General features: G+C 47.0%; 1 protein-coding gene and 1 pseudogene across 1 annotated transcript; both read left to right on the top strand.

Moving 5' to 3' along the window:
• The first annotated feature begins 23,092 nt into the window (after positions 1-23,092).
• Positions 23,093-51,623, top strand: LOC117035372 (carcinoembryonic antigen-related cell adhesion molecule 21-like; annotated as a pseudogene).
• Positions 51,624-55,480: 3,857 nt separating this feature from the next.
• On the top strand, positions 55,481-67,427 carry LOC117035515 (carcinoembryonic antigen-related cell adhesion molecule 6-like). Its single transcript, XM_033129421.1, has 8 exons — positions 55,481-55,583; positions 56,478-56,837; positions 60,442-60,720; positions 61,127-61,381; positions 64,565-64,700; positions 65,464-65,516; positions 66,192-66,223; positions 67,284-67,427. The coding sequence occupies exons 1-8, from the start codon at positions 55,520-55,522 to the stop codon at positions 67,380-67,382; spliced, it is 1,278 nt and encodes a 425-aa protein (XP_032985312.1). The 5' UTR covers positions 55,481-55,519; the 3' UTR covers positions 67,383-67,427.
• The last annotated feature ends 4,662 nt before the right edge of the window (positions 67,428-72,089 follow it).

Genomic DNA, 72,089 nt, shown 5'->3' with positions numbered 1-72,089 from the left:
TGTTGGCTCTCTGGTCCTGACTTCCTGTTGGACTTCGTGGTGACTTCCGGGGGAAGGATGCAAATAAATAGAATAGCCATCTTAGAATCCAGGTCATTCTTCACGTGGGCAGCCAACTGGAGCCCTGGGTTGGAGCTGTGCATTCCCACACAGCGGTGATGGCTTTTCTTTCTTTTTCCTTTTTCCCACATAAACCATTTTCTTGTGGATTTATCTGGAGAGTTATTTTTGCTGGTTGACATATACCAGTTGTGCTTTTCCCAAGATCTATCTACAGTGTTTTTACCAGTACACTTTAAATGTGGGGACCAGAAGTAGAAGTGAGAAAAAAGAGAGTAGTGAGGATCAAAGAGAGAACTGAGAATGGCAGAGTGCCTGGGTCCTTGGTGTGAGTCCCATGAAAATAGAATGGGGGAGAGGAAAAAGAGGAGGAAGAGTTTATGTAGAGATTCTCTTCCCCAAAGCTGTGGACAGAGAAGGCACATCACTGGATGAGGGATCCCCTAGTCATATCACACTGCTTCTTGTGAGGGATCTGTTTTAGAATCCACTGGGAATCTTTGTCTGGGAGGTCTTTTAAAATTAAAGAAGAGACTCTACTGGGCGCTGAGGAAGAAAGGACCCCTCAAGTCTGCAATCTGGCTACTGCAGAGCTGGCCTGTGTTCCAAGATCTGTTTTCTCTCACCCTTCAGGAAATGACTTTGAGATAGGACAGGGGCAGAGCCTCCAAGAAAAACCACTAACCACCAGCCGAAGACAAAGGCAAAGAATCAGTAAATCAGGATGTGACAAACCAGCCAGAACCAGCCACGACCAAGATGGCGATGACATTCGCTTCCAAGTAACCTCCAGCCTCATTATACTGTCATTGTAATAACTTTCCATACTAAATAACACACTGTCAACGAAAACACATCCAGCCTAAGAGAAAGCTTATAAGAGTTTATTTGAGCCAAACTGACGACAATTGGCAGGAAGCAAAATCTCAACGGATTGAGAAAATGGTCCACAAAATGGCGGTTTGCAGCTTATTTTATACATAATATCAAAGGAGGAGGGTTACATGAAATCCACTGGTGATAGATTAAGAGGCTGGGAGAAAGCAAAGTGGGGAAATCTCTGGGATTGGATAAAAGTAAATTGGAGACACAGGTACTTCTTTTACACAGGTGGGTACAGGACAGTCAATAGTTCACATAGAGATGGTAAGCAAAGGACAAGAATAATAATGAGGGATTCTGTACTTTACTGCTCTGGTGGGGGCAGGGGAACGGATTACTGTCCTTTTAAGGAAGTCATCTTAGATGCAAAAAGACAATAGACAGGCTCACTTAAAGGCACAGATTAACTTTATGAAGGAAGCTTTTTGCTAAAGATGTGACTTCCCGCCATGGCCCACTTAGTTATGAAATTTTCTTCTTTTGTGCTCATGCCATCTTATGTGGTTATTTTCAGTTTCCTGAGTTTGTCAGGTTTAATATGTGGCCCCCTTTCCGTCCATAGCCTTCTACTTAGGAGTTCCCGCACAAACAGGGGGCTCACGCTACTTGAGTCACTTGACATGTGTGAGTAAGTAGAGAAACGAGGGCAGGCACAGGTTCCCGAGGCTGATGTCATGGCGTCTGTTATCATCGTAGGCCTGAAGGCCGGCAAGTCCTTACCGTGACCAGAATCTGGAGAGGGAGCGCGGAGGGTTAGAAAGGGCTGCCTGACAGGGGCTCTGCTCTCAGGCTGAGTCACCCGTCCAGCCCAGGCGACACTGCAGGGAGGGAGCTGGGGAATTAGTCCCCCAGCCTCACTCTGTCCGTCCTCTGGTCTCCCATTGACTGAGCCCAGCTGGAAGGCAGCAGATCTGATGGACTCAGTCCCTGCAAATCTGCACCTACGATGTCCTTCCTCCCCAACTTCATCTCTCCTCTCCTCCTCAAAGCTCAACATGCCCAGAGAGCTCCCTTCTTCATCTCCTCCGCATCTTTGCTTAAATGTTGCTTTTTCAGTGAGAATTTCCCTGACCACCATCTTTTAAATTGAAAGGGAAAAATAAAAACCCACCCCAAACTCACCTTATTTCATTATAAGACACTGTAACACATGATTATAATTATTATTACTGTTGTTGGAGTTATTGTACGACTCCCCCATTAGCACGCAGGTCGAAGAGGACTGGGATTTTTGTCTGTTCTGTTTCAAGGTTGGATTCCCAGTATTTAGAACAGTGCTGGGCACATGGTAAACAGTCGGTTGGCAATTTTTACTCCATGAGGAAAGAAATTGCACGTGTAATAATGGCTGAAAAGGTGACATATGGAGCGTTGTAACGTCACATCACTGGGATTCTGACGTAGACTGAGGGATCAGGGAAGGCTTTCCTGAAGTGGGGCACCTAACAGAGAGTGACCCCAGGTTAGCCTAGAGCTCACGAGGGGCAGGAATAGGAGTACCAGGCAGAGGACTCAGCACGTGCAAAGGCCAGGAGGTGGGAAAGTGAAGTAAATGAGTTCAACAGACTTATTTGGGTGATTGAATGAGCTAACAGGCCTGCAGAGCCCAGCACAGAGTGACCTCTAAGTAAAGGCCCTCGGGACTGGGACTGCACTCCTGTGGGCCCACATCCGGCCCGGTCACTTGGAAACAGCAGTAACAGGGGACAACATTCTCGGCTGATCACATAAGCAGTCCGTAACATCAAGCCTCGATCACAGCCGGACTGAAGCATAGGTGACAGGCAATGAACATATTTAAAGTGAACGATTTGATGAACGTTGATGTGCACGCTCACTCCATGTGAATCCATGCACACAAAAGTTTCTCACGTGCCTTCGTAATCTCCACCCCCAACCCTCCGGAAACCACTCATCTTCTCTCACTCCAGATTAGTTTGCATTTCCTAGATTTTTATGTCAATGGAGTCATAGAGTATGTTCTCTTCTTTGTCTGGCTTCTTTTACTCAGCTTAATTATTCTTTAATGAGGTAGAATTCACGTAACACAAAAACGAATCATTTTAAAGTGAACAATTCAATGACATTTAGTGCAATCAGAATGTGGTACGTCCACCACCTCTATCTCGTTCAAAGCATTTTCATCCCCCCAAATAAAGCCCTGTACCCAGAAAGAGTTTGCTCCCCATCCCCCACGCCCTAAGCTCTGGAAACCACCAATCTGCTTTCTGTCTCGATGGATTTTCTTGTTCTGAATATGTCATAGGAATGGAAGCATATACTATGTGGCTTTTTGTGTCTGGCTTCTTTCACTCCTAGATATATATTCCAAAGACTTGAAAAATGGTATTCAAACAAATACAAGGACACATGCGCATAGCAGTACTATTCACAATCGCCAAAGATGAGAACCGCCCACGTGTCCATCAATGGATGAGACGATAAACAAATTGTGGTACAGACAGTCAATGACAGATCATTCAGTCCTAAAGAGCAATGAAGTACGGACACATGGTAGGACATGGATGAACCTGACAATATCATGCTCAGCCTCATTATTTTGAAATCCAGATCATTGCCTGTCTCAACAGCTCATTCTTATTTCTGGTTGAGTCGTGTCCCGTAGTGTGGTCACCATACTTGGACACCTTGTTTCCCAGTTTGGGGCTATTGAAAATAAAGTTCCCATTCATGTGTCTTCACATGGCTTTATGTGGACACATGCTTATATTTCTGGGGGGAAATGTTGCAAAACATCGGTTTAACAAAGGACTTGCAACTAGAATATACAAAGTGCTTACAACTTGGTCAGAAGACAAAAATCAGAAATTGGCAAAAGATTTGAACAGGCACTTCGCCCCAGGAAGTATATGGATAGCAAATAAGCACGTGGGAAGATGCTCTGTATCCTTTGTCACTAGAAAAATGCAAACTCAGACTACAAGAAGGTACCACCACAGAACTCTTGGAATGGCTGACACTGAAAAGAATGACTCTAGTGAGCGATGGAGAAACTGGAGCCCGCACACACTGCTGGTGGGAATGGAAAAGGATGCAGCCACTTTGGAACACACTCTGGCAGTTTCTTAAACAGGCAAGCATGCACCTAGCGTGTGACCCGGTGAGTCCATTCCATTTCCACATGACTGTCATTTAAAAGGGACTCAAGTGAAATTATCTTGAAAGACTTTTGCCAGACAAAGTGACGTTATTGATGAAGGATGGAGTAGGCAAGTGACATTCTCAGGTCAAACCACTGTCGTTTCATCTGTGGCCTAGGTGGCTTCTAGGCAAGACGGCTGCTAACACGAAGATGGGCCCAGCGCTGCCAGCAGCGGGCTTGGTCCTTTTCTGTGTCTTTTTGCTTGTGGTGAAAAGATTGAAAACCACGCCTCACTTTCCTTAGAAGGCCATTGAAGGCAAGAACCAGGAAGTCTGTGGTTCAGATCGGAGTGAGACCACGGCTGGTCTAGAATCTCAGCCTCTGTACTCACAGCTCACAGTTCCCAAAGATCACAGCTCCCCCTGTCTGTATGTACTTTAGGAATTTTTTTCCCCCCAAAATGAAACTCCAGGTCAAAGGATTTGGAAGGCTTAGTGCCAGATTAGCCCCCCGGGAGGAGGGGGCGTGGGTAACCTACCCACAGTGTCACCAGCGCTGGGCTAATGACATGCAGCACAGCCAGTTTGTGTTCAGTCATTTGTCTCTGTCCCACAGGCGGGGAAAGATATTAGGTGCAGCTTTTCAGCAAGTACCCCAGACCCCTCCATTTGTTAAATCAATTCCTGTACCCTGAGTGTGAATGGCTTGGCCGTACAAATAAGTTTTCTTTACTGGAGAAAACTGGGTGCACACATCCCACCAATGCTAGCACCCACAAGTAATTTAGAAGTTAATTACTCACTCAGGCATGCATAAAGTGAGAGATTCTCCCAGTAGGTGCTTTGGGGTGAGGGTGTGTGGGTACAGAGCCCCAGAGAGCAGTTTCCAGGCTCTCAACCTCACGTGGAAAGGTGCTGGCTCGGGTAGTAGATGGCCATCAGCTGTAACCAGTTAGCCGTTGGCCACTGATATAACTGCCGTGGCTGAGCTAGCAAGGCCGGATTGCAGGTAGCAAGGGGTTGGTTGCTTGGTTGGTTGGCAGAGAAGCGGATGGTGGATTGCAGCTAGCAAGTGGGGTTAACAAGCGTGGATGGTGGATTGCGGATCATGTGGATCCTACTTCCTGAGTCTCACCTGGCCACCAGCGAGACTGGGGTGCAGGAAGACCCCTCGTTGGGGTACTGGTGGATGTCTGCTTCCTGTGTCTCCAACCCAGCCGCCAGTGAGCCTACAGTGGTATGAACCCTTATCTATGGCTCCATTGCTGTTCCTTGTTGGCCTCATGATATCCTGCGTTCCGTGCGGGGAGCAGGACCAGCGACCCCGCATGACAGGATGCCAGTAAGGGGTGTCCAGCTGAAGGGGAAAGAGAGGGCGTGTCGTCCAGGGGACAGATAGGAGGGACAGGAGCCCTCTGGTGGGTGTTTTAAATGATGCCGGGACTGGCCAACTAAGGTAGGGCCACCTGTGAGGGTGGGAAGTGAGCAGAGGAGCATGGAGGAAGGTCAGAGTGGCACAGAGGGCTGGTGGCTTTGCATTCTGCTTAATCCATTAGGGGCAGAAATGAGTGCAGAGGCATCCACTGGTTTTCATGCTGGGACTGACTCATTGCTTTCAATTCTATTTCTTTACACTCCTGAACTGGGGAGCCCTGGGTCTCATTCCTCCCCTCGACCACGCCAAAGAAGATCAGAAGAAAATCAAGGGTGCTTCAGGTGTGATAGAGAAAGTAACAGCCAGTCAGTGACACAGGAGGGTCCCCACCTACCAACATAAACCCAGCCTGACAAGAACACTAGGCAGATGGAAAGTGGCCTAGAGTGTCTCAATGAGAAGCACCTCTGTGGCACACGGAACTGGGGACACAGGAGACTGTGAGAGAGCCATCCCTGTCCCAGCCTCAGTTTCCTCATCTGCCCCTGGCACCCAGTCCTTACAGCTTCAAGGAGAACGTTGAGTGAATTCAGCACATTCCTCTGTGTGCTTGGAACTCTCTGGCTACACTGGGAGCCTCAGGACAGGGCCTGGACATCACAGACACCAAGGTTTCCAGCCTCAGTCAGCACAAGAGCTGGCTCAGGATGGGAAGTGTGTTTGTGCAGGATTCCAAGGTCTCCCGTGGAGATCCCAGCGGACTCAGACCCCATCCCTGCCCTCAAGGGCCTCCAGGACGGGGAGGGTAATCATCACAGATGCAGATGGTCACAGGGCTGTGGTGCAGGGGTCTGGAGGAGCTCAGAGGAGGAAGATATGATGTCCTGACTGGGGCATCAAGGAGGGCTTCACAGAGGAGGTGACCTGAGGGCCATGTCTTAAAGGTAAGCTGCAATTTATTAGTAGAAGAAAAGGACGTTGACAGGCAGAGGAAGGAGCATGTGCACAGGCCTGGAGCTGGGAATAAGCCTGCTGATTTCCAGAAGGATTCCTCAGCTCTGCCTGAGAAGGGCCCATCAAGAGGACGGGGTGCAGCTGGGTCGGGGGGATTACAAATTTTCCAGGTAGACAAGGTGTGTGTGGGCAAGCAAGACAGAGCTGTTCCAAGCAGAAGGAACAGTAGTGCAAGCCCAGGAGGCAGGAAGTGACCTTGGGAATGGATGTTGGTGTGGGAGGTGGGGCCTAGTGCAGGTCAAGTAGCTCAAAGCCAGACTGAAGGGTTGGCCTTTCTCCTGAGGGCGGGGGCGACGGAAGGGAGCTGAGCACAGAGGGACGGTCTGAGTCTCTCCTTTTGATCGAGGCTGTTTAATTGTCTGGCCCTCATCTCTGGGACTAGGAAATATTCATCCTCCAGACAGAACTTCAGAAACAAATCAGACGTAACCCACGCCACAAAGCATACCGCACAGACACACAGCACACGATACACAGAGTAGACACAAACACACTCACCATGCCACATACACACCACACATCACATGACACATACAACTCAATACACCTGACACACACCACACACACCGAAATCTCATACACCACACACACCTCAAACCACACACAACACACACAACACACAGACCACCCATCATACATCTCATGCCACATACACTACACAAATCACACATGACATACCATACACCACACACACAAAACACAAACACACAGAGCATATATCATGTCACACCTGCACAAGAAACATACCACATACATCATACACACATGTAAACATATCACATACCACACACACACACTGCATATACCATACAAACATATACACATATCACACACCCCATACTCCCACACACATACTACACACCCACTTCACCCACATACCATACACATATGCTACACAAACCACACGCAGGCCACACAAAGCACAGCTACTACGCCACAAATAAATGTTCCTAATACATAACCCTGTTCTGTTCGCTTTCAACACTGGAGGCAGATCCTGGAGGACGTGTTTGCCTTCCCTGCCTCAGTTCATTGCAGCAATTTAGCAATTAGCTGCATAATTAATTACGGTTTTTGCAACTGTTTTTAACCTTTTAAACCACAATTACTTTTGCACCAACCTACACATGAGCATCAGCAAGACCAGGAGTCAGACGCTGGGGTACGACAAGATGTCATGCAGAGAGAAGGGCGTTCCGGGGTGACAGACAGCTCTTGAAAGGCCTGGGGCTGGGAGTAGACGGGGTGCAACAGCACAGATTGCCAAACCAGGCCATGGCAGGAGTCCATGAAGCAGGACCAAAGGGCAGGAACAGGAATGGCTTCGCCCGCGCCCCTGAGGAACTGGGCAGGGGTCCCAGTGAGAGTGGGGGGTCCGCACGGTCAGGAGAGCACAGCGGTTAAAAGCCTCGGCTCTGAGTCAGAGACGTGGGTTCCTGTCTGCGCTCTGCCACTGAACCACTTTCGAAGGATCTCCATCTCTGAGCCTTTTGGACCACATTCAAGGGGGTGGGGATGATCCGACCATCAGTAGCAGGGGAGCAGCGGCTAAGGCCCCGGGGCGGCGTGTGCCTGCCCTGTCTGTGCTCAAGGAGGAGCCACAGGTTGTCTGTGTGGCGCCGGCAGTGGGATCAAAGGAGAGCAGGACACGTGGCAGACAGCGGGGGCAGCCAGATCACAGAGGGCCTTTGAGGCCATTGTAAGGACTGCAAATCTTATTCGGAGAGGGATGGGGACCTGTTGGAGTCTTGTGAGCAGAGGAGTGACATGAATCGATTGACCTTGACCGTTTATGAGGATCCTGTGGCTGCTGGGTGGAGAATAGAGTAAGGGGGAGGTAGGAGCAGGGGAGCGGGGCCCCCAGGGACTCAGGAGGAAGCAGGTGAGGGTGTAGGGAGTCTCAGAGCCTAGTGGAAGTAGCGGACGTGGTGAGGAGTGGTCTGGTTCTGGAGGTATTTTGCAGCTTAAGCCACCAGGATTTCCTGATGGGTGCAACACGGGCTGTAAGACAGAGAGAATTGTTAAGAATGACCGCAATGTTCTCAACTTGAGCAATTGCAAGAAAGGAGCTGCCACTGACCAAGATGGGGGTGGGGAGAGTGGGGTTCTGGCTGGGAGGACCGCGGGAGCTGGATGTGGTCTGCCAAAGGGGGGAATGAGCGGTCCTCCCTCGTGGCTGCAGGGAAGCTTACATGAGGTGCTGGTGCACGTGGTCAGCAGAGGAGATTCTGCAGCATGGGACACATCCCTGCTGGTCACGTGACGACCTTCAGAGAAGCTCTCGGATCCTGGTTTTCTAACGAGACTCCTGAGGGCCTCAGAGACCAAGGCAGCTGAGGATGGTCAACAACCACCATCCTCCCCATCACTCCTCCCAAGGAGACCAGCTCTGCTAATTCTAGTGGTGGGACACTGGGCAAGCTGCTTCAGGAGTCCTGTGCCTCTGTTTCCCATCTTGAAAACAGGGAGCGGGAGGATAACACCACCTACTTTGGCGGGGGTCGCTGTAGGAAATGAGGTAACCCAGATGAGGAAGCTCCTTGGAGGCTTCAATGGGCTAATCCATGCAAGCAATCACGACCGCGAGGCATGTAGTAAGTGCTCAGTACACAGTAGGCGCCGGACTATTTTTGTCTAGAACATAAGGCTTTTCAGTTAAAAGAATATATGGTGTCCGACTAGCACCTCATTATGCAGAAAGATAAGCCTCCCATCCCAGAGATAGCTGGAGCTGCCCCTGCCCCCTACCTGGCTTGGGTGGTGACTCTGGGGCTCTCCGTAGCCCTTTGGTGTGGGGTGCCCTCCCTGCTGACTCCATTTCCCCTTGATTCTTAGTCCCTGCTGACCTCCTAAGCCCAAACCTCCCTCTGACCTTATAACCAAACACTGAGTTATTTCCCATCTTCTCCATGAATTCTCATCCACGCACAACCCACACACCTTGTGACCTGATAACAACATATGGAAGGGCCTGGGAGCAGTTGAACCTGCCCCGTGGGAGAGTGGACATTGAAGCAGTGGCCACGTGTGTGTGATGAATAAAGATATCGTCTCTTCTCCTAGGACTGGGGTTCCTTTATGGGAGGGGAGGGCAGGACACCCAGAGATCTGCATGGAGGCTGGTGGGGCTGATCTGGAGAGAAATTCACCACCTCAGACCCATCCTCCACTGGCCCAGTGCACGTCTCCGATCGAGCTTGGATGGTTGGAGAATCTGCACGGAGCTGCTGCCAAAGGTCTATGGGCATCACCATGACCTGGGTGGTGAAGGTGCCCTCTGACCAAGGAGGCTTCTAGTTAGTAGTCAGGGCTCCCGCACAAACAGGGGGCTCACGCTACTTGAGTCACTGACATAAGGGTTTGTGTGAGTAAGTAGAGAAACGAGGGCAGGCACAGGTTCCTGAGGCTGATGTCATGGCGTCTGTTGTCATCGTAGGCCTGAAGGCCGACAAGTCCTTACCGTGACCAGAATCTGGAGACGGAGCGCGGAGGGTTAGAAAGGGCTGCCTGACAGGGGCTCTGCTCTCAGGCTGTGTCACCCGTCCAGCCCAGGCGACACTGCAGGGAGGGAGCTGGGGAATTAGTCCCCCAGCCTCACTCTCTCCGTCCTCTGGTCTCCCATTTACTGAGCCCAGCTGGAAGGCAGCAGATCTGATGGACGCAGTCCCTGCAAATCTGCACCCACAGCACAGAGCAGGGAGAAGAGGGGAGACAGGGAATCTGGAAAAGGAAAGAGTGTCCAGCTTGTCCTCCCATTTCCTCTTCACATCCACCCTTTGTCTCTGTCCCGATGGGAATCAGAGTCTTCCATGTAGAAGACACACACAATGCCCATCTGTTACTTCATCCTAGTAACGTGGTGTTATGACAGTGCAGCCATACTCCCAGTGTCAGAGGACCAGTTCTTCTCCTACACATAGAGGAAGGGGGGGGCGGGCATAAAGCAAAGCTGCGAAGGTCCTGTCAGTGCAGCTCGTGCAAGTCAGAGCTGCCTTCTTCCATCACCCGTTCCACATTCTCTCACCATCTGCCCACACCTGCTCTGGACAATTGTTGCGTGACGCAAATCTTTGTTCTTTTGGGACGTGAGTGTCTGATAGTCTTGACTCTGTTGAGTTTCCATAGTTTTCCACTGAACAGGGCCACTGGCCAATGAGATAAGACGTACCCCCAACAAATCTCCTGGCTTCGCTACATGGTCCTCCTCCACCGAGGTACGTGGCCTCCCTCTGGTGGTCACGTTCCTTCTGGCAATCAGCAGAGGGACCTGTTCTTTGCCTGTTTCAGCAGCAGGAGGAGCACAAAATGGCCAGGGTGCAGTCGTGGTTTCCACGCGAGTAGAGTGTGATGGGATTCCTCACGGACACTGACGTAAACCTGCTCGGCACTTTCTCTCCTCTGTAAACAGATCCCCGTGTAGCCCATGAGCCCATAGGTGTGGTGGAGGCAGGGGCTAGAAGAGCAGGCGCGGTGGGCGTCCGAGCCCCCTCATGGGGCGTTCCCCTGAGCCCTCCATTCCTGCTTGAACCTGATCCCATGCGCGCCTGTTTCATGGATGATGGATGCTGCTGTACGTGCCCAATATCACGCTTTGGTGGCACAGACAGCGCCCAGTGTGTGATACGCAGTTCCGGTCACAATACTGTTTGTATCCGTGGCCAGGTGTCTTTGTCCTTTTGGACTTCTATAACAGAATACCATGGCTTATCATCAACAGAAATTTATTTTTGTTTTGAAGGCGGAAGTCCAACGTCACGGTGCTTGCATGATCATGTTCTAGTGGCGGTTCTCTTCTGGGCTGCACTCTTCTTATTGTATCGTCACACAGCTGCTAGGTGGCTAAACAGCTCTGCTGTCTCCATATAAGGGCACTGTGGCAGATAATCTTATGTTCTACGTCACCAGACTAAGGGATGCCCAGATAGCTGGGAAAACATTATTTTGGGGTGTTCCTGTGAGGGTGTTTCCAAAAGAGAACAGCATTTGATTGGTGGAATGATGGCTATTACCATGTGCGTGGGCTTCTGCCAATCCTTTGAGAACAAAAAGGTGGAGGAAGGAGGAATTTGCTCTCTGCTTGAGCTGGGACATCCATCTTCTCCTGCCCTTGGACATCAGCCCTCCTCTTCTCCAGCCTTCAAATTCAGACTGGAACTTACACCATAGGCTCCTCTGTTTTTGGGTCTGAAGTTTGGACTAGAACTATGTCACCAGCTTTTCTGGGCCTCTAGCTTGCAGACAGCAAGTCATGAGACTTCTGAGCTTCCATAATCGTATGAACCAATTCCTCATAATATCTATCATCTATCTGTCTATCTATCTATCTATCTATCTATCTATCTATCTATCTATCTATCTATCTATCTATCATCTATCTACCTATCTTCCATTATCTATCATCTTATTGGTTCAGTTTCCCTGGAGAACCCTAATGGGATTAAAAGCACTGATCCCATTCATGAGGCTGCACCCACGTGACCTAATCACCTCCCAAAGGCCCCAGCTTCAAACACCTGCACACTGGGATTAGGATTGCAACATATGAAATTTGGGGGGACACAAACATTAGTCCAGAGCCCCAGGTAGCCAGACTCCACTGGGGTACAGTAACAAGCCAGGAGTCTCTTTCCAAATGTCAGATCTCTGTCTGTAGAAGGAAGCACGGATTTTCTCCAAAATACCCAAACCTGGAGTTCTGCACTGCAATTCTCCTACTGGAGCTTGTAAGATGTGCCACATAAAATATGCTGAATTTGAAACTTCTTACTGTCCTTAATTATAATTACCCAGGAGTTATTTAAAAGACTATTTTACAATTTCCTACTGGAAAATTTTGGTGGGAGGAGGCTAGGGTTAATTTCTAATATAATTTTTTGTTTCAGTAGTTTGTCCTTTTATAATTTATGGCTCTTTCCTACATGGTCTAGAATTTACTGTCCTACTATTTGATATTAAAATGTATCTGCATTTATCAACATGTGATTTTACTTCAGAGCCAACGTGAGGCTTTGTCAAGTCTGATTTCTTCTTACAGGAAGTAAGATTTTTGCCCCCAATTTTTTTTTTTGAAACTAGGTTACAAGATTTAAATAATTGATTGCAAGTGATTGACACATTGTGGAAAAAAAAAAGGAAGGAAGGAAGGAGAGAGAGAGAGAGAGAGAGAGAGAGAGAGAGAGAGAGAGAGAGAGAGAGAGAAAGAAAGAGAAAGGAAGAAAGAAAAAGAAAGAAAGAAAGATCAATGTGGGTGACTCCAGAATAAAAAAAGCATTGAAATTTAGATTTTGTTTGTTTATTTGCAGAGGTTTGAACAAGTTTATGCTTATTTAATTTCTAAATTATTCTTGTTGGGTCAAAAGTCAATGTCAGTCACCGAAGAACCAATTTTTAACACTGTTTAAATTTTCCTTGTATGGGATAAGGAAAGGAGTTAAGAAAAAGAGAGAGGAGGAAAGAGAAGAGAGACAGAGAGAGAGAGAGAGAGATGAAAAACAGCAGCAAAAGAAAAGTAGCTACAGAATAGAGGAGAGGAAGGAAGTAGAAAGAGACAGGGTGAAGTCCAGGTTTATAGTTTCTGAACACCAGCCTCTCTTCTCTGGACATTGACCTCTAATCTAACCCCAGAATCAGAATGACCCTTAACTCTGACCCCACTCTGGCCAAAAACATGTTCTCACAACCACTTCCTGTTCCTGACCAGGCTGAGCCCTGACCGAGACCCTAAAATCTGACTCTGTTATTTGCACTGCAGACTTGGTCTTTAGAGAACCTAAAGTTCCCCAAGCGGTCATTCACGCCCCCACAGATGGTGTTTCTCGAGGTAACTGTGGATGAAGCAGCCTCTGTCCTGCCAGCCTTCAGCTCCCCCTCTGCATTGGCTCTCTACATGTTGCCACGCAGCAGCCTACCCGTCTGTCTCCATGTACCTGCCCCTAAAGAAAAGAGAGTTTGTGAGACGGATCCTTTCAGGGACTTTGCTTCACCTTTGTGCTTGCATCTTATGTCTCCCTGTTTGGCCCCAAAATATGGCTGGCTAGTCAAAGATGGGTACAACTCCCCACGGGAGGGGGGGCAACCCAAGCCAGACACAGCCATGTGGGGACCATCTGGGGAACTCGTGGGGTCGATAGAGGTGGGCATAGACCCCCACCTTCCCCCGGCTAAAGAGAGCCTCTGCCTCAGTGGCTGCATTCCTTCCCACAACCTGCAGGGGAAGTGACTCAATAAAGTGCTCTCCATCTATTCATATGCATAAAGGTTCTGTCCCTTGGGGAAGTACTTATTCTGGGACTTGCGGTTTGGCTGCCTGCAGGCAAGGGTGATTGGCTTAAATCAGTTTCCTATTGTAATATATGGGATTCACAGATCTTGAGGTTGATAAGCTTTACTTCTTTTACTTCCACACCTAACTAATAAAAGCCATGTGTTGGACCAATTTGGGGCTCAGTACTTGAGGCTGCAGTCCCTTAGCCCCACTTGCACTCTATTCGTGTCTACTGTCTTTCTTAACCTTGTGCTGCCCTCCTCGCTTCCCACAACTCTTGTCGTGCTGGACGTGTCATCCACATCTGATGGGGAAACTGACCTTAAAATGGTTCCCTGCCACGTGGAACCGACCTAAAATGGTGGCCCGAGCGGAGAGAGAGGTCCCCAGCCTAAGCCCCAGCCCACTTCCGCATAACCCCCTCCAAGCCACACCTTGAGCCAATCACCAGGCAACACCTACCCCTTCCCCGACTCAAGAAAGTCCCCAACCCATAAAAACCTGCTCAAAACCTTGCTAGGGGCTCAGTCTTTTGGGAAGGACCCCACTGAGCCCCCCTGCATAATAAAGCTGACTCTCCTAACTCTCTGAGTGTCGCTTGGGTTCTTCCCGGTCTTAGATTCTGCAACACATCCATGTTATACCTCCTCTAAAGCCTGACTGAAAAAAAAAAACACTTCCTTGGTCTTCTATTCCTCTTGTCTTGCTAAACCTGCCAGCTGCCCCTCAGATGAGTCGTGATGCACGACTTCTTTCCTGGAAAAACAACTGTAAGGGTAAATGGAAATTGAAAAATAAAAATAAATTAATTTTCCTTGGTGCAAAAAGGGAAAAAGATCCCCCTTTCTCTCAGCACATTTTCTTTAGAAAATGTGTTTTTGTACATTCTTTCTCTGTCCCTTTGAGATACATGTTGAATAAATTTAACCAAAGAGGTGAAAGATTTTTACACTAAAAACTATAAGGGGCCGTCCCCGTGGCTCAGGCGGTTGGAGTTCTGTGCTCCTAATGCCAAAGACTGCTGGTTCAATTCCCACATGTGCCAGTGGGCTCTCAACCACAAGGTTGCTGGTTCGACTCCCACAAGGGATGGTGGGCTGCGCCCCCTGCAACTAACAATGGCAACTGGACTGAAGCTGAGCTGCACCCTCCACAACTTCGATTGAGAGATGAACAACTTGACTTGGAAAAAATCCTAGAAGCACACACTGTTCCCCAATAAAGTCCTGTTCCTCTTAAAAAAAAAAACTAAAAAAACCCAAAAAAACTATAAAACACTGATGAAAGAAATTGAAGAACACACAAATAAGTGGAAAGATATCTTGTGTCCATGGGTTGGAAGAATTAATATTGTTAATTTAAGATATTTGTACTACTCAAAGTGATCTATAGATTCAATGCAATCCCTATCAAAATTCCAATGGCATTTTTCACAGAAATAAAAAAAGTCCCCAAATTTGTATGAAACCACAAAATACCCTGAATTTTTAAAATATAGTCCCACTTGTTTATTTTTGGTTTTGTTGCCTTTGCTTTTGGTGTCACATCTGAAAAGTCATTGCCAAGACTGATATCAAGCAGCTTACTGCCTATGTTTTTTTCTAGGAGTTTTATGGTTTCAGGTCTTAAGCTCAAATCTTTCATCCATTTGGAGTTGATTTTTGTATATCATCTAAGATACTGGTCAAGTTTCATTCTTTTCTATGTATCTGTCCAGTTTTCCCAACACCATTTATGCAAGAGACTGTCCCTTCCCCATTGTATATTCTTGGCTCATTTGTCAGAAATTAATTGACCAAATATGCATGGGTTTATTTCTCTGTTCTGTTTCATTGAGCTATGTGCCTGTTTTTATGACAATACCATACTGTTTTCATTACTATAGCTTTGTAATATGTTTGAAATTAATATGCTGCATCCAGCTTTGTTCTTGCTCAAGGTTCTGCCTATATTAAATGTTCTTTTATTTCTCTGTATCTCTGAGTCTATTTCTGTTTTGTTTGCTCATTTATTCTGTTCTTTAGATTCCACATATAAGTGAGATCGTATGGTATTTGTCTTTCTCAGTCTGACTTATTTCACTTAGCATAATATTCTCTAGGTCCATCCATGTTGTTGAATGCCTTTTGTTTCTTTTTCTTGTCTGGTCGCTATGACTAGGACTTCCAGTACTATATTGAATAAAAGTGGTGATCGTGGGCATCCTTGTGTTGTTCCTGATCTTAAGGAGAATGGTTTTAGCTTTTCCCCATTGAGTATGATACCACTTGTGGGTTTGTCAAATATGGCCTTTATTATGTTGAGATGTGTTCCCTCTACTCCCACTTTGCTGAGAGTTTTATCATAAATGGCTGCTGGATTTTGTCAAATGCATTTTCTGCATCTATTGATATGACAATATGATTTTTTATATTATGTGGTGTATACATTGACTGATTTGTGAATATCGAACCAACCTTTCATACAAGGAATGAATCCCACTTGATCGTGTATGATCTTTTTAACGTACTGCTGAATTCGGTTTGCTAATATTTTGTTGAGGATTTTTGCATCTGTGTTCATTAGGGATACTGGCCTATAGTTTTCTTTTTTGTAATGCCTTTGTCTGGTTTTGGAATCAGGGTAATGCTGGCCTCATAAAATTAGTTCGGGAGCCTTCCCTCCTCTTCAATTTTTTGGATTAGTTTGAGAAGAATAGGTGTTAATTCATCTTTAAATGTTTGGTAAAATTCACCTGTGAAGCCATCTGCTGTAGGATTTTTGTTTGTTGGGAGTTTTTTGATTACTGATTCAATTTCATTAGTAGTAATCAGTCATTTCAGATTTTCTGTTTCTTCTTGATTCAGTCTCAGAAGAGTGTATGCTTCTAGGAATTTATCCATTTCTTCCAGATTATCCAATTTGTTGGCATATAATTGCTCATAATATTTTCTTAAAATTTTCTTTGTATTTCTGTAGTGTTGTTGTCACTTCTCTTTCATTTCTGATTTTATTTATTTGTGTCCTCTCTTATTTTCTTGATTAGTCTGGTTAAAGTTTTATCATTTTTTAAAATCTTTTCAAAGAAACAACTCTTGGTTTTGTTGATCATTTTTATTGTTTTCCTTGCCTGTTTCATTTATTTCCACTTTGATCTTTATTAGTTCCTTCTTTCTACTTTGGGCTTTGTTTGCTGTTCTTTTTCCCAGTTCCTTTAAGTGTAAAGTTAGATTATTTATTTGAGGTGTTTTTTTTTTGTTGTTATTGTTGTTTTATTGGGGAAGAGGAACAGGACTTTATTGGGGGAACAGTGTATACTTCCAGGACTTTTTTCCAAGTCAAGTTGTTGTCCTTTCAATCTTAGTTGTGGAGGGTGCAGCTCAACTCCAAGTCCAGTCGCCGTTTTCAATCTTTAGTTGCAGGGCATGCAGCCCACCATCCCATGTGGGAATTGAATCAGCAACCTTGTTGTTGAGAGCTTGCGCTCTAACCAGCTGAGCCACCCAGCCCTCCTCTGGAAGCTCAGGGGCAGCTCGTTGTCTTCAATCTAGTTGTGAAGGGTGCAGCTCACTGGCCCATGTGGGAATCGAACCAGCAACCCTGTTAATCAGAGCTCGCACTCTAACCAACTGAGCCATCCGGCCGCCCCAATAAGAGCTTTTAAGAGCAAAAAGTATCTCATTCGAAATTAGGGAAATCCCCGAACAACACAGAACATAATAAAAGCTCTTAAGAGCAAAAGATGTCTCATTTGAAATTTTTCATTTGAGCGTGTATGTCATATCAGATTTGACTGCAGAATTTTAAAATTTATTAAGAGTTTTTCAATCCACAAAGTTTAAGAGAGAACTTCACAAGTGCTTAGCGCCATATCACAAAATTTAGAAAGATCTCTCAGCTAAAAGCAAGCACTCTAAAATAACAGCTTTTTTGCAAAAAGTACAGAATAGAAGTCAAGATAATGCTGAAGAAAGTTCAGAGGATGAAACTATCTTGTCAAAAAGAAAACGCCCTCGGTTAATGGTGCTTAGTAGTGATGACAAAAAGAGCATTATTTAATACATATTAATATGTTATACTTTTGGTGAAAATTGCTTTAATAAAGATATTTCTCTTAATTATAAAAATATAATAGTACGTTTTTTAAATTTTTGGAAATTAACCCCCTTTTTTGTACTAGTTCTTTGTTTTGTATAACACGGATTCACATAACATAGCATTTTTTTAGGAGCCTAACAACCGTGTTATAGGGGTTTACCTATACTGTCAATCTCTACCTTTATGTTGGTCAATATTTACTTTATATATTCAGGTGCTCCTATGTTGGGTGCATAAATATTTACCAGGGTTATATCCTCTTATTGAGTTGATCCCTTTATCATTATGTGATGTCCTTCTCTGTCTCTTACGATAGTCTTCATTTTAAAGTCTATTTTGGTCTGATATAAGTATTGCTACCCCAGCTTTTTTTTTCATTTGCATGAAATATCTTTTTCCAACCCTTTACTTTCAGTCTATGTGTGTCTTTTGATATGAAGTGGGTCTCCTGTAGACAGCATATGTATGGGTCTTGTTTTCTTATCCATTCAGCTACCCTATGTCTTTTCATTGGAGCATTTAATCTATTTACATTTTAAGTGACTACTGATAGGTACATATTAATTGCCATTTTATTATTCATATTTTTAAATATTCCCCCCCTTCTTCTTCTTAAAAAAGTCCCTTTAACATTTTTTGTAATACTATTTTGGTGGTAATGAATTCCTTTAGCTTTTTCTTCTCTGGGAAGCTCTGTATTTCTCTTTCAATTTTAAATAACTTTGCCGGGTAGAGCAGTCTTGGTTGTAGCTCCTTGCTTTTCATCATTTTGAATATTTCATGCCACTCCCTTCTGGCCTGCAGAGTTTCTGTTGAGAAATCACCTGACAGTGGACCGCTGGGCTGGGGATCCTGGTGTGGAACTGGGACCCCTCACTTGTCGGGGGGAACTCCCACCGCCAAGGTGTTCCTCTCGATGCTCAACCACTGCCTGTGGGTTTGGGGTCAGCCTATTTTGCATCTCTGCCCCTCCTACCAGTCTCAATATGGCCTCTTCTATATATCCTTAGGTACAGGGGTTCCGTTCAGCAAGTCTTCAGATGGTTCTCCAGGTTGGTTGTTCTAGAATTTAGTTGTAATTTTAATGTGGTCCTGGGAGGCGGAAGGCACAGCGTTTACCAAGTACTTTTTGTTGTTGTTGTTTTGTTTTGTTTAAGGTGGGCGCAGGTCACGGTTCATGCGGGGACTGAACTGGCAACCTTGGTGTTATTAGCACCACAGCTCTAACCAACTGAGTTAACTGGCCACCCCCGGCACAACATTTACCTATTCCACCATCTTTAGACTTATCTAAATTGTATACTTTTAATATGTTACGTTTATTATATGTGAACTATAACTCAATAAATATGTTAGAAACTATATATACACACATGAAATAATGCTTAAAGTCTAAGTTGAATAAAAAATACAAAACTAAAAAAAAAAAAAAGAAACTGTAGCATGACTTTTTCTTGCACATTTTTCTCCTTGTCCACCAGAGGGCGGTAGACCTGCTCCACAGCCCGCAGCCTTCTCAGGGGGCTGCCGACTCCCCTCAGCAGCGTCCACAGCCCAGCAGGGCCCAGCCCTCACCAGCCTCACTCAGTCCACAGTCCTCCTCACTCTCCAGGCTCCCCACACTGGACTCTGTCAGCTCCTCCATCCAGCCAGGCGCCTGCCCAACAAAGGCCAGTCCTCTGTAGGCAGCTCCTCCCTCCACACCCGCTGTCCTTCAAATGACAAATGGCCACTCACATCCACTCATGCTTCAGGTCTCAACCAAGAGGTCACTGTCTCAGAAGTGCTCTCTGCGATCCCCAGACCAGCTGAGACTCCATCCACTACATGCTCTGGATGCATCAGACACATTCCCTTCATGGCCCTTCTCTCGATTATAATTAACTCCTTAGTTCCATGATTTCACTGAGTGCCTGTCTCTGTTACAAGGTAAACTCTGTGAATGCAGGACCCAAGTGTGTCCTGTGCTCTGTGGAGGTCCCGGCCCAGGGCCAGACACATCACAGATGCTCAGTGAATACTCATTAAATGGATGAGGAACCATACAATGGTAGCCTGTCACTCTGTGTGACACCTGCCATTAGAGCAAGTTCCCTGTAGACACGGGGGCATTGGTGTCAGCATGGGAGGAGGCCACCAAGTGCCTGGGGCTGTCCCAGGGATAGGCTTTTACTCCTCGTAGAGTCAGGACAGAGGACAGGAACCTCCTTACAGTGAGGAGTTGGACCCTGCTTCATTCCCAGAAAACCACAGCCCTGCCCATCTCTACTTTGTGAGTGACGTCTCCGCAGGGGTCAGGAGGGGGGAGCAGCAGCCTGTGTCCTTCCTCTTCTCACAGAGACCTGACCTGGCACAAGCTCTGGATCCTCCTCCATCCCAGGTGGAGGAGGGAGTCCACTCTGACCTCAGAAGAATTCAGGGGGCACTTCCGCATCCCCATGGTCTCTGGTCTATGGGAACACCTGTCTGTGGTCCCCTGAAGACATCTCACCAGCCTATGATGTCCTGGGGAACAAGTGGAACCTTCCTGTGCAGGAAAGGACTGGAGAACCCAGGAGCTGTGTTTGCTTCACTCTCAGAGAGGCTGAGAGTTCCAAGGGGGCTTCTCATGCCATAACGGAGGAACCCACGGGGTCCCATGACTGAGTCTTCACGTGGAGCTGCTTTAACTCTGGGGCCCTGTGGAGAGGCCTAGAGCAGATGACAGGCAGGGACACAAATGCAACACCCCAGTTCTGTGATGGGGGATACACAGGGCATTCTGGGGATCAGCTCCCCAGTCCAGAGCCCTCTCCTGAAAAACCTCAAGAGACCACTCACCGGGCCCTTCCTTAGAAACCTCAGGGACAGGGAGCTCCTCCTAAGGCAGCACATCCTCCTGGGGACAGTTCTCCTGATGCAGGACCCAGAGTCCTCTGAACAATGCCTGTCCTCTCCACGGGGTCACCCAGCACTGGGATGGAGTCAGGAAGCCTGAGACCCGCAATGACCAGGACCCGGGCTGACCGGCCCCTCAGCCGGGAGGTCAGAGCCCACCTCTGCCCAGGGCTCAGGGTCAGCTCACACCCTGAGGAGCCTGGTCAGCATCTCTGGCGCAGCCCTTGACATTGGTGGCAGGTGCCCTCCAGGGGGCGGCATTGAGACACACAGACAACACACTGGAAATTAACACAGGAACCTGCCTTCCACTAAGGAGGTGGAAAAGGAGCCTGATTTCTCTCCCACAGACCCTTCTGAGCCCCTCTCATGTGCCTGCTCTGTTCCACCTGCTCCTTCTAGGGGCTGTGAACGAAAAGGGGGCTATGCAATAAACCTGACAAGCTCAGGGGGGCCACATAACAGGCCTGACAAGCTCAGTGACCAAAAGTAACCACGCAGCATGGCCTGACATACATTCCTAACTGGGCAGGTCATGGTGAGAATCACGTCCCAGGCCCACAGCTTCCTTAGCAAAGGTCAGTCTTTCCTTGAAGTGAGCCCTGTCCACTGTTCTTATGTATCTCAGATAACATACCTTTGACGTGTCAGAGTCATTTTCTTTGCTAGGGCCTTGGAAGCACACAGCCTCTGGCACCAGAGCAAAAGACCGCAAGACCCTTATTATCTTGTCGCCCACATACCATCTCTGTGTGCTGTACATGTTAATTATTAACTATTCTGTACCCACCAATGTAACAGAAGTGTTTCTCCATTTTGTCTTTTATCTACGCCTAGAGATTTCACTGCTTTGCTTTCTCTCACTTCAATGGATTTCACACATCTTCCTTATGTTTTCTCCTTTGATTCTAATGTATAAGATAAGCTGCAAAACTGCCCTTCTCTGCAGCATTTGAGATCTTGCTCCCCGGCATATGTCATCAGTTTGGCTCAAATAAACTAATAAAAGTTCTTCACAGGTTTGGACATTTCTTACGTTGCTAGGGCCTAAAAACCCCTACCTGCTCTGTCTGGGGTCCCTCTGCTGCTCCCCACCCCCTGCCTGTCACCACCCATGAGGAAGGCGGGGTGAACACAGGAAAGTCCCCAGGCAGAGTACAGAGCCTGGCCCAATGGTCAGGGGGCACGTGGACAGGCTCTGAGTCACAGCTCAGCCTACAGACACGGAGAGAGGATCTCCCTGGAACCTTCCCCCGAGGCCCCGGGAGCCCGCAGGCACCCGACCACCCACCACTGTCCTCTCTTCCCAGGACACACAGGAATCTTCCCCGTCACATATGGGAACTGCAGGTCCTTCTGTGACACCTGATCCTGGGCCTCTGACCCAGGAAGCAGAGGCCAGGCTAGTGACACCAGGATATAGAAGGTGGGTCCCCTCACCAGTCATCATGCAGCTCACCCCTTTCTCACCCCCAGAGTCATCTCTGTGACCTTCCTGCTTGGAGGAAATCCAACCTTCCCAGAGCTTTGAAAACACGGGGAAGACCCTGTGCCCAGCTGGGTTTCTGTGTCACAAACAGAAATATCCCCTGGGGACTAGGGAACTGTTTGTGTGGTGCTGACAGACACGTGGCCGGGACAAAGCAGAGGCTAATGCTGGGGTAGGCAGGTCGTCCTCTCAGGGAACAGGGGTCTGCATCAACCTTGCTATTGAAAGTGTGCTCTTATGTAACTTTACTAACAATTGTCACTCCAATAAACTTTAATAAAAAAAAAGTGTGCTCTGTAGGCCTGCACGATCAGTATCCCTGGAAAGCCTGATAGATGCAGAGTCTCTGGTCCACTGCACACATGAGTCAGAATCTGCATTTGAACAGGATCTGCAGCCGCTCCCTGTGCCTGGGGACCACATCACGGGGTCTTAGCCTGCCCGCACCCATGTTAGCTGGGTAGCTGCTGAAGCAGCATTTCTAAGGTGTCACCTGGGCATCACAATCTTTATAAAATTCCACAGGTAATTCCGATGCACAGCGGGTGTGACATCCCTGTGACAAGAGCTCCTGATGAGGCACCCTGTGCTCCTGCTCTGAAGGGAGAAACCAGATGGAATGAGAGAGGGCTGCGTGGGTACTGTGCACCTACCTGACACCCCAGGCTTGTGCTTGTCTGACAGAGTGTGTGTGTGTGTGTGTGTGTGTGTGTGTGTGTGTAAGGCCAGGAGTCACAGCTGAAGAAGGCAGAGGCCTCAGTAGTTACAGGGAACAAAAAGATAGATGAGAAGGAGGGGACAGGAGAGGAGGGAGTGAGGGGAGGGAGAGGGAGGTTCCCGGCAGAGACCCCGCCCTGGCGTCAGGACTTGGGAGGTGTTTCTGGGCATCAGGAGGGGACATCAGATCCGACACCACGGGACAGTGGTGCCTGTGTGCGTCTCTGGAGCCCAAGCTTTTCTCTCAGAGGGAGAGACAGAGCTGGCAGCAGACACCATGGAGCCCCCCTCAGCCCCTGCCCTCAGAGGGCGCGTCCCCTGGCAGGGTCTCCTCTTGGCTGGAGAGAGGGGACAATTCTCTATGGGAAGACAGGAGGATGGGAGACAGGGAGTGGCTGGGGTCTCCTGGGTGACACAGGGCTCTGAGAGGGGTCGAAGGGCTTCTGTTTGGACCTGAGGAGAGAGGACAGTGAAGCAGAGTAGGGTGGGGGAGGGGGCTCGGTAACAGGAAAATCTCCGGATCTGGAAGTGGTGAGGGGCAGGAAAACCTCAATGACAGCGTTACAAGTAATTAATCTCTGAGCAGTAATTTCTAAAAACATGATAATAATAACAATTTCTGTCAGGGTGACACCAGAAAAAGCTTCACCAGGGGATATAAATATTGTCCTCACCACCAACCTCAGAAGTGGGCAAATACACAGCAGGAGGAGGAGCGCCCTGGGAACACCCGTTCATTCACCCAGGGGTATTTGCAGCCTGTTCCAGGCACTGAGGTACAACAGGACCAGACAAGCCCCTGCCTGCATGGAGCTCACATTCCATGGGGAGGAGACAGACAGGAAAGATCTAGATGTGATGTCAGGTACCCACAATGCCATGAAGGGAACAGAGCAGGGAAAGGTCAGAAAGTGAAGATGGAAGGATATTAGAGGACGTGGTCAGGGCAAGCGTCTCGCTAGGACGCCCCTGAGTGTCAGCAGGGGTCTGAGGGTGATATGGGAGTGCCCCCTCACTACAAAAGTTTTAAGTCCCCTCACTATAGAAGTTTGAAGTCTCCTTTTCCCTAGTTTCTTAGCTCCTTTTCTCCTGGTTTTAATCACTCTTCTAATCAGTTTCTAAATCTCAAAGATTGCTTCTAGCCTAAATTACAGAATGTCTCTCACCCCTGCTTAATAACTACTTAAAAGCCTGTGAGCTGTAATCAGTGTAGCACAACACTCCCCTAAGCAATTCCAGACCTAACTCGTGGATAAATAAACGCCATCCCAGAGACAGAATGAGTTTTAATATTCCTCCAGGCCAGTCCAGACCTAACTCCTCGGTGAACAAATGTCACCTAAAATGAAGATAAATAGGCTTTGAGTTCCATCCCTGGAGCCAGCGCTTTTAATTTATTAACTAATATCTGTCTCTCCTCATCTAGGGGCCGTCAGGATACAGATTATGTCCCAGCGAGGCTCCCAGTGCACCCCTGACCAAGAAAGAAGAGACCCCCCTTTTTATTTAAGATCAGATAGGGTGAGAGCTTCGTGAATCCCCAGTAGGTTGGGGCAGCTCTATCCCCTTCTCAGCTCGAAGCAAATATAGAAGAAGAGAACTCCCATCCCTCAATTCCCCACAAAGATTTATGGGTTCACATGTCTCAGGGAAAACAAGGCAGGCAGTTAGAAACAGGTAATCGGGTCTCTGCATTCCTGCACGTCCAACACAATATATGGGGAGCACGGCCTGGAGACCTCCCGAACTCTTCCCTTATCTGCCCTAACCATTACCACTGTGAGGAGACAAAAAGACCACAAATTAGACCCATCCTGCGCCATAGAGGGCTACAATGACCTCCATCTCACCCTAGCTTTGTTTTACCATCATTATAATACCATACACATATGCCCAGAAGTTCATTAATATTATAACAGACTGAACTCTGGGAAGGGACATGCGCAGTCTGAGAGGATGAGGTAATAGCCACTCATCAATCACAGGTGTCAATCAAGGGGTCGCGCATTTGGAGGGGGAGAGCCCAGCCCAGAGGAAAGAAATAAAACCGCCAGACCCTCGCTAAGAAAGGGCCTCCAGCCGCTCTTCTTAGTGCTCGGCCCGCTCCTAATTCTTTGGAGTGCACTATCTCTTCTAATAAACTTTTTTCACCACTTTACCTCTGTGTCTCGTTCAATTCTTTGCTCGACAAACCAAGAACCTGGACCCCACATCGAGAAGGGCCCCACCTCCCATAATGTAGCAGCTGGGATTCCCGCCTCTCACCCAGAAGGCCCAGCTTCAACTCCCACTGTGGGGAGCTAGCCCGCACTCTGCCCAGACTCCACCGGGTTAAACCCCCGGTGTGAGAGCCAAGCCCGGACTTCTCCCTGAGAAGGGCCCCACTCTCTGGTAACAAGGGCAGTGGGGGGGTGAGCCGGGCAGACACCTGGGCAAGAGTGTTTGAAACAGAGGAAATAACAGGTTCAGAGGTGCTGGAGTAACGGTGGCCACGCTGCTGACCTTGACCATGGGACACACACACACACACACACACACACACACACCACAGGGCTGAGAGATGAAGAGACCTGCTCAGGATCCAGGGCCTCATCTTCCATCCCAATACATAAATCCAAATGTTGATCAATTTCTCCCTTTCCTCCTAGTCTCACTCTTAACCTTCTGGAGCCCGCCCACCACTGCCTGACTCGCTCTTGAATTGATGCCGTCCAATGCTGCTGAATGGGAGGATGTGCTTTTCTGTGTCACAATCTGCCTGACGAACTTCTGGGCTATCTGTGGGGCTAACCCTGGGCTAGTACACAGTGGCAGAGAGACCATATACCCCAATGGATCCCTGCTGTTTCAGAAGGTCACCCTGGAGGACACAGGATACTACACCCTACAAGCCTTAAGTGCAGCTTTGCAGGGTGAACTAGTAACTGGACAGCTCCGTGTATACCATGAGTAATTCCTCTCTGACCTCTGGGTGTCAGGTGGGGTGAATTCTACTTCACACACGCAGACTGACAGCCTGGACTCTGCCCCCAACCCCTGCATTACCTCCCATGTTGGGGCTTCAGTATTTAGTGCAGGACACACACAGTGAGACAAACTTCACACGATCAGAGTTCCCTTCCTGGATTCCAGACCCTGCAGACATTCACCCCAGAAAGAAGGATCTGTCTGATGGGAGCAACTCAGCAGAGGGAGACCAGTCTCAGTGCAGCCCCTGGGCCCCTCCTGTGACCATGACCCCGAGAAAGACCCTGCAGAGCTTGTCAGGGTCTGGCCTGAGTGGCCCCCTGGGATCCTCCTGGAGAAGCTCAGCCCAGGCAGCCCCTCCCCTGTCCCCTGTCCCAGGGCTGCTGATGCCAGGGACGCTGGGGATCGTGTGCCACGTTGGGTTTGGCCTCCTGGGCAGGACTGACCGGGAGCAACGATTTCCCAGGTGCCTGAGCCCCGAGGCTCCGGAGCTGGTCACCAGCCAGGGCTCAGCCTCAGGAGCCACATCTGGGCAGGGGCGGGGCCTGGCCTTCACCTGAGCCTGTGTGGAGAGCAGAGACAGACAAGGTCGTCGGCCATTAGCCGACGCCCTGGGGGACTTAGGAGACCCCAGCGCAAGGTCATCGTACCCAGGGAGGGACTGCGGAGAGAAGATGCTCCTGGCAGCTCCTCGTCCATCAGGTACCACACCAGGGGATGTTCTTTAGAGTCGATCATGACAGATGCCTCTTATTTGGGCAGCTCCCCTGTCCCAAGACATAAGTCAGGGACTGTGACTATTTTAAGTTTTAATTCACTGACAACCTGGCAGCCAAATCTTTATCTTATTTCATTGAGGGGGAACTGAGGCACAAGGAGATACAGTCACGACTCAGGGTCACACAGACGATGAGAAGCAGATCAGAGTCATGTGAAGTCTGTCTGCAGGCACAGCCCTGTCCTCTCCTCCACCCGGGGCCTGTTATGCACATATAGACCCTGAAACCAGCTGTTGGTTCAGGTCCTTTCTTCTTAGGCGTCCCCAGTTCAGAGGGAGAGATTCTGGTCTGGGGAGTGAAAGCAAATGGAAAATTAACCTGGTTTTATTCTAGAACCAAATCACCTGCAGTAACCACCACAGTCAGTGCTGGGATGCCCAGGCCTCCCCCTCAGGTGGCCGAGCCCCCGCTCCCTGCACTGGCCTTGAAAGCAGTTGTTTCCTCATGTGTTGGGGTCACTCCCACTGGAGTATAAAAGAAAGGACTTTGCTTCTCACTCCCCACTCCACACCTGCACAAGCTCAGGGACCAACATGTAACAAACACTCAATTGCTTTTGATCAAGGAGGGAGGAATTATGATGAATGAATGAATGAATGAACGAATGAATGATTTATAATCTCTTCAGAGACTGGAATCTGGATTTAGAGTCCCTGGGATTCCGGCCACACAGGACAGCCTCCCTGTCCCTCCAGGGGCTGACACCCGTATTTCCATCGTTTTACTGCTCTCTCTAGAGAAATATTACTTCCTGAAATTGGTCTTAGGCCCTGGGGCATTAAAATAATTTTCACATATCGAATAATTTTAACTTCTTCCCGAATTTTTATCTCACAACCACCAAACACGAATGGCCCATGAAAGCCAGAATTTCAGCAAGTTCATGATCCCTCCTTTCCATCCGTCACCCCTTCTTTGTTTGCACAAGTCCTCACCTGCCCTCAACAAAAGATGAAAGAGTTTAATGACCAAGGAGAGAAAGCTGGTTCTGTTGCCATAGCCACACTCCTGCCTGCCCCCCTCACTTTTTTCTACATCATTCCTTGGACTCTGCTCTATTATTTATTGGCTCAATGGCTCATGTCAGTCAAAGTCACCTGGGAAAACCGGACCCACCTCTTGGCCAGGGGCCTGCGTAGTCAAGTGACCACCGGCTTGCTCCTGGTCCCCATGTGTTATTTCTGCTCCAACCCTAGTCCCTAGGATGGCCTGGGAAATGGTGCCTCATGGAAACAAACACTCCTCGGTTGTGTGAGGGAGGTCTGTGCAGCGGGAAGGAATTGCCCTTGGTTGGCTGGACAGTGAGCTGGTCCGTGAAAAACCAGGACAGGTACGGCGTGGGGGGTCTTTGATTCCAAGTCCTGTGTCTTTTCACGACCAAATCCTGCTATTCTATTGACACTTGAGAAAGTCTGTGCTTTCTCCCAGACGTAGAGGTGGCGGCCTTATGTTCTCTGAACACTCAGAGCCTCATGCATTTGTCTTGTGATACACAAACCTGCCTTATTCTTTGAAGGACTCAGGTTGGCTGAGAGCTGACAGGTGCCGACTCTGATTGAAGATGCCTTTGGAGGAGTCAAAGGTGCCACACAGGGCAATGTTCTCTCTGTTATCTGCACAGCGGAGTTACTCAAACCCACCATCACCACTAACACTCTGACCCCGAGAGTTTTAATTTGCATTTCCCTGGTATTGAGATGTTGAGCATCTTTCCATGTGCTTATTGGTCATTTGTATATTTGCTTTGGAGAAACGTTTATTCAGGTGCGTTGCGCATTTTTCCACCAGGTTATTTGGTTTTATTGCTGTTGTTGAGTTGTAGAAGTTCTTTGTATATTCTGGATATTAACCCCTCATGCGATATATGATTTGCAAAATATTTTCTCCCATTCCATAGGTCACCTTTCACTCTGGTGATTGTGTCTTTTGATGAAAGAAGTTTTCATTTTGACGACGTACAATTTATTTTTTTCTGTTTTCGCCAGTGTTCTTAGTGTCATATTCAAGGAATCATTGACAAATTCAATGTCATAAAGCTTCCCCCTGTATTTTCTTCTAAGAGTTTTATAGTTATAAGTCTGAGCTATAGGATTAGATTCATTTGGATTAGTTTTTGTATGTGGTATAAGGCAACGGTCTGCTTCATGCATTTGCATGTAGGTATTTTTGTTCAACACCATTTGTTGAACACATTGTCTTTTCTTCATTGAATGGTCTTGGCTCCTTTGTCAAAATTATTTAATCATATAGTTGAGGCTTTATTTCTGAGTCTCCCTTGTACTACTCCATGGTCTATATGTCTGTCTTTATGCCAGTGTCATGCTACTTTGGTTACTTTAGCTCTGTAGTAAGTTTTGAAATCAGGAAGTGTGAGACCTTCAATTTTGTTCTTCTTTTTAACATTGTTGGAACTATTTGGTGTCCCTTGAGATTCCATATGAATTCTAGGATGGATTTTTTCTACTTCTGCAAAAAAAGTCAGGATTTTAATAGGAATTGTATCAAGTATGTCTGTAGTTTGGGGTATTTTGACATCTTAACAATATTAAGTCTTCCAATCCATAAACATGGATGTCTTTCTATTTACTTGTTTCTTTCTTACTTTCTTTCAGAAACATTTGGTAGTTTTCAGTGTACATATCTGCCACCACCTTGGTTAAGTTTATTCCTAAGTATTGTATTCTTTCTGATGCTATTGTGAATAGGATCATATTCTTAATTCCATTTTTGGATTGTTCATTGTTACCATAAAGAAGTGGAACTGATATTGTGTTGATTTCGTCTCCGGCAACTTCACTGAACTTATTAGTTCTAACAGATTTTTGTGTGTCGATGGAATCTTTAGGGTTTTCTATATATAAGATTATGTCTTCTGCGAAAAGAGATAAGTATTCTTCTTCTTTTCCAATTTGGAGGCCTTTTATTTCATGTTCTTGCCTAATTGTTCTGGCCAGGACTTCCACACTATGTTGAATAAGTGATGAAAGCGGCATCCTTCTCTTATTCACAATCTTAGTAAAGTTTTTGATGTTTCTTCATGAAGTATTGTGTTAGCTGTGGACTTGCGTATATGGCCTGTAGCATATCGAGCAGTTTCCGTCTATTCCTACAGTCCCTGTCTTTTGATCAAACCATAACTACTTCTCTCTAGAGATTTCTTTCACCATAATATTCAGGCCACAGACGAGGAAGTAGAGTCCTGTTCAGATTGAGAAATCCTTTAGCTGGAACCTGTGCAGGTCCAAGGTCATGGAGACTGGACTTGGCCGTCTTTATTGCATAATAAATTATTTAACTTAAAGAAGTAAATGGCTTCCCCACTTTATGTAAAGCTGCCCTGGCCTCAGAGATGAACAGGGGTGGCAAGTCTGCCTTCTCCAACCTACATGGAAGTTTATATGAGGAGCAGGACCTGATTTTTTTTTGAAGTCTAAGAATGTTCTAGGAAAGGATCAGTAAAAGTTCATGAGAGAAAAATTCCACCTGAGGATGAGGATTCTGGACACGTGAGCTGAGAAGGGGTTCCCGGTGCTGACAGTACAGAGATGTCCAGGAGGACAGGTCAGGGGTCGCCCTGACGTGCTCTGGGGTCAGATCTCTCCTGAACAAAGACACTTGTCCTTTTGCAGAGGTCAGGGTCATCCTCTGGTGACCTTTACAGAGCTCACTGTGGACTGCGAGCGGCTGAGATCTCTGAGGAAGCAGTGTGGCCCCAGACCCACTCTCAGTCAGTTACCTCTTTGTCCACAGAGCCTGTGAGAGAGCCCCCCCTCCTAGGCAGCAAAGCCACAGTCACAGAACATAAGGACGCTGTGGTCCTGACCTGCTGCACAAATGGGATCTCCATCCGGTGGTTCCTTAATGCCCGGAGTCTGCGGCTCACGGAGAGGATGAAGCTCTCCCGGGACAGCAGCACTCTCACCGTAGACCCCGCCAGCCGGGCAGACGCTGGGGAGTCTCCAACCCCGTCAGTTCCAGCGAAAGTGAGCTGGATGCGGAATATGAATGATCCTCTTCCCCTCTTCTGTTATTAAACCCTGAATAATTATTTCATCTGAAAATGATGGTGATGATGTACTTTTAAAATTATATAAATGTCTAACCACTCTGCTGTACCCCTGAAACTAATATGAAATAATAATGAATGTCAACTATAATTTAAGAAAAAAATTAGATTTGTTGTGAATAGTCAATGATGAAGGTGGAAAGTCCTTAGAAGACTGGCTTTGAGTCCATAAATGCTCCAAAATGTGAACTGGTATTGTCATTATTGTTGGTTTAAGGTCATATTCCACTCCAGATCCCATCCCTGCTTGGTTTCACCATCTCCACAGTGGAGGTGACACGAACTCCTTCAGAGGACGGGCAGTCGTCGTGCAGTGAGGGGTGGGAGCACATGATAAGTTCCCGGGACTCCCAGCTCTATCCCTCGTCCAGGGGGACATGTGGATGGCGCCTGGACTCAGACACGGGCAATGGGAACAGATGGGAAGACACACGTGTGGGTTGCAACGCCCATCGGTTTCTCCCCGTGTGATTCCTCCCAAAGAATTCCTAATACCTTCTTGAGTATTCTTCTTTTCATAACAACAGTTATTTGCACAGGTTCAGTAAGACTCTGTCTTCCTTGATAACAGGATATAATTGGAAACGCTGGTGAAACAACCAAGGCTTGGACTTGAATGTCCTACCTTGGAATGATGGCCGTGCAGTCAGAGAGGACTGGAAGTTTGAAGGAGCTAAGTTTGACCTGATGGGTATTTTCGTATTTTAGAAGAGAGGATGTCACCCAAAACTAGAGAGACTGCAGGTGAAGTCTGAGGGTGAGGCTTCCCAACCCCAAGAGGCCGTGAAAAGTCCCATGTGAAGTTTCTTAGGAAAACCTGCATCAGAGGAAACCATGTGGTGAATGTCACTTCCTCTGCACTTATGTAAATAATCAGGCTAAATCGAGTGAGACCAGCCATGTTGTATGATCAAGAAAACTCTTCCTTGGAGATGATGTTTGATCAAAGGGGTGACTGTAGAGAGAAACATGATATCTCCCTGGAAAACTCCAGAGGCACAGCCTTCTGGGAGACCAGATTCTGGCCTGTTCAGAGTCTTTCGGCTATTTTGCAATCTTTTTAAATGACAGGAATAGACAGAGATGGGTCTTGACTGAAAGAGATGTAGTTGAGTTTTCCTCCACTGTGCAGACTTTTGTTATGACCCAGAGGCCTTAATGTTCCTCTCAGAGTCACTAAACTTTAGACAGGTTCTTCCTGACGATGGGCCCCGGACCTCCCTTTTCTTAGAGTATTTCCCTTAGAAATGTAATCGCGATTTGTACTTGCAGATCCTTTCTCTGCCCCTTTGAAAAGTATGTAAGTCTCCTTAGAAGCCTCTTGCCAGTATTATGACCCAGGGAATGTCTGTCTCAAGAAACCGGACCCGTCCTTTTGAAAAGTAACCCTCCTGATGTCTCCCAGGCTCTGAGGGAGAATAGGAGCCTAACATGGGTGGGACCTTCACAACCAAGATGGAAAACTACCGCCTATCAGGATTTCATGAGAAGTTTTATTGTTCTCTTTTGAAAAGCCAATTAGCAAACACAGATGCCTATGATTCTTTCTCCTGCTCTTAAAATCTCTCCAGCTTTTGGTTTCAAGGGCGCTGAGTTCAGTGTCTGCTATTGCATCGTCTTGAACTTTCTTGCCTCTTTAACTTTGTCTCATGCAACTTTTACTCTGACATGACCTACCAGTAACTAGCTGATCCTGTCATCTTGCACACACTGTCAACCCGTGCCATATTTTCAAATCTTCCAATTTATTTCCTTCTCTGGCTACGTCCTCCAAATGAATGTTTCCAGTTTCCTCCCTCCCTCTGACCGCGTCCACAGTAGGAGACGACTTCATCGTCCAGATCTCTCTGGGGCCTGGGTTGTCTCAGAGCAGCCTTTGTCCCAGAATCTGAGAAGACTAGCGGGCTGTCGCCTGACGGAGGCCTGAAAGTGCACACCTCCACAGCGGCCCTAACCATCCAGTGTTCTCACTCCACACACATTTCCACTGCACCTTCAGGATCACAGAGATTTTAAAAGACATTCTGTCGTAAAACTCAACAACTCTAGTGGACAAGCAGGTTCCTGCCACATAAGCTACTGACGGCCGGCCCTGGACCACCATGCCCTGGGCCCCCCCCAAGCCTCAAGCTCAGGCCAGACTTCAGCATCCTCATTCTTTGTTTTCTTTGTGGTTTTTACAAACTCCTTGTGCCTGTCCTGAAGAGAGTCCATGAACAGAACCTGGGAAATGGAAAATAAATCTCTTCTCTGCTCCTGTCTCCTTTCCTGATCCTTCTTGTCTCTAGGGTATTTGGCTGAATTCCTTGGAGACTCTGCCAGAGGTGGATTGTGGGTAAGTAGAGGTGGGCATGAAGCAGGGCCTGGTTGGCACCCCCAAAGTAGAGGCCTCTCCGTGTCTCGGCCTCACCTCTCCTTGACCCATCGCTTAAGGATAGATCATCTCCCTGCGGCTTGAGCTCAGAATGTCCCTTGTCCCACCGAGTTCCCTGTTTTAGAAAATTACCCTGAAACTTATGTTTAATACCCTGAGGCTTATTGATCACAATCTCAATGGTCTACCAGACTACTCTCATCTTTGTTCCTGGATAAATGACTCCACTGGAAAGCCATGTTGCCAGAGGGAAGGCTCCGTGCAGACCCCCGGAACCGTCCTGTAGCTTCTGGAGGAACGCCCAGATTTTCCTTTAAATACCCCAGGTCAGTCTGAAAATGTTTTGCCGCGACGGTCAGATATATCCGAATGAATATATCTGAAATTTTCATACATAAAATCATGTCATTTATATACAAAGCAGCTTAAATTGTTATTATTAAATGCATAGTCGAAATGTCAGCTTTTTGTTTTTTTGTGAATTTCTGACTAATTTGGAAAAAAACTTGAAATTAATGCAGTGAAAGAGTTAAGGCAGTTTTTGGAGGTGTCAACCCGCTGCCTTCTCAGACCACCGGTGCCCTGATAATAGACGCTTATTCTATGACCCAGCCCTTGTGTCGGTCTATTGGCTGACCGGCGCAGGCAGCCCCAGCCCCGGACTCAGTTGGCCTCTGGTTTCAGGCATAGAGGGGGCCCATGGAGGGATGGGGTCTCCTCAGATTCAGGATGAGAAATTGTAAAGCCTGGGTAAGGTGTTAGGGTGTTAGGCGTGGTTTGGGTTCAACGGAATTTGGGGACCATGCAGGAGGGCTCTTACTAGGGGGCTCAGGATGGGGCTGAGAATTCTGAGTGAGGTGCCAAACTACACGTTGAGGGAGGAGCAACTGGAGCTGGTGCGGCTGAAGTGGGGGGTGCCGTTCTCTCAGACTTGGATGGGCGTGAAGGGTGAGACAGGGTTGGGGGAAAGGATAAGGTTCTTGAAGACTCGGATTAGTGCCCTGACACTGGGGACAAGAGGAAGCACCAAATGTACAGGCTCACAGGGGACAGGGGACAGGGGACAGGGGATGAGGGGGAGACGAGCATCTAGTGAGGGGCAAGGAGTCTGGAGAGTGACACCGGACTGTAGAAGGGTGGACACCATGAATACAGAAGACAAGCAGGTGTTTGGAAATTCGAGTCAGGAAGGGAGTTTGAGTGCGGGGTAGTCAGGCTGGAAAAGGGATTGGGATGGAGCCTGGGGAAGGTGTGAGTGCAGGGCACACTAGGGATGCGGACCAAATTGAGGCCCTGAGATTTTCTGGTTCAGACACATACAGCTGGCTCTCAAAACATGGTCTGGGTGTAACAGTTTCCACACAGCCTGGGAGAGCCATAGAAAGCCAAACCTCACCCTCATACCCCAAGACCTGCTTCAGCTGAGTCAGCAGTTAGTCAGGTCCCAGGGGATTTGTGTGTCAGTTGAATAGGAGCCTGGGGGCAGGTGAGGCAGTGGCTGATGATGGGGGTGGGGGCGGGGACTGAGGGCCAGGATGAACTTGGAGTGGACCCTTTTCCTTCTTTGTTGACTAGTCAGAGCGAACTTTCCATGAGAGCTGGGCTGGAGGGGCAGGTACCAGCGGTCTTGGCCACCTGTCCTTATTTAATCGAGGATGTACCACTTCCATCTGTGATGGATGCTGCTGTCCCCACCTGACCTTATGTTGGTGGTGAGAGAATCCAGGTCATCATGAGAAGTTCTGGCTACCCACCTGGTCACATCACATCCCACGTTCAGACACTCCGTCTCTCCCCAGGCCTCAAACAGGCCGGAAGCTGTTGTTCTACTGCTGTAGAAGACACGGTCTTACTTTAGATCCCTAGGAGTCTGAATGTCATTCTCTTATTAGGTCCCACCAAAGGTTTGACAAAGCACCTTTCTCCTTCTAACATGGATTATATGGAGGTACAAGTACCGTAACTTGTCCTTTCCTCTGGGGCGGGGGTGGGGGTTATGTCCAGCATGGCCCTGACTACTGACCCTATTGGGAGGTGCAATTTGTAAGGTGACCACCAGAGGGCAGCACCACCATAGGTAACCTGGAGGGGATGTGAAAGGATGTGGAGGAAGTTTGGCTTTTGCTACTCTGTGTCATTATAAGTCTCTAACTAGTAGCAGGACCACGCCTCCCCCACCTCTGTAGCTCACAGAGGGAAGGGTCTCCATTCCTGATGTGCTTCAGAGAGTTCAAATGTAAAGAAATCACAGCTAGTTGGCTCAAATGTGAATAGTATTAAAGAGACATAACAAAGTCCACACTAAATGTTGTTCTTAAGAACACACTGGGGAGATGGGGATGAGAAGGCGCATATGTTAGTGATGGGGAGAAAGCAGCCGTGTCCTCATCTGCCAAAAGGGAAGACCTTAGATTATACCGAATGTGAAAAATCAGTAATTATCCTCAAAACACGTTGTTCAGAGATGACTTTGGTTCCGTCCAGGGGAGCTGTCACAGATGTCCTCAGCATGGCCCCGACTGAGATGGCAGAATCTTCTTGTGATCACTCTGAGCAAAACACTCAGAGACACAGGGCTTATCACGGCAACATCCACTGTTGTTACATATACAAGAAAGAGAACACCCAACAGGAGGGAGCCAGAGCTGGCTTTGCTCATAGTGTAAATATCAGAAATAGAATAATAATTTCATGTTCCAGCAACAGTGGGAGTTCAAATCTCCTTAGGGTTGTAGGTCATTCACATCAAAACAAGATGACCCCTCTGGGCCTTACACAGCTGAATTAAGATTCACCTGAGAAACCCAGACTTCTTGGGTCTTTGTCCAAATGACATATGATGGGCACTGACATGTTCTCTCTGTTTGCTTTGTTTTGTTTTTGACATCAGGAGCATAGAACTAAAAAATTACAATCCTGGTTTCATGACCCAGTACCCTCACCAGTCCATAAATGGCCTGCCTTTGTGTTTTAGAGAAGTATTACTTATTGAACTTAATTTTTATTTTTTACTTATATATTTGGAAGCAGACTCAAGGTGCAGCTTCAGGAATGATCTCCAAAGACAGGATTGGAGATATGGCTCACAAGAAAAAAAAGCTGTTGCTACTTCCTGGATGAAGAAACTGGGAAATCGAGATGCTGCGTTTATCTTGGGCCACAGACCTCTGCGGCCTCTTGGTAACGACAGGCTTGGGAGCCACCAGCTCCGTAGCCCTGAGTGACGAGAGAGGCACACCCGCATCTCACAGGAACTACTTCCCTCTTCCAGACACACACGTGCATCTGCTGTCAGAGATTCCAGGAACTGCTGTCGTCAGATTCCCAGGCTTTGGTGTGTTTTCCAGGGGGTTGGAAGAGAATGAGCTAGATCAATCTGGGCTATCTATCGTAGACATTATTGGGGCACCTATAATGTAACATGTGTGCAACCAAGGGCTTTATTCCTGCACCTTCCAACCTGATCTGACCAGAGTCTTCCTCTTCTCAGTCAAGGTCAATTCCCTCCTTCCAGATGCTCAGGTTGGAAATCTTGGCATTATCCTTGATGCCTCTCTTGCTCTCGCACTAATCTCTAATCCATCAGCAACCGAGCAGTCAGTTTACAAAATATAAATAGAACCCAAACATTCAGATCTAAACCACTATCACCCCTCTGTGGGGTTGTTGTAGGGTTTACTAACTGGTCTATCTGCTGCCTCCTTGACCCACCTTGTTAAAATTCAGAAATGTAACATAGGGCAAAATGAAAAAAAAAAAAGATATAAAAATTCACAACAGAGGTGAATAATAAGACCAAAGACAAAAGGAAAACATGAGGGGTGGCCAGATGGCTCAGTTGGTTATAGCACAAGCTCTCAACAACAGGGTTGCCGGTTCAGTTCCCCCATGGGATGGTGGGCTGCGCCCCCTGCAGCTAAAGATTGAAAATGGCGACTGGACTTGGAGCTGAGCTGCACCCTCCACAACTAGATTGAAGGACAACAACTTGGAGCTGATGGGCCCTGGAGAAACACACTGTCCCCCAATAAAATAAAATAAGTAAATGAAAACATTAAAAAAAAGAAAACAGATGAACTATAAGGAACACGATAAAATAAAATACATAAATGTAATATAGGCAACAATGAAAAAAAGTGATATAAAAATTCACAACAGAGATAAATAATAAGACAAATGACAAAGAAAGCATGAGATGTTACAACTAAACTGCAAAATGACCAGCGTTGAGAATCACTTGAAGTCTAGCTGAACAGAAATCCTATAACTGAGGACATACAAAACAAGCCACGTAGAGAACGGTCTGATCCACACCTATGAGTGGGGATTAAAAATCAGGAGAAAATCTAGGGTGGGGAGGTCCCCCCTGAGGAGTGAGGGGTCCCAGCCCCACAACAGGCTCCCCAGCCCAGGGTTCCAGAGACAGTAATAGAAGTCCCCATAATTTCTGGCGGTAAAAACCAGGGGAGATTGTGGTTGAGTGAGACAAGGGAGGCTGGAGTCCCAGGCATTCCTATTACAGGGCCTGCACATGGACTTCCATGCTGGTGGATAACGTATATAAATGTAAAGTATATAATAGACCAAGCTGAAATAAAAATTCATAGTAAAAGTAAATAATAAGACAAACAAAAAGTAAGCATAAAATAAAATATAAAAGAACATTATAAAATAAAATATAGAAATATAAAATACATTAAATGGACAAACAGAAATAAAATTTTATAATAAAGATAAAAGGACATAAAAAGAAAGCATAAAAATAAATAACTATAAATCAAGTAATAATAAATTAAGTAGAGTGAAAAATATTAAAATGAATGAAAATTAACACAAGACTAAAATGGTTTAAAATGGATATTTGAACGTAACTTACTACTAATGTTGCTCATAACACATAATAGCCCCTGAATAATTAATTGTTGAATGAATTCACTCAACTCCTTCCCTTTGTGCTCACTCTCATTTATCATTTGTGTGCCGATTCTTTTCTCTGCTACATCCTGAAAATAATATATTATAATACACTTTTTTTCTAGCACACATGGCACATTTATGAGTATTTGCCACATACCAGGCTAAAAAGCCCATTTCTGCAAATATGCAAAGACTGACTTGTACAACCACGTTCTTTTCTGTGCACAGTGTGCTACTAAGTTAGATCAGGTTGCCAAAAGTTAGAGTGGTTTTAACCTATCGAATTGCCAAAAATTGGAGTGATACTATAAACTCTTCATTTTGCTTTAGGACAGCAAGTTCACTTAATAAAAAGCCATATGCTGCTCAAGTAAATAGTAACTAAGTAACTCTTGATGGTTCAGTATCCCTTCCCCACTCCCAGGGCTTTATTTTTTACTTTTTTTTTTTTTAAAGATTTTATTGGGGAAGGGGAACAGCGTATAGTTCCAGGACTTTATTGGGGAACAGTGTGTTTTTCCCAGGACCCATCAGCTCCAAGTCAAGTTGTTGTCCTTCAGTCTTAGTTGTGGAGGGTGCAGCTCAGCTCCAAGTCCAGTCACTGTTTTCAATCTAGTTGTGGGGCTGGTGGGCACAGCCCACCATCCCATGCCGGAGTTGAACTGGCAACCTTGTTGAGAGCACACACTCTAACCAACTGACCCCCCACTGGGAGCTCAGCAGCAGCTCATTGTCTTCAATCTAGTTGCGGAGAGTGCAGCTCACTGGCCTATGTGGGAATTGAACCGGCAATCCTGTGGCTCAGAGCTCACGCTCTAACCAACTGAGCCATCTGGCTGCCCTTGATGGTTCAATTTTATTAGAGATTTTTTTCAGGTTTTTGAGCTAACATGTATTAGGTTGTCACATCTCTCCTTAAAAATCACTTGGGTTAGTGGTTACCAGAGGGTAAGGGGGGTGGGGGGTGGGAGATGAGGGTAAGGGGGATCAAATATATGGTGATGGAAGGAGAACTGACTCTGGGTGGTGAACACACAATGGGATTTATAGATGATGTGATACAGAATTGTACACCTGAAATCTATGTAATTTTACTAACAATTGTCACCCCAATAAATTAAAAAAAAATCACTTGGGGAGGAACCAAGATGGTGCAGTGGGTAAACGATGTGTTTACCTTCTCTCACAGCCACATCAAAATTACAACTAATCTACAAAACAACCATTATTGAGAATCGCCTAAAATTAAGCTGAACTGAAGCCTTTCAACTAAGGACGTGCAGAAGAAGACACCTCCAGACTGTTAGGAAGGTCAGAGACACAGAACAGGCTGGTCCCACACCCGTGTGTGACCATTAAAGATTGGGAGGGCTATTTTGGCTGTGGGGGTCCTCACCATTGCCTAGAAGGACAAGTGATCCCAGGCCCATTCCAGCCCAGCGTGCCAGTGCTGGGGAGAGAAGTCCCCATAATTTCTAGCTGTGAAAACCAGCGCAAATTGTGACTGAGTGAGACTGAGTGCAGCTGCACTCCCAGGCACTCCTCTTAAAGAGACTGTGCGCAGACTTACCCACCAACGGATTCACTTGTTCTGAGCTCCAGCGCTGGGGCAGCAGCTGAAAAGGCGTCAGGGACAAAGGGTGGGGAAGTGAGTTGTCTGGCTTGGGCTGGGGCCAGGAGAAGCAGCTTTCTCCTGGACGGGGAAACTGGTGGAGACCATTGTTTCTTTGTTGAGCCCTCCCTATTCCCAGCGTGTGGAAGCTGGCGGCCGCCATATTGGAGTATCCACCGTTAATTCGCCACACCCTGGCAATTTGAGACCCGGCCCCGCCCAACTTTCAGGCATATCCAAGCACTTACAGTGGCTTTTTCATGCATATCGCCTGCCTTGGCTCATGCTGTAGACTATCCTAGATTCTCAAAGGTTTCTGGTACCCAGACAAGCAGCATCTGGCTTGAGTGTGTCCTGTGCCTCTGGCTGAGCAGCCCTATGCCGGCACAAAATGCAGCTGGCCTAGGTTCATGGCTTGGCCTCTCAAGGCGCTTCCAAGCATAGCACAGATGGCAGCCATCTGCAGATTTCTTTCTGGCTCCTGCTGGGTGGCCCCAGGTGGAGCACCAGCTGTGGCTGAAGTAGACCTACAGTGGATCCCCTCCAAGGTGGTCCTGGGGCTGGTGCCCCCAGTGGCCTACTTCAAAACGAGCTGGAGCCCTAGGGTCAGCCCCTGCACAACAGCTCTTCCATGGAGTCAAGTCCTGTCCTCACACCCAGTGAGCCCAAGGGTCAGTCCCTCACACTGATGTGCAGTTATCAACCAAGGCTCAACTACAAGAGGAGGGCACACACAACCCACAGAAGGGACACACTTGGAACACATGGCTCAGGTCACCAGAAAGACTGTGCCACTGAACCCCACGGCACACCTACTACATAAGACCATTCTACTAAGACCAGAAAACATAGCAGCTCTACTTAATACATAGAAACAAACACAGGAAGGCAGTCAAAATGGGGAGACAAATAAATATGTCCCAAATAAAATAACAGAACAAAGCTCCAGAAAAAGAACTAAGCAAAACAGAGATAAGTAATCTATCAGACGCAGAGTTCAAAGTACTTTTTATAAGAATGCTTAATGATCTCAGGGAAAACTTCAACAGAGAGATAGGAAGCACAAAAATGGAGATGAAAACCATAAAAAAGAACGAGTCAGAAACAAAGGATACAATTATTTCTGGAAATGAAGAATATATTACAGGGAATCAAAAGTAGATTAGATGAAGCAGAGGATCCAACCAGTGATGTAGAAAACATGCAACCAGAACAGCAAAAAGAAAAAAGAATCCAAAAAATTGAGGAGAGTTTAAGGGGCCTCTGGGACACTATCAAGTGTACCAATATTTGCATCATAGGGGTACCAGAAGGAGAAGAGAATTGAAAACCTATTTGAAGAAATAATGACAAAAAAAACTTCCCTAGCCTGGTGAAGGAAATGGACATACAAGCCCAGGAAGCACAGAGAGTCCCAAACAAGATGAACCCAAACAGGCCCACACTGAGACACATCATGATAAAAACGCTAAAGGCTAAATACAAAGAGAGAATTTTAAAAGCAGCAAGAGAAAAGCAGTTAGTTACCTACAAGGGAGCCCCCATACGACTGTCAGCTGATTTCTCAATAGAAACTTTGCAGGCAAGAAGGGAGTGGCAGGAAATATTTCAAGTGATGAAAAGCAACAACATACAACCAAGATTGTTCTACTCAGCAAGGTTGTCATTTAAAATTGAAGGACAGATAAAGAGCTTCTCAGACAAGAAAAAGCTGAAGGATTTCATCACCACCAAACCAGTATTACAAGGAATCTTAGAGGGACTTCTTTAAGATAGGAGGGAGTTAAGGATGGGTGGAAGGGGAAGAAATTAAGAAGCACAAATTTGTTGTTATGCAGTAGGCATGGCGATGTAGGGTATAGCATAAGGAATATAGTCAATAATATTGTAATAACTGTGTGGTGTCAGATGGGTACTAGTTCTATCAGGGTGATGGATGGGCATGGGGTTGGGGGCAGGGTTAAAAAGGTGAAGGCATTAAGAAATACAAATTTGTAGTTAATACAGTATGGGGAATATAATCAACAATGTTGTAGAGATCATATAAGGTGCCAGATGGGCACTGGACATATCAGGGGGATTGCGTCATAGACTGTGTAGATGCCTGACCAATGCGCTATACACCTGAAGAGCTGAAGTAGAATAATATTGACTATCAACTATAACTAAATATATAGGTATATATAGTCACGGGATGTGGAGTACAACATAGAGAAGATAGTCGATGGTATTGTAACAGCTATATAAGATGTCAGAGGGGTAGTAGCTTGGGGAATGGGTTATCACTTTATGAGGGGTTTAAATGTCTAACTATTATGTTGATTTGTACACCAGAAACTAATTTAAAAAAATGGGGAAAAAATCACTTGAAATTCAATCTCTTGGTAGGAGATTTAAGCGTATGTCTCTCACTAACCTAGAGAGCACACTAGAAAGTAAAGATGGAGAACATCTGAACTATGCAAGACGCTTGAGCTAGCGACATATATATTATATTGTAATACATTTTTTTCAAGCACACATGGCACATTTATGAATATAGCCACATACTAGGCCAAAAAGCAAATTTCAACAAATACTCAAAGACTGAATCACACAACAATGTTTTCTGAACATTGTGCGATGAAGTTAGAAAACCGAGTGGAAGGATAACCAGAAAACCACCATATGCATGGAAACAACCTTTTCAAAAAAAACTCATGCTTTGAAGAAGAAATGGTAATGGAAATTTGAAAATATATACAACTAAGGGCAAATATAGTTTATGGAAAGCACACAGGATGCAGCTGAAATGTGACTTGTGGGTAAATTTAAAGTGTTAAAATGCTTAAAGTGGAAAAAAAGAAAAGTATAGTTGTTCATGAGCCGGTTGTCACTTTAGAAGTAAGAAAAAAGAACAAAAATTCAAAGAAGAAAGAAAGTAAAGCTAAAAGCAAAAACCTCAGTAGCTGGTTACTATGTATTAGAATTAAAGTCTAGAGATGCTTCTTTAAAAAACAAACTTCTGGCAAGATTATTAAGAAAAAGTAAGTGCTGGCAAAAGAAGCAATACTAGGAGTGAAAAACGAAACAATGACAGACAGCAGAAAGTAGAGGGGTATTACGAGCATCTCTATTGCAAATATTTGAAAAATTAGATAAAAGGAATGAATACCTAGAAAGATAAAATGAAACCAGAACTGAGTCAAGAAGGAAAAAAGGCATGAGTGGGCCTCTTAACCAATATAGAAACTGAGTTAGTATTTTTGATCCTTCCAATAAAGGTTACACAAAATCTAGATAATTTGACAGGGAGTTTTCCCAGCATTCAAGGAAAAATTCATCCTAATCTTACACATACCCTTACAGAAAATAGAAAAGAGAACACTTCTCCAGCTCTTGTGAGGCTAGTATAACCTTGACCGCCCCCAAACCAGAAAGAACTCAGAAAGGAAAATAACAGGCTAACATCAGCATATACAAACATCCTACAGGATATATGTATATGTAACCACACTCCAGCAATTTATGAAAAAGATACTGTGCATGAAATGTGGGTTCATTCTGGGAATACAGTTAGTTTAACAGTAGAAAATCAGTGTAATTCACAACATGAATGATTTAAAGAAGAAAAACCATATACATTTTTTGAAAGACAAAAAAATCCCACTCCACTTAAAATTCAGCCTCCACTTAACATGTTAACATAAAGTTTATGTTAAAACTCAGTAAACCAGAAATAAAAGGATCTTCCTTAATCTAATAAAGAGTGTCTACAAAAAGCTACAGCAAATGTACTTTTTAAGATCAGGGAGCGAGGCAGGGTGGCCGCCATCACCACTTTTAACTGTACATCTGGGTTTCTTGCCATGCAGCATGACTAAAACGATAAAATAAAAGGTCTGAGAACTAAATAAGAAAAACCAAGGTTGTAATTTAAAGGTGGTATTATTGCCTTATGGAAAACTCAAAAGAACCTGATCAATTATCAGGATCAATACTATAACTTACCAAGATTGCCAGATATGTGATCCATGAGACTCAATGATATTGCTTTAAAATACACGTGTACTTTTTAAAGATAATATTTGTAATAGCAATCTAGGAATAAATACATTTATATTCAAGCTCTTTATATAGAAAAACATGAAACTTGGCTGAAAGACGTACTAGCAATAAGTAACAGATGATAAATAATTCAACAGATGAAGAGACAGATACTATTTTTATTAATAGGAAGGCTGAGTACAATGAAGATGTCCATTCTTCCCAGTTATCTATAGAATTATGAGTTTCCGGATCAAATTCTAGTCTTTTTCTTTTAATTTGACAAGCCAGTTCTAAAATTAAATAGTATAACAAAGAAGAAGAGTCACAAGGTGGCAACTGCCCCCCTACATGACAAGATGTATCATTACGGCACTATTTCAGACAGCGTACTGCTGGGAAACTGGGAAACTGTATAAAATCGAGAACTACTCCCCCACACACAGAAACTTTATAACAGAGGCGGCATTACAGATAAGTTGGGGAAATGAAACAGTTTTCATAAATGATTCTGGAAAAATGGGTCACACCCACATACAGCCTTGGGGAATTATTCTAAATAAGATAGGAAAGTGCTAATGTAAAGGGAAAAGAGATAAATTCTACTGTATTAAAATTAACATCTATTTATGAAAGGACACTATGAAGACAGTAAAAAGACAAGCCACTAACTGGGAAAGCATTGTGCAGCACATACAGATGACAAAGAATCGTATCCAGAATATACAAAGGCCTCCTACAAAGCGACAAGGGAAAGACCACCCAGCAGAAAGCTGATGATGTCACAGCCCAGGAATGCGTGTGTGTGTGTGTGTGTGTCTGTTCGTGTGTGTGTGAGTGTGTGTGTGTGTAACAACAGACATGTAGAAACAGGAATGTGCATAGTGGCAGAGTTTGTGCAGCACAAAAACAAAATAAAAAACCATCCGAAATGTTCACCAATAACTGATTTGAGAGACATAAAATGTGGTCAGTTAACACAGTAGGACACCATGTAGCAACGAAAATGCAAAAGCCACAGCCAGCCATGCAAGTCTACACGAGTGGGTTTTTGGGAACCTAATTTTTTTTTTTTTTTAATAAAGCATCACCCCTTTAGTCTTTTTTTTTTTTTAAGTTTTTTTTTTTTTTTTTAATTGGGGAAGGGGAACAGGACTTTACTGGGAAACAGTGTGTACTTCCAGGACTGTTTTCCAAGTCAAGTTGTTGTCCTTTCAATCTTAGTTGTGGAGGGTGCCGTTCAGCTTCAAGTTGTTGTCCTTTCAGTCTTTTTTTTTTTTTTTTAAATTTATTTTTAATTTATTGGGGTGACAATTGTTAGTAGAATTACATAAATTTCAGTTGTGCAATTCTGTATCACATCATCCATAAATCACACTGTGTGTTCACCACCCAGAGTCAGCTCCCCTTCCATCACCATACATTTGATCCCCCTCACCCTCATCCCCCACCCCCCAACCCCCTTACGCTCTGGTAACCACCAAATTACATTCCCCAGATTAATTTTCAAACCCCGTGGCCATCCTGTGGTCACCGACTGCCCTCCAATCCCCTCACCCTCCCCCCCCCCCCCCCCCCCCCCCCCGCCCATCTAGCAACCCTCAGTTTTTCCTCATTGTCTCCCAAACTGTTTCTGATTAGTTCATTCACTTATTCTTTTCTTTAGAATCCGCAAATAAGTGAGATCATATGGTACTTATCTTTCTCTGTCTGACTTATTTCACTTAACATAATGTTCTCTAGATCCATCCATGTTGTTGCAAATGGTAAGATTTCTTTCTTCTTTATGGCTGCATAATACTCCATTGTATAAATGTACCACAGTTTCTTAATCCAGTCATCTACCGATGGGCATTTTGGTTGTTTCCATGTCTTAGCTATTGTGTATAGTGCTGCAATAAACTGTGGAGGGCACAGCTCAGCTCCAGGTCCAGTTGCCATTGCTAGTTGCAGGGGGCACAGCCCACCATCCCTTGTGGGAGTCGAACCAGCAACCTTGTGGTTGAGAGGATGCACTCCAACCAACTGAGCCATCCGGGAGTTCAGCGGCAGCTCAGCTCAAGGTGCCGTGTTCAATCCTAGTTGCAGGGGGCAGAGCCCACCATCCCTTGCGGGACTCGAGGAGTTGAACTGGCAACCTTGTGGTTGAGAGCCCACTGGCCCATGTGGGAATCGAACTGGCAGCCTTCGGAGTTAGGAGCAAGGAGCTCTAACCGCCTGAGCCACCGGGCCGGCCTTTGGGAACCTAATTTTGACCGAACAAAGCAAGTAGAAGAAAATTCAGTGTAATTTCATTTTTGTGAACTTCTAAAACACTCAAAATAAAATATATGGCTCAAGGATACAGCGTGTGGTTGAAAACTAGTGCAGATAGCCTAGGAGGCTATTTTGCATACTGCTGCTGGGGGGTGGGGGGTGGGGCGGGGTCGGGGTGGGGGTGGGGGCTGGGAGTGGGTTGGGTTGGAACATACAGGGCCTATGGGGAACTGTTATATTCTTCCTTAAGCCGGGTGAAGACACACGGTGGGTTTTTTAAAAATGGTTGTTCTCCATGCCCTCATGACTATGTTCAGTAGGACACGTAAAAATAAAAGAAAAGTTTTAAGTTTTTTGTGTCCTATTCAAGAGGTAAAGAAAGCTCTTGTGTAGACAGACAAGCTCAGTGCAGACCTTTACCAAACGCCCTTGATGATCAACTGCGTTCTTAATAACATGGACTTTACAACCAGGAATCATAAGACATTTGAGAACAATCTGTAACAAAAGAAAAGGGGGCAATGAAGAAAAGCCAGGTGGCCAAGGTGCACACACTGTGAGAACATGGCATGCAGGCAGGGTCTGGAGCAAATGGACCGGCGACTGGGGGGAAACTCACTTCAAGTTTAGAAAGACACATCAACATCCTTAGACTTTTTTGGATTCAGGAAGATGCTGAATGAGCTCCCATGAAAAGATGCGGTCAGGACAAGTAAGAGTTCCCAGAAACTAAAAAAGTAAACCAAAAGAGTGCAGTGTGATTGCTGAAAGATCCACCGAATGATCTGGGACAGGAACAAAACAGAAATTGGCTGGGCCCTGGGCCCAGAGGATGCCGGGAGCTGCCTGGGCTACTGTGCCAGCTTCATCTTTGGCACTTGGTCCCTCGCACAGCATTGCCCATCTCCCAAGAACCAGAGCCCACAGTGGCAGCTGCTTGAGACTATGGCTGCAGCTGCTGTGCTGCCAAAATGGGGTATGGGATTGTCTCCAAGGGACCAGGGAGGCCAAGCTAGAATGAGTCTCAGAAATCACCCCATCCATCCCCATTTTATAGATACAACTGGGGAAACCAACCACAATGTGAGGGGAAAGACAGTACGCATGAGAGAGAAGTGGTATCAGGACATGCGCACCTTAGCTTAGTGTTTAGAGGATGCCACCTCTGTTCTAAGAGTATGAATTCTGTGAACAAATCCAGTATTTAGACAGCTCTACGAGGAGATTCATAGGATATTTGTTCACGAATTAGGTTTGAATTTTATCAAATATGGTTGATGTGGTGAATTACATTTTGACATGAAAAGCTATTTGCTTTCCTGATATAAATTCCACTTGGTCATGATACTTTTTGTTTGTTGGTTGGTTATTATTAATTCTGGATTGGGTTTCACTGATATTTAATTTGATTTTGTATGTATATTAGTCAGTGAAATTGGTCCATATTTTCTTGTCTGGTTTTAGTGTCAGTTATACTAGTCCCATAAAATGAGTTAGGGAATGTACCCTTTTTAAACCTTATAATTCTCTGAGACGGTTTGTTGAGGATTGTCTTTAACTGGGGATTTGCTAGAACTCACTCATAAAGACACCAGGGGCTGGCACTGTGTGGTTGGCGGAGGGACAATACTGGCGCCCACTTTAGTTTCTTTAATGCTTATTGCTCGATTCATACTACCCATTTTTTTTGTTGAGTCAGTTTTAGTTTACATTTATCTAGATAATAGTCCATTTAGTCTCGGTTTTAAAATATATTGGCATAACATTCATGGTAGTCTCTGGTAAATTATATGACCTCTCTTGTATCTCCCTGATATGTCCTCTTTAAATTTACATCAATATATCAATCAATCGCTTTCTTTCTCCCAACGCCCCGGTTTGGAGGTGAATGGTACAGGGTGGAGAGAAACACGTAACAAAGACCCTTTCCGTGACCAGACTTGAACCAGGCTCCTCTGAGCCTCTGGTCAATCACATCTGACCTTGGGATCTGCCTCCGACCCTGTAGCATCCAGATTTAGCAAGAATCCTGCTGAGTCAGTTTAGCCAGAATCCCCCACCCTTGATATCTGATCACCCTCCATATCTGACCAAATTCCTCATCCCTCACCGTCCTCGGGTAATATCTGATCACTCTGGCCCGACTTCAGTAAGAATTCTCTTAGGTCAGTTTAGCAAGAACTACTTTACCCTCTTGGTAATTTTCCATCCCCTGACGGCCCCACCCTGCACCCTGGCTATAAATCCCTACTTTTCTTTGTTGATTCAACATTGAGCTCAATCTCTATTCCCTGTTGCAAACCCCACCGTAGGAGTCCCTCTGGACAGAGTGAGTCTTGCCACCTTTCACAAGTGTCAGGACAAGTGTTTCTTTAATACATGTAAACAAATACTTACAATATGGTTGATGAGTTCTAAAGAAAGTACACAAAAGTGGCTCTGGGGTCACAAGGGAATCAATTAATTGCATTTTAGGGGGGTAAAGGTCCAAGAATTGGGAAAATATAAGAAAAGTGGTAGTACCCAGGCTTGATGGGAAGTTGGGAGCCGGCACCGCTAAACACTGTTCAGGCCAAATTGATGGAGGGGATTTGGGGCAGTTCAGTAGCGCTCAGTCACAAAATGTGCACATCCTACGAGTGAGCAAATGGACTTCTAGACATCACCTTACAGCAAAGCACAAGGACAGCGTGTTAATGTCCATGGCGTCTGCTGCAGCCGAGTCTGACTGATCATTGAATCAAAGGCATTTCGGGCCCAGACAGCAAACAACCACCGAGCATTTTCTGCGTTGCAAGGCTCTCCCGTTCTCCAGCCTGAGATGGAGGTGTGACTGCGAACCCTGAGGTAACTCTAATTATGTAGAGTCCAGGTAACTCTACATAATTGCTTGCATATGGTGGTTTACTTTTATAGATTAGGAGGAGGAGGACAAATTTACAAATCTCCTGTAACCCCTAATACGGCAGTGATCTGTCCTCCTGGGAAAACCTCTAAATTATACCATTTAGGGAAATGTTGCTCATATTCTCACTGTTCTTGAGAATTACCTGAGGGGCTTTTTGATGATGGAGATCCCCAGACTCTGTGTTCTTAGGACCACGCCTGAGATAAATGGGGCTGAGGTAGAGATGTGCTGTCCTTCCAGTGGGAAGAGCTGCAGGGGTGCAGACAAATGGGGGGATGAGTCATTGTAACGTCAGGAAGGTAAGAAGGTTAAGAAGAGGGATTGGTCTATAAGATGAACCTTCGTTTATTAGCTGCAGAAGGCCTGCCCATGAATCCTTGCATTTAAAATAAATGTTTGTTAAAGGGCTCTCAAATTCCCTTACCTTGAGACTTCACACGTGTCCAGGACCACCACACACACATCCCCCACACCCCTCCACACCCGCCCACCCACACACACACCTCAGGAAACCCACCTGGTCATGGACAACACCAGACAGTCATCAGGCGCAGAGCAAAGAGAGCGCATGGCCCTGAAGACGGGGCCCCATCAGCTCAGAGACAGCAGTGAGGGCAGTGATGGGGCTGGGGGTGGGGGGCTGCAGGGAGCGGGGAGGGCGCCAGGGGGCTGGGTACTGCCGGCCAGGGGGCGCTATTCCAAACAGAGAACATGTCTCTGCAGCAGCCCACACGCAGAGGGGCCCCGGGCCCAGCAGCCAGGGCCTCCCACCAATATCAACCTTGCACCAGGGTACGCAATTTGCAGTCGGTGCCCCAAATGGGTGGCACTAGGCTGATGGTGGCATTAGGAAAAACATCTTAGGAAAATTATACCATAGGAGTTTCTTTTCAATTCAGGATCATAAACCGTGGCAACATTCCTTCAGTATGAATCTACCCCCGAAAATGGACTTAGTCGGTGGCTGGACGGTGTCAGGAGCTCAGTCCCAGCACCTGGGGGCTGCCAGCTCCCTCCCCCCAGGCCCGAGTCCCTCTCTGAACCACAGGAGCCTTTGATGCTCCCCCATTAAGGGGGGAGGGGGTCTCTGTAGTGTCCTCACCATCCACCCCCCACCTCTAGACTCCGGGCAGAATCTGTTGTCCACTCTCAGATGTGATACTTCAACTACCGACCTCCACTTCCGTCCTTCAGCCATCCCAACACGGTGACAGGCCCCGCAGGCGCCTTCTGTACGGGATCTTGAGGGGAAAGTTCTCACATACAGTGGCCCTCACCTCCTTACCCCAACCTCCATCCTCAGCGCCTCGTCATTACCCAGCAGCACTGGGACACTTTCTTTTTTTAGTAGTCAGATGCTTTCCAACCAGGGGGGAACGTGTGCCTGTCTCCTCTGTGCATGGGGATGACTAGTAGACATGGACAGAGGGAAATCGCATGAGTGTTCACAGATGATCTATACGAACTGATAAAAGTTTAAAATCATAGGAGGGTCTACGTAAAATCCACGTTCCCAAGCTAAAACACGAACTCTAAGCAGCTCTCACCATGTCCTTAAGAACTAAATTGTAAAGAGTGACATTAATAATGAACTAGAAGAATGAAACATGCATCACAGTTACCGGTAAAACTGCTCTCTCTTTGTCCCTCAAAGAGCATCCCAGTGGATCACCTTCCTTTTTACCGCGTAGGAAGGGGATGCATTCCAGTCAGCAGGTCTCCCCACCTCCCTGAAGCAACTGTCCATCTGTAAGTTTTGTGACCTGATAGAAATTAGCCTTTCTCCCTTTAAATCTCAACTAAAAGACTGGAGGCAGCTCCTGAGCAACCACCCACAGCCGTGTTATTGGGGTGCCACAGCGCCCTGCAGTCTGTGTCCTCACCCCCCCCACACACACACCCCGGGCAGGTGTGTCCCAGGCAACATCCTACAGCCGCGATGCCAATCGTGACCGGAGCCCTGTGCCCCTCGCTCGGGCCGCATCTGAGCTGAGCTCTTGGGAACCTTCTGATAGCCGAGTCCCCGTCGAAGGCCCACCCCGCCGCCCGCTCCTCCAGGACAACAGCAAGAGCGCGGGGCCTGTGCACGCGCGAGTCCGCGCCGCCGCCCCGCGCCCGGAGTCTGCGCCGCATCCAGTGCGTCCAGTGTGAGCACTGGGTCCGGTTCGGTGCCCGCAACCAAACTAATAAAAAATAGAGAGAGAGGGAGGGAGGGAGGGAGGAGAGAAGGAGAGAAGGAGAGGAGAGAAGGAGAGAAAGGGAAGGAAGGAAGGAAGGAAGGAAGGAAGGAAGGAAGGAAGGAAGGAAGGAAGGAAGGAAGGAAGGAAGGAAGGAAGGAAGGAAGGAAGGAAGGAAGATGCTGCGGGACGAGCATTCGCCAGTCCCGGCCCCCGGCGCTCACAGAGGCTTGGAGGTGCGTTCCCACCAGGCGGCCCAAATCCCATCCCCGCGCCATTCGCTCGGTTGAGATGGTTACGCGAGGCGTAGGGTTTGGTCAGCTCCGCACCGAGAGCGGTGTGTGGCCCGGGGACCTCAAGATCGCTCTTCTGAGAGCAGGGACCCTGATCTGCAGGGCCTCCACCGTCGGAGAGCGCCCAGACCCGAGTGCCAGCGAGACCGTGCTGGGCCCTCAGGCAACGAGAAAGCGAGCCCGAGGATGGACCGGGAACCGCTCCGGGTTGACAGCCCGACAGTGAGCAGGAGGCGGAGCCTGGGCGCCCCAGACCAGAAATGGGGCCGTCCCTTCCTTGTGCCCAGGCGGGCCTCGGTACAGAAGCGCCTTCCCTTCTGTCCCGCAGGATGACACAGAGCCTGATATTCGGCCCCTGTCTGCGGACCACCTGCTGCGGGGACAATATTAATAGGAGAGGGTGAGTTCACGAGAGCCCCTGTCCAGCCAGGAAAGGTCTGGGCTGTGCTCACACGGCCCCTGGAACCAAGGGACCGTGGACAGCTCCCAGTTTTCTCCCCTTTGCAAATGCAGGTAGGGACACAGGAAAACAGAGAATGGGGCCCGCTGATGTCCACACAAATAGGAGCAACGAAGGAGCCACCATGGGCAGCAGACACATCGCGGTGCCACTTCCTCTCGGTCCCTCCCCCAGTGTCCTGAGCCCTCCTGCCCTCTTCAGCCCAGGCTCTGGAGGAAAGACACCCACAAAGCACATCAGCTCTTCAGAAAAGCTACCATCTTGTTTCGTCTCACCTGCCCTCATGTCCTCCCTCTCACCGGCTCCTTGTCATTCCAAATCCGCATATAGTGCCGCCTCATAACTCTTGGTCCATCAAGACTTGCTCTTGCCTCCCTGTATCTGCCCGTACGGTCCCCACTTGGGATGCCCTCACCTCCTTTCTCTGTGAACCTGCTCCTTCCCCTTCTTTACAGCCATCCTCATTGGCCCTCTTGCCACAAGGTCATCCCAACCTCCACAGGTGGACACAATGGACCCCCTCTAACTCCCTCCTCTGACTCTTCTTTGTGCTCTGACATGTCTAAGAGCAATAACCTATGCTCATGTCATGTGTCCTATGCATCCCGGAGTTTCCGAGAGACAGGCAGGACGAGGCTAGCTGTCATTCTCAACGGGCCCCATCGCTCCTACACACGGTCCTGGCACAGGAAAATGGTTATAAGTGTTCAGGGAATGAATAAAGGAAGGGAAGATGGATAAATGGTGGACACGGCTTCTTCTCCCACGTAATTACTATGAAAGTGCTAAGGGCGTGAAGAAATGGACATCCACTTACACTCCCCATGGTGCATTGGGGCAAATTTTATACCAGGTAATGTGCAGGTTTCTCTCCTAAGTGTTGTGTTTGTTTTAAAATAAAATTCACCATGTTTAGCCATTTTAAAGTGTGGGGTCAAGGGATGTGGCCTGTCTGGTCCTCCCAGCTTTCTTCCTGCTGTGGGTAGACGGGGTGGCTGGAGTCCTGCACTAACCGTGGGACATGAAGAGGTGTGTTGTACTGTGTGTCCCAGAATCAGAGTTTCTTCCTGGACACCAGGCCCTGGGAGTGAGAGGGGATTGACCTGTCCTACTTTCCCCCTCTGATCTCCTGACAGAGGCCTTCACTTCCTGACACACCCAGTTCCCTGCTCCTCCATTTTCTCCCCCACAGACCCACAGCCCAGCTTTGCAGCCACACATACCTCTCCAGCCAGGCGGCAGACATGGTATAATTTACTAGAGACAAACACAAACTGATACACATTCCTGGAAAATTGAGCTTGGTGACATCACTTTAAGGAAGGAGGTAAGAGTTCTTGGAGCAACAGAGTCTGCGACTCACGGAGCTGACACATGTGGAGCCTTATGCTATGTGACCCATGTATGTGTCAATGAACTGATGTTGAATAAACACAGAGAAGGGCATGGCGACTGCTGCATTTCCCTCTTTGGCCACCCACCAGAGGGCGGCAGAGCTACTCCGCAGCTTGGAGCCTCCCAGGGGGCTGCTGACCCCCCTCAGCAGCTCCACAGCCCACCAGGGTCCAGCCCTCACCAGCCTCACTCAGTTCACCGTACTCCTCACTCTCCAGGCTTCCCACACTGGACTCTCTCAGCTCCTCCAGCAGCCAGGCGTCTGCCCAGCAAAGGCCAGTCCTCTGTAGGTAGCTCCTCCCCACCGCCCTCTATCTTACAGGGCAAACGTCCACTCATACCCACTCACACTGTGGGTCCCAGCCAAAAGGAACCTTTCACAGGGTAGCTCTATTATATGCTACCACCTCACTAACTACTTCCCTTCATACTCCCTCTCGATTGTCATTAATTAGTCACTTCTATAATGACGTAGTGAATGCCTGGCTCCCTGCTCCAAGTACAGGGATCACATCGTGCCTGTTCTCTGCGGTATCCCCTGGCCAAGCCCAGTGCTGACATGGAGAAATGCTCAAGGAGTGCTGTAGTGACAGGAAATTGATCAAGCAGAGACATACACCTGGCCCACTGGACACTGGAAGAGCACCGTGTGTGAAGACACACAGGCACTGGTGCCCTCGAGGGTTCCCCGGTGACCTGCATCCTTGACTCCCTGAAGTCGGGAGGACAGGTGTGCCAGGTGTGAGGGATGGGATCTGTCAGCAACTAGGACACTGACCACACCCACCCTGTGAGTTGTGAGCAACTTCATTTCCCAATATGGGCTCTCCCGGCACCACCTGTCCTTCCATCCTGACACACGGTCCTGACCCCAGATCCAAGGTGACAGCACAGTAGTCACATGAGTCTGGATGAGTGTCCCCAATCCTGACCATTCTGCTCATGGGCCTCTGAGAGCCTGGTCCTGTGGGGATCCCCATGCAGCTCCCCACTCCCTGCTTGGCACCACTCATGGGGAAAGGCAGGGTGACCATAGGAAATTCAGCTGAGCAGAGGACGGAGGGCCCACCCAGAACAGTCAGGAAGCACATGGACAAGCCTCCGGGGTACAGCTCAGCCAGTCAGACCCGAGGGGGCCAGAGTCTGGCTGAGACTCGCCCCTGGTGACCTGTGGCCCACAGACCCAACTGTCCAACCATCATGGGCCTCTGCTCCCAGTACACACAGAGATTCGCACTTCACACCGCCAGGAATTACTATTCCCTCTGGGACACCCAGGTCCTGAGAGTCTGTCTGTGGAAGCTGTGGCCAGGCTAGAGCCCCATGTAGATAGATATTGGGTCCCCTCTATAGCCCTCACCCAGCTTGGCCCCTTCTCACCCCCGGAGTCACCTCTGTGACCTTCCTGCTGGGAGGAAATCCAAGCTTCCCAGAGCATTTGAGAACACAGGGAAACCCCAGTGCCCAGCTGGGTTTCTGTGCCACAAATGGAAATAATCCCCCAGGGCTTGGGGGCCCCTGGGGCTCTGTGCGGTGCTGACAGACATAAGACCAGGACAGAGCAGAGACCAACACTGGGGTGGGTGAGCCGGCCTCTAAGGAGACACGGGTCCCCATCAGCCGTGCCATTGTGCTGCACCTCAGGCCAGCACAATCAGTATCCCCGGAAAGCTGGAGAGATGCAGAGTCTCTGGTCCACAGCACACGTGAGTCAGAATCTGCATTTGAACAGAATCTGCAGACCTTCCCTCTGCACAGGTCAGGGGGAGGGGTGGCCCCACGCCCACATCACAGGGTCACAGCCTGGCCAGGAATCCACATTAGCTGGGTAGCTGCTGAAATAGCATTTCTTAGGTGTCACCTGGGCATAGAATCTTTACGGAGTTCCTTAGGTGATTCCGATGCAAAATGGGTGTGACATCCCTGTGACAAGAGTTCCTGATGTAGCCACGGAAGCTCCTGCTCTGAAGGGAAAAGCCAGAGGGATGAGAGAGGGCTCTGCGGGAAGGTACTGAGTACCTGCCAGTGGGGCTGTGGGGAATGCCCCAGACACGGACACCTCAGGCTTGTGCGTGTCCAAACAGGGTGTTTGTGTGCGCCTGTGTGCGCGTGCGTGCGTGTGTGCATGTGTGCGCGCGTGTGTGTGCGTGTGTGCGCGCGCAGAGGCCTCAGCAGTTCCCAGGCAACAGAAATGTAGACAGGAGGAGGAGGGGACAAGGGAGGTAGAAATGAGAGGAGGACTAGGGAGGGTCCTGGGCAGAGACTCCGCCCCCCAGCCCACGTGACTGGGGAAGCACTCCTGCCCCCAAGGAGGCTCAGCGCACCTGGAAGAGGGACATCAGATGTAAGGCGTCTAAACAGCGGTGCCTGTGCGTGTTTCTGGAGCCCAAGTTCTTCTCGCAGACATTGGGATCGAGCAGGCAGCAGACACCATGGAGCCCCCCTCAGCCCCTGCCCGCAGAGGGCGCGTCCCCTGGCAGGGTCTCCTCTTGGCCGGTGAGAAGGGACGATTCTGTAGGGGAAGACAGGAGGATGGGAGACAGAGAAGGACTGGGGTATCCTGGGTAGGACAGGGCTCTCAGAAGGGAGAGAGCGCTTCTGTTTGAACTTCAGGGGAGAACACTGGAGCACAGTAGGGTGGGGGAGGGGGCTCGGTAACAGGAAAATCTCAGGATCTGGAAGTGGTGAGGGGCAGGAAAACCTCAAAGACAGCGTTACAAGTAATTAATCTCTGAGCAGTAATTTCTAAAAACATGATAATAATAACAATTTCTGTCAGGGTGACACCAGAAAAAGCTTCACCAGGGGATATAAATATTGTCCTCACCACCAACCTCAGAAGTGGGCAAATACACAGCAGGAGGAGGAGGGCCCTGGGAACACCCGTTCATTCACCCAGGGGTATTTGCAGCCTGTTCCAGGCACTGAGGTACAACAAGACCAGACAAGCCCCTGCCTGCATGGAGCTCACATTCCATGGGGAGGAGACAGACAGGAAAGATCTAGATGTGATGTCAGGTACCCACAATGCCATGAAGGGAACAGAGCAGGGAAAGGTCAGAAAGTGAAGATGGAAGGACATTAGAGCAGCTGGTCAGGGCAAGCGTCTCCCTAGGACGCCCCTGAGTGTCAGCAGGGGTCTGAGGGCAGTGAGGGGCTGAGCCGGGCAGACACCTGGGGAAGAGTATTGGAAACAGAGGAAATAAGAGGTTCAGAGGTGCTGGAGTAACGGTGGCCACGCTGCTGACCGTGACCATGGGACACACACACACACACACACACACACACCACAGGGCTGAGAGATGAAGAGACCTGCTCAGGATCCAGGGCCTCATCTTCCATCCCAATACATAAATCCAAATGTTGATTAATTTCTCCCTTTCCTCCTAGTCTCACTCTTAACCTTCTGGAGCCCGCTCACCACTGCCCAACTCGCTCTTGAATTCATGCCGTCCAATGCTGCTGAATGGGAGGATGTGCTTTTCCTTGCTCACAATCTGCCTGAGGATCTTGCAGGCTATGCCTGGTTCAAAGGGGGAAGAGTGGACAGCAAACGTCAAATTGCATCCTATAAGATAGACACTGGAGTAAATAACCCTGGGCCAGCATACAGCGGACGAGAGACAATATACCCCAATGGATCCCTGCTGTTCCAGAAGGTCACCCTGGAGGACACAGGATACTACACTCTACAAGCCATAAAGACAAATTTTCACAACGAAGAAGTAACTGGACAGCTCCGTGTATACCGTGAGTAACTCCTCCCTAACCTCTGGGTGTCGGGTGGGGTGAATTCTACTTCACACACGCAGACTGACAGCCTGGACTCTGCCCCCACCCCCTGCATTACCTCCCACGTTGGGGCTTCAGTATTTAGTGCAGGACACACACAGTGAGACAAACTTCACACGATCAGAGTTCCCTTCCCGGATTCCAGCCCCTGCAGACATTCACCCCAGAAAGAAGGACCAGTCTGATGGGAGCAACTCAGCAGAGGGAGACCAGTCTCAGTGCAGCCCCTGGGCCCCTCCTGTGACCACGACCCCGAGAAAGACTCTGCAGAGCTTGTCAGGGCCTGGCCTGAGTGGCCCCCTGGGGTCCTCCTGGAGAAGCTCAGCCCAGGCAGCCCCTCCCCTGTGCCCTGTCCCAGGGCTGCTGACGCCAGGGACGCTGGGGATCATGTCCCACATTGGGTTTGGCCTCCTGGGCAGGGCTGACCGGGAGCAACGATTTCCCAGGTGCCTGAGCCCCGAGGCTCCGGAGCTGGTCACCAGCCAGGGCTCAGCCTCAGGAGCCACATCTGGGCAGGGGCGGGGCCTGGCCTTCACCTGAGCCTGTGTGGAGAGCAGAGACAGACAAGGTCGTCGGCCATTAGCCGACGCCCTGGGGGACTTAGGAGACCCCAGCGCAAGGTCAGCGTCCCCAGGGAGGGACAGCGGAGAGGAGATGCTCCTGGCAGCTCCTCGTCCACCAAGGATAGAACCAGGGAGCCCTCTCTCGTGGATTAAACAATAACTGATGCCGTTACCTTGGGCAGCACTTCTATTCCAAGCTTTAGGTCAGGTAATCGTGAAAGAGTTAAGATTCACAGGCAACATGGCAAGCCATTTACCATTTATCCTGTTTCATTTAGGGGACACTGAGTGACAGGGGGACACAGACCATGACTGGCCAATCAGAGTCATGCCAACATCTGTCTGCAGGCACAGCCCTGTCCTCTCCTCCCCCCGGGGCCTGTTATGCACATATAGACCCTGAAACCAGCTGTTGGTTCAGGTCCTTTCTTCTTAGGCGTCCCCAGTTCAGAGGGAGAGATTCTGGTCTGGGGAGTGAAAGCAAATGGAAAATTAACCTGGTTTTACTCTAGAACCAAATCACCTGCAGTAACCACCACAGTCAGTGCTGGGACGCCCAGGCCTCCCCCTCAGGTGGCCGAGCCCCCCCTCCCTGCACTGGCCTTGAAAGCAGTTGTTTCCTCATGTGTTGGTGTCACTCCCACTGGAGTATAAAAGAAAGGACTTTGCTTCTCACTCCCCACTCCACACCTGGACCAACATGTAACAAAGCTCAGGGACCAACATGTAACAAAGACTCAATTGCTTTTGATGCAGGAGGAAGGAATTATGCGTGAATGAGTGTGATTCATAATCTCTACAGATTCTGGAAGCTGGATGCAGAGTCCTAGGAGGTTTTGGCCACACCTGTTCCCTGTCGCTCCAGAGCCTGGGACCCATGTTGCATCCCTCTGACCACCTGCCCCCAAAGCCCCCCCAGGAGCCAAGTCTCATGGTGACAACGGGGCTGCTTGCCGCGGGAGGGTTTCCTTTCTCTGGACCAGCCATGGGCTCTTGGTCCCTGGGGACTCTGAAGTCACCTGTAATCCCCACTGCTCATCACCATGGACAGTTCTGGCTCTCTGCTCCTTCCCTGTCCCTCGCCTGCCTCCTCCTTCATTCTAGCCACGCTGCCCTGCTCTGCTCTGCTTCCTCCACCCTGAACCTCCCAGGATTCTCCCACTAACACCTGTGGCCAGGCCCACCCTCCTGGGCAATAGGAAAGGACACAGAAATCAGTCAGAGCAGCAGCCCCTGGCTCCATCATGAGCCAGTTTCCCTGGTCACCAGGAGCACGAGCTTCCGCTGTGTCCCCGTCCAGGGCTCCTTCCCTCCCTGATGCCAACAAGAGGAACAGGCCACAGGACAGAGACTGTGACCCCTTGATATGGTGTCCACGTGACTCAACCAGGGAGTCAAAGACAGAAGCACAGGTCTGTCCCCAAAAGCTCTTGGGCTCACTTCACCCGACTCGTGACTCATCCTCGTCCTGGTGTGAGGCTCCCGTTCCTCCCAGTGGTTCCCGAGACCTTCCCAAGGTGGGGCTGGTGACCCTGTGCCATCTGATGGCGTTCTGCCTATTTCACACACGTGTGTCCTCGTGCTGACACCTCACAGACAGTGAGATCCACAGGCCACTGTCCCTTCTCTTAGATGCTGTCCAATTTGGATGAATTTGCTCAATATCTAGCTGTTTCCTGAGTTAGAGAGAAAGGGAAGAACGCATGCCACGTGCCCGTGTGGGGGCTCCTCCCATTTCCCCGATCGTCCATAGAAATTGGTGACAGGGACCTTCTTCCTAAATTTGCTAACATAACACATATTGTTTCTACTAATTTGGGCTCATTCCTCCTTTTATACAACAGAGAAACCTAGACTTCCCTTCTGATAACTTCTGTCTCTTAACAGGACGCACATTCTCTCTCTCCCCAGGGAGCCACTGATTTCACATCCACTGTAGCATCTTCCTTTCATCACAATGTGACCTGGTTGGACGGCAGAACCTGGTCTACGAACTTCAGTGCTAGACAGACATTCCTCTAGAAACTTGTTTTATCTTAGGTGCATTGATAATGATTTTTGCATATTCTTTCACAATTTAACTTCTACTCAAATTTCTATCTCATAACTGTCTACAAATGGTCCACAAGGGTTAGATTTTTCAACAAGTTCATGCTCCCCCACTTTCCACAAGTCACCCCTTCTGTATTTGCTATTGTCTAGCAGGGTTTCAGGAACAATCGACATGGTCCTCACTGCCCTCAGCAGTGGGAGAAGAGACATCTAAGACCAAGGGCAGAGAGCATGGCCCTGCCACAGCCAGCCAGCTCCCGCCGTCCCCTCACTCTTTTCTAAATTATTCCTGCACTCTGCTCTGTCCTTTGTGGGGTCACTGTTTCTTGTCAGTCACCGCTGAACACCCACCTCGTGGCCCTGTAGCCTAAGTACTGAACTGACTGCCGACGTGCTTCTGGTCTCCCCGTGTATTATTCCTGCTCACACACCCAGTTCCAGGCCATACTTACTGCCCGGGCTTGCCGGGCTTTAAGGACTATGGGACGGCCCATCATTGCTCACCTCTACGACAAGCTTGGAAAGTGGGGCTTCCGTGAAAACACATCTCGACCAGCAGTGCAGGTCTGTGTAGCTCGAAGGGGCTCAGCACCTGCACATTCCAGGTGAGCACCTCAGGGTTGTTCAGGCAATCAGCTGGTCAGTGAAGAACCAGGACAGGCGCCAGGTGGTCTCTGACTCTCAGTCCTATGTCTTTGCGTGATAAAACCCTGATACTTAATTGACACTTGAGAAAGTCTGTGTTTTCTCCCAGACGTAGAGCTGGCGGCCTTATGTTCTCTGAACACTCAGAGCCTCATGCATTTGTCTTGTGATACACAGACCTGCCTTATTCTTTGAAGGACTCAGGTTGGCTGAGAGCTGACAGGTGCCGACTCTGATTGAAGATGCCTTTGGAGGAGTCAAAGGTGCCACACAGGGCAATGTTCTCTCTGTTATCTGCACAGCGGAGTTACCCGAACCCAACGTTACAAGCAACACCTCGGACCCCGTGGAGCACAAGGGCCCTGTAGTGTTCACGTGTGAACCTGAGATTCAGGACGCCACCTACCTGTGGTTGATCAACAGTCAGAGCGTCCAGAACAGTACCAGGCTGGAGCTGTCCAAGGACAATAGGACCCTCACATTACTCAATGTCACAAGGAATGACACAGGACCCTATGAGTGTGACATCCGGAACCCAGTGAGTGCCAGCCTCAGTGACCCATTCTACCTGAATGTTCTCTGTGAGTAACTTCTGTTCCTACCTGGCCCAGGCTGCCCACCCTAATCCACACTGCGAGAGGCCAGGCTACATCCGTCCCTCTCAGGTCTGAGTACACGGACCCTCACCCCTGGACACCCATACTAGCCATCACTCCCTCGCCAGGCAATCCGGGCAGGCCCAGCTTTGAGCTGAGACTAGGAGGGGACGGGCTGCTCCTGTCTCGAGAAGCTCGGGGTCAATAACCTCTCATGGGGGAAACTGGTTAATGTCTCAGACTCAGGCTCAGTGAACGCAGGGAGTTATGGTTGGGACTTTTTGAAAACTAGGTTTATCCAGCTGAAAAGGACAGTATGGCCTTTATACAGACAAGGAGTGTCCCTTTTCCTCTGATTACATCACATGTGGCTCTGTTCTGTTTGCTCCAGATGGCCCGGAGGCCCCCACCATTTCCCCCTCAGACACCCATTACCGTTCCGGGGCAAACCTCAATCTCTCCTGCCACGCAGCCTCTAACCCGCCCGCACAGTATTCTTGGCTTATCAATGGGAGGCCCAAGCAATCCACACAGGAGGTCACTATCCCCAACATCACTCCGAATGATAGTGGATCCTATACCTGCGTTGTCCATAACTCTGTCACTCGCCTCAATGGGACCGCAGTCAGAACTATCACAGTTTCTGGTAAGTTACTCCCTGGACCACCAGCGCTAAGCTCTGGGGTGGAAGTCTCTGATTTTCAGAAAAGAGCCTAGAGGTTCTTTGCCATCCTGCAGCCATGGCTACAAGCAAATCACAAATTCTTGCCCTGAGCCCTCCCATTACATCTCTGTAGACTCTCTCTTCTCCTCGCTCTTCTGATTTCTCATGGTAGAGTGTGGGTCCAGCCTCACAGTGTAGAAGGGGGTTCTCTCAGCCCCAGAAAGCCCCATGTGGTCGAGGGAGCTTCACAGAGGGGAAAAAACAAACGTGCTCAAGGGCAAGTTGCTTCTTCTGTCACTAACACATTCGTCCAGTCACTTCTTTATTTTCTGTTACCTACTGCATGTGCTATAATGAACATACAGGGCTTTGGATCAAGCTCACCTCCTTCCCCCCAAACAAAAGGATAAAACTACATATAAGGACAGGTGAGCAGGACAGACTCCTGCTCTCTGCTCTGCTGCAGGTCACCTGGTGACTGACTCTGCTCTGATGCCTCTGATGGTAGAACAGAGGCCCGTGGAGGAGTTAACACGGGCAAGCATGTCCTCAATCTGGCCAATCTGGCTAGTCGTTGATTTCTTTTACCAATGTTTTGTAATTTTTCAGTATATGATCTTTCACCTTGTTTAATTCCTAACTACAGTGGTACCTCGGTTTTCGAATGTCCCTGTTGATCAACATTTCGGTTTACAAATGCCATAAATTTTATGGATCTATGGTATCATTAGCTAGTAAAATTCCTGCTAAGTTTGCACTTTTAGGGGTTGATTTTAAAGGTCTGGAACGGATTAATCCATTTTGCATTACTTTCTATGAGGAAACGGTGCATCGGTTTTGAACGTCAGAACTCGAACGGTCGTCCGGAATGGATTACATTCGAAAACCGAGGTACCACTGTATTTTATTTGTTTGATGCTGTTATAAATGGAATTTTTAATTAATTTCCTTTTCAGATTGTTCATTGTTAGTGTTGTAGAAATACGACAGACTTTTGCATGTTGATTTAGCATCCTGTAACCTGTTGAATTTGTTGAATTTGTTTATTCCAATAGTTTGTGTGTGTGTGTGTTGTATTTGTGTGTGATATCTTTAGTGTTTTCTACATGTGGTCATGTCATCCATAAACAAAGATCATTTCACTTCTTTCCAATTTGGATGCCTTTTATTTCCTTTTCTTGCCTAATTGCTCTGGCAAGCATTTCTAATACTATTTTGAATAGAACTGGCAAAAGCAGGCATTCTTGTCTTGTTCCTGAACTTAGAGGGAAAACTTTCAGACTTTCACCATTGAGAATGATATTAGCTGTTGGCTTTTCATATGTGGTCTTTGTTGTGTTGAGATCTATTCTGGTTGAGTGTTTTTATCATGAAATTTTTATCATGTTGAATTTTATTGAATTGCTTTCATTGATTCATTTTCCTTACTAGTTATAGGGTTATTTGTATTTTCTACTTCTTTGTGATTCCATCTTGGGAAGTTTTGTGTTTCTAGGAATTTGTTAATTTCATCTAAGTTATCCGATTTGTCAGCATACAATTATTCATGGTACTCTTAAAATTCTTATTATTTGTGTAAAATTGATAGCAATTTCCTTACTTTCATTTCTGATTTTATTCATTTGAAACTTCTACATTTTTTTCTTAGTCAATCTAGTTGAAGGGTTGTCAATTTTGTTATTCTTTTTTGAAGAATCAACTTTCGGTTTCATTGATTTTTCTCTACTGTTTTTCTATTCTCTATTTTATTTATTTCTATTCTAATCTTTATTATTTTCTTCCTTCTGCTAGCTTTGGGTTGAATTTGTTCTTTTGTTCTAGTCCCTTACGTTGTAAAGTTAAGTTGTTGGTTTGAGGTCTTCTTTTTAATGTAAGCATTCACAATGACAAAATTTCTTGCACAAGATTCTTAACTTCTCTGAGCCTCATATTCCTGAACTGAAAATTACAATAAGCATTCCTGTTCCTGGTATTGTTTTACATATTTCATGCAATAATCAATTAAAGGCTTAGCAAAATGCACACACAGAGGAAATGTTCCATGACTGTTAGCTGCTGTTATCACTTCTATTATCATCGGCCTCTATGAAGTCAGGTAGTCCTCGAGTCAAATCTCAGATCCACCTCTGACTAGCCATATGACTTTGGGTAAAATTTTCACCACTCTGAACCTCAGTTTTTTCATCAGTAAAGTGGAAATAATGTCTGACAGTGTTTAGCACAGAGACTGGCACATACTAAGTATTCCATAACAGTAATATTAACATTAATATTAGTTATCAACCTTGATTGGTGGGGCAGTGGAAATAAAAAAAGAAAAAAACAAATGCAAATGTATAAGGGGTGCATTACACACATAAATCATTGGGACGTGGTTACTGACCAATATGGGAAAGCAAATAGGAGTTGAGTGCAAAGTTCCAAGCCTGTTCGTTACTTTCCATCCCCTGAGATGCAGCCAAGATGGGATTAGACATACAAGATATTTATTGGGAAACATGCCTGTGAAGGCCAGTGGGATGGGAGTGGGAGAAGCCTGGGAGATTCCTCAGAGCACAGTGCAGGTCTGATTCCTGTGAAGGAGAAAGAGGAGGACGTTTCAGGTTGCAGTGCAGTTCTAAGAGAGTATCCACAGGGGTGATGGTGGGCGGGGGGTAGGGGGGCGGATACTTGAGGTAACTTCACCATCAGAGGAAAAGCATTTCTCACAGAACTGGGCTTATTTCATATCCCTGCTGGGAGCCTTAGGTAGCGTGGTCTCCATGCAAAGGAGACAGTGAATTCAGAACGCACCACCTTCCGTCAATGAAGTCTCCCTGACAATAGACGTGACAGGCACATATTCATGGCTGCAAGCATGAAAAGTGGGAAGTAATACAAAAGTAGCAATCAGCCTTTCTCACATTTCCAAAGCTTCAAAAATATCTGAGCGCAGAAAGACCAGGATGGAATTGAGGCAAGTCTGACCATCAACCTAGAAATACAGTGGCAAAAAGTATTACAAGGATATAGTCAGCTAGTGATCTCACAGCAACCTTCCCACAGAAAATGTATTCCTTAGAGGAACAGGTAGAGACTACTTCCTGTTGACAGTTTTTTCCCAGGGCAGCCGCACTGTGAAATCATGTCACCTTCATTCATTCTTCTCTTTTCTATCCTCGACAGATGAATCCTCTATTCCTGGAAAAGGACGTTCTGGCCTCTCGGATGGGGCTATTGCTGGCATCGTGATTGGAGTCCTGGCCGGGATAGCTCTGATAGCAGCCCTCGTGTACTTTCTGTGTATGATAAAGAGTGGAGGGTATGGTGGCCTTTCTCTTGTCCTGCTTTCTCCAAGGCTAACCGCCATGCTTGGGAGAGGGAAGGAGACGCCCCTCTGTCTCTGGGCCTGCATCTGCTCCTCCTCCTTCCAACACCCCTGCTTCTCGGCACTAATTCCTGTGGTCTCTCCTTTCCTGGGTTTCAAACTTCCTGTGCTCCATTTTCTCTTGGGCTGGTTATTCCCATCCCCATCTGGTTTACCGGGGGCGGATCGAGTTATATTCCTTAGTCCCCAGGCAGGGAATTCATGGTCCAAGAAGGAAAAGAAATGAGGATGAAAGGAGGAGCAGGAGAAAGCGAGTTGTGTGCTCTGTCAACCATAGGAGGACGGGGGTGAGGGGGACGGGATAGGACAGGAAGAGAACTTAAGAAAAAGCAGAAACCAAAGGCCTCTTGAGCAATAAATAAAGTGTGTGTGTATGGGGGGGGGCAAATGGGGAGAAGCAGCATCTACCTACAAAAGGGAGAGGTGTCAGAGTACACAGAGGCTCAGAAGCAGTTGGAAAAGAAGGGACCTAAATGTGAACCTCAGGCAAGAGGAAAGGAGTGCACACTAGAAGGGATGGTGGGTACATTGAAGAGGAGGCCCAATGAGCAAAGGCAGTACCAACCCTGGTGTGACTGAACACTGAGGAGCCCCAAGCAATTATCTGCTGACAGTATCCTTCCTAAGTCCTTCCTAAGTCAAGGAGCAAAGACGCTATGCTTGGGACTAGCGGTCACAGTGTGTGATATTCATTTAGGGTAAGCGACCAGCGCGATCTCACAGACCACAAACCCTCAGCCTCCAGTCACAGTAAGTAAAGCCATCACCCAGTGAGCGTTGGTGTGTTCCACCACATGCCCTGCCCTAGCAGGGAATCCTGGATTCCCAAATACTCCCTACCTTCTGAATTTGTAGAGGGCATCTCCATTTCCCAACCTCACGTTGGCGTAAGTCCTCACATCCTTCTAACCACGAAAGATCCCGCTGAGACACAGCCCCGGGAGAGACTCACTCGGCCTAGGCCAGGCAGGCCTAAGTAAGATGGACATGTTTCCAGGAGCCACTCCTCACCCTTACTCCTTCCCTCCTGCCTCTTACGGATGTGGGCACTGTCCTTTGGTGAAGCACTCCCTATCTTGTGGCGCTCTGGGTGCTGTGGGCCTCAATGCCCCTCTTTGCCACTGCGGCCTGTTGCTGAGGAACACATCTGGGCAAAAATCAAGGCCTTTGAACTGAGAAAAGTCTTCAGAAGTGGACTGAGGCCTCCTCCTGCTCCCCCTCTGGTACTAACACCCTGCGTCTGGACCCCAGACTCTGAGGAAAGCCAATTTCTTAAGTAATCACGGGCTACCTCTCTACCCCATCTTCCTACCACCTGCCATCTGCTTCAGCTAGAAATGTGGACAGCTTAGGACCACCACCCTCTAAGGCTGTAAGTCAGCTTTGCATTTTCATGGATTGATAACTCTTCTTTCACTTCCCCAGGTCCGGGTCATTCTGACATCTCACCTAACAAGGTAAGCACAGCTAGTTTCACTGGCTCACGTGCTCATGGAGCTATCTCTGTGTAGAATGGATTACTCTTGAAGACACAAATGCGAGAGCCAGTTTGGGTCAGAGTTCCTCAATGCAGCAATAAACAAAGACATATTGGTTAGTTACTCGCTTGGTCTACCTCATGCAAGAGCTTGGACTCTGGAGTTATCGCCAACCAGTGTTTGAATGCTGGCTATGACTCTTAGTAGCTGTGTGACCTTGGGCAAGTAACTTAACCTCTTTGATCCTCAGCTTTGTCATCTGTAATTTGGGCACGCTGCCCACTTCAAAGAGATGTTGAATGAATTAAATGAGATACCAAACGCAAAGCACCAGCCCAATGCCCAACACCAGGAGGCACTGAGTCATTCTCCCTTCTCTACCTTCGATCTGACCTTGCTCTTACTGTCAAAGGATAATGTCCATTCCAATCGGTCTGAGGTCTTTCTTCATTTACTTTATAATAATTTTACCAAATTTCACTCATCTTAGCCTTTCAGTGGAGCACACATACATACTGCAAAGGACTTCAGTCATAAGCATATGACAACAATGTATAAGTTTTCATGAGTTGAACATACCCATGTAAGCAGCACGGAAATCAAGAAACAAAACATGTCATCCCTCCCCAAAAACCCTCCAGTGACTTCCCTCCAAAGAGTAACCGCTATCCTGAATTCTAACGCACGGGGTTAGTTGTGCCTGTTTGTGCTCTCACATTGAAAATCACAGCATATCCTTATATGTGTCTGGTTTCTTTCATTCAAAATAGTTTTGTGAGATTTATCCATATTGTTGTATGCATTTGTAGTTGTTTTTTCTCATTGCTGTATCATCGTATTCCCTTGTATGAATACCATAATCTGTCTCTTCTAACGATCAGTCAAAGGATGTCAGCAAGCAGAGCTCATGGGTAATAAAAGCCCATCTCCAAAGCCAGGAGTTTCAAAGCGGTGAGAGCAGGTGCTGCTGAATCACAGCAGACAGGTGAGGGCCTGACCTCTGACACTGATCTAACTGACTGCTGCTCCTGCCTTTCAGATCGATGAAGTTGCGTATTCGTCCCTGAACTTCAGTGCCCAGGAATCAAACAAACCAACTTCAGCTTCCCCATCTTCAACAGCCACAGAAACGGTTTAATCAGAACTAAAAAAGTAATGCAACCTGCCCTGCTCGCTGCACTGCTGAATTATCCCAAGCTTCTCATCTCCATCACTGGGAGATCTCTTTACCCTCAGGAAAAAGGAGAATCCTCTTTCCCCACTTTACACCTTCATGAGGCACCTCTAGGCTGCCTGGCCAGCCCCTCCCTTCAGTGTCAACAGATGAAAAGGTACACAGGGGAGTCTGAAGGAAGCCCAGCCTTCCTTGTCATTGAAATGTGGCTGGTGAATATGTACTAGAAGCAACAAAGTCTAGAGATGCTTTGAAAAGCAAACTTCTGGCACAATTATTAAAAAAAAAATGAGAACAGGCACAATAAGCAATATTAGGAGTAAAAAAAGGAAACAATGACAGACAGCAGAAAGTAGAGGGATATTACGAGCATCTCTATTGCAAATATTTGAAAAATTAGATAAAAAGAATGAATACCTAGAAAGATAAAATGAAACCAGAACTGAGGCAAGAAGGAAGAAAGGCATGAGGGGGCCTCTTAACCAATACAGAAACTGAGTATTTTTGATCCTTCCAATAAACGTTACACAAAATCTAGATAATCTGACAATTTGACAGACAGTTTTCCAAACAATCAAGGAACAATTCATTCTAATGTTACACATACTCTTACCAAAATAGAAAAGAGAACACTTCCCCAGCTCTTGTGAGGCTAGTATCATCTTGAGCCCCCTAAACCAGAACAAGCACAGGAAGGAAAATAACAGGCTAACATCAGCATATACAAACATCCTACATGATATATGTATATGTAACCACACTCCAGCAATGAATGAAAAAGATACTGTGCATGAAATATGGGTTAATGCCAGGAATACAGTGAGTTTCACAGTAGAAAATCAGTGTCATTTACACTATTAATGGTGTAAAGGAGGAAAATCATATACATCTTTCAAAAGACAATTTAAAAAAAAAAAAACTCCACCTAAAATTCAGCCTCAATTTATGTTAAACACTCAGTAAACCAGAAATAAAGGGCGCTTCGTTAATCTGATAGACTATCATAAGGAGACTCCATGACATTGCTTCATAATAGCAAATGTACTTTTAAAGATAATATTTGTAATAGCAATCTAGGAATAAACAAAGACCTTTGGGTGCAAGGCTTTTATATAGAAAACATGAAACTTGACTTAAACACATTCACCAATAACTAACAGATGATAAGTAACAAAACAGATGATGAAAATATCCATTCTTCCCAAATTATCAATAGAATTTATGACTCCCTGATCAAATCCTAGATTTTTCTTTTAACTTGACAAGCCAATTCTCAAATTAAATAGTGTAACAAAGGGCCCTGAAGAAGAGTCACAAGGTGGCAACTGCCCTGCCAGATGGGAGGGGCATTGGGAGTCCGGGTGAAAAGGGGGAAGGGATTCAGTGGTACAAATTGATTGTTACACAGTGTCATGGGGATGGAGGGTACAGCATAAGGAATAGAGTCAGTAATATTGTCATAACTAGGTATGGTGTTCGATGGGGACTAGGTTTTATTGGGGTGATAGATGAGAGGGAGTTGGGGGCAGGTGAAAAAATTAAAGGGGTTAAGAAATACAATTTAGTAGTTACAAAATAGTCGCGGGGATGTAAAGTAAAGCATAGGCAATATAGTCAATGATGTGGTAATAACTATGTGTAGTGCCAGGTGGGTACTAGACTAATCAGGGGATCACTCTTTAAATTATAAATGTCTAATCACTATGCTGTCCACCTGAAATTAATATAAGATAATAATGAATGTCTGTAACTGAAAATTTTTTAAAAGGGGGCAAAGGTGAAGGGGAGTAAGGTTCAAATTTCCAGGTATAACACAAATAAGTCACTGGGATGTAATATACAGCAGAGGGAATACACTCAATATTTTATAGCACGTCATGGTGTAAGATGGTTGCTGGACTTATCATGGTGATTACTTCTTTCGGTATACACATGTTGAATAACTATGGTGTATACCTAAAGCTAATATAATATTGTACGTTAGCTATATTTTAATTAAAATCTTTGAAAAAACGGGACACTGGGGAACTGTACAAAATCGAGAACTACTCCCACACACACAGAAACTTTATAACAGAGGCGGCATTACAGATAAGTAGAGGAAAGGAAACACTTTTCAAAAATGATTCTGGAAAAATTGGTCACACACACATACGCCCTTGGGAAAGTATTTTACATTAGGTAGGAAAAGCGCTAATGTAAAGGCAAAAGAGATAAATTCTACTGTATTAAAATTAACATCTATTTATGAAAGGACACTATGAAGACAGTAAAAAGACAAGCCACTAACTGGGAAAGCATTGTGCAGCACATACAGATGACAAAGAATCGTATCCAGAATATACAAAGGCCTCCTACAAAGCGACAAGGGAAAGACCACCCAGCAGAAAGCTGATGATGTCACAGCCCAGGAATGCGTGTGTGTGTGTGTGTGTGTGTGTGTGTGTAACAACAGACATGTAGAAACAGGAATGTGCATAGTGGCAGAGTTTCTGCAGCACAAAAACAAGATCAAAAGCCATCCGAAATGTTCACCAATAACCGATTTGAGAGAAATAAAATGTGGTCAGTTAACACAGTGGGAGACGATCCAGCAACGGAAATGCCAAAGCCACAGCCAGCCGTGCAAGTCCACGCGAGTGGGTTTTGGGAACCTAATTTTGACTGAACAAAGCAAGGAGAAGAAAATTCAGTGTAATTTCATTTTTGTGAACTTCTAAAACACTCAAAATAAAATATATGGCTCAAGGATACAGCGTGTGGTTGAAAACTAGTGCAGATAGCCTAGGAGGCTGTTTTGCATACTGTTGCTGGGGGTGGGGGAGTGGGGGGGGTTAGGGGCGGGGTCGGGGTGGGGGTGGGGGCTGGGAGTGGGTTGGGTGGGAGCACATAGGCCTGTGGGGAACTGTTATCTTCTTCCTTAAGCCGGGTGAAGACACATGGTGGGTTTTTTAAAAATGCTTGCTCTCCATGTTCTCATGACTATGTTCAGTAGGACACGTGAAAACAAAAGAAAAGTTTTGTTTTTTGTGTCCTATTCAAGAGGTAAAGAAAGCTCCGGTGTAGACAGACAAGCTCAGTGCAGACCTTTACCAACGCCCTTGATGATCAACCGCGTTCTTAGTAACACGGACTTTACAACCAGGAATCATAAGACATTTGAGAACAATCTGTAACAAAAGAAAAGGGGGCAATGGAGAAAAGCCAGGTGGCCAGGGTGCACACACTGTGAGAACGTGGCATGCAGGCAGGGTCTGGAGCAAATGGACCAGCGACTGGGGGGAAACTCACTTCAAGTTTAGAAAGACACATCAACATCCTTAGACTTTTTTGGATTCAGGAAGATGCTGAATGAGCTCCCATGAAAAGATGCGGTCAGGACAAGTAAGAGTTCCCAGAAACTAAAAATGTAAACCAAAAGAGTGCAGTGTGATTGCTGAAAGATCCACCGAATGATCTGGGAAATACACCTGAGGAAACCAACCAAAACGTGAGGGGAAACAGAGACAGGACAGTGAGAGAGAAGTGGTACCAGAACATGAGCACGTTTGTTTAGTGTTTAGTGGGTGCAGGTTCTGTTCTAAGTGCATTAATTCTGTGAACTGATCTAGTCTTCAGACAGCTCTACGAGGAACTATATGTTTCTGTTTCCGGTTTTTAAGAGATTCACAGGATCTTTGTTCATGAGTTAGGTATGAATTTTATCAAATAATTTTACTAAATCTATTGAGATACTAAGTATTTCCCCTTTAGATTGTTGATGTGGTGAATTACCTTTTGACATTAAAAGCTATTTGCTTTCCTGAAATAAACTCCACTTGGTCATGATACTTTTTGTTTGTTGGTTGGTTAGTATTAATTCCGGATTGGGTTTCACTGATATTTAATTTGATTTTGTATGTATATTAGTCAGTGAAATTGGTCCATATTTTCTTGTCTGGTTTTAGTGTCAGTTATACTAGTCCCATAAAATGAGTTAGGGAATGTACCCTTTTTAAACCTTATAATTCTCTGAGACGGTTTGTTGAGGATTGTCTTTAACTGGGGATTTGCTAGAACTCACCCATAAAGACACCAGGGGCTGGCACTGTGTGGTTGGCGGAGGGACAATACTGGCGCCCACTTTAGTTTCTTTAATGCTTATTGCTCGATTCATACTACCCATTTTTTTTGTTGAGTCAGTTTTAGTTTACATTTATCTAGATAATAGTCCATTTAGTCTGGGTTTTAAAATATATTGGCATAACATTCATGGTAGTCTCTGGTAAATTATATGACCTCTCTTGTATCTCCCTGATATGTCCTCTTTAAATTTACATCAATATATCAATCAATCGCTTTCTTTCTCCCAACGCCCCGGTTTGGAGGTGAATGGTACAGGTGGAGAGAAAGACGTAACAAAGACCCTTTCCGTGACCAGACTTGAACCAGGCTCCTCTGAGCCTCTGGTCAGTCACACCTGACCTTGGGTTCTGCCTCCGACCCTGTAGCATCCAGATTTAGCAAGAATCCTGCTGAGTCAGTTTAGCCAGAATCCCCCACCCTTGATATCTGATCACCCTCCATATCTCACCAAATTCCTCATCCCTCACCGTCCTCGGGTAATATCTGATCACTCTGGCCCGACTTCAGTAAGAATTCTCTTAGGTCAGTTTAGCAAGAATTACTTTA

This window comes from Rhinolophus ferrumequinum, chromosome 15 (genome assembly GCF_004115265.2).
Source record: "Rhinolophus ferrumequinum isolate MPI-CBG mRhiFer1 chromosome 15, mRhiFer1_v1.p, whole genome shotgun sequence".
Lineage (NCBI taxonomy): Eukaryota > Metazoa > Chordata > Mammalia > Chiroptera > Rhinolophidae > Rhinolophus > Rhinolophus ferrumequinum.
The sequence above is the reverse complement of the archived record's forward strand: the minus strand, read 5'-3'. Positions and strand labels throughout refer to the sequence as shown.

Excerpts from the sequence above, each read along its gene's own strand:
- LOC117035515 (XM_033129421.1), top strand. The coding sequence starts at position 55,520 with ATGGAGCCCCCCTCAGCCCCTGCCCGCAGAGGGCGCGTCCCCTGGCAG. Across the intron at positions 61,382-64,564 it reads CAGAACTATCACAGTTTCTG|ATGAATCCTCTATTCCTGGA; the intron begins GTAAGTTACTCC and ends TATCCTCGACAG. Across the intron at positions 65,517-66,191 it reads ACCCTCAGCCTCCAGTCACA|GTCCGGGTCATTCTGACATC; the intron begins GTAAGTAAAGCC and ends TCACTTCCCCAG.